The sequence below is a fragment of the Ascidia mentula genome, chromosome 1, assembly GCF_947561715.1.
Source record: "Ascidia mentula chromosome 1, kaAscMent1.1, whole genome shotgun sequence".
NCBI lineage: Eukaryota > Metazoa > Chordata > Ascidiacea > Phlebobranchia > Ascidiidae > Ascidia > Ascidia mentula.
In genome coordinates, this window is record NC_138566.1 from 25,310,939 (window position 1) to 25,383,027 (window position 72,089).

Below are 72,089 nucleotides of genomic sequence, written 5' to 3' on the forward strand. Positions count from 1 at the left end.
TTTTCCCCCTTGAAACTTTAGGGTAATTCCCGACTGGTAGACTTAGGTGAAACTTGAGACTTGCCCTCGACACAAAGCCGCAAAAGTGGAGCAGCAGAGAAGCAGTGATGTTTTGCAGGGTTTATACAAGTACATAATCAGTACCGTTTCATTTTCTTCTAATTGTTGAAGATTTATTAGAGCACATAAATATTTATGAAACTTTAACTTTTCGAGATTTTTTAAATAAGTAGTGTTTCCATAATTCCATAGGTTTCTTGCCGCACACGATCCCAAAGCATTGTAACGCATGAAATCAAAAAAAATCTGCGGATGTTCCTTGTGTTTTCTTTACCTTTTTGTCTTCAGCTGATATCTGCCACCAGCTTTAAGCAAACATCTTTGTAAAACCGCAACTAGTGTTTTGGCATGATGTGATATCGACGTTTCTTTAAACGACAGCAAAATAATTTTTAGCAAACTAAAGTGAGCGCAAAAAGGTGATTTTTTTTGTTTCAACCGCCAAATATCATCGGATTGCCGTGAACGATTTGCAAGCAAAATAGCAATGAATTTTCCCTGAAAATTTGTGGGGGAAAACCCAGGGGCTTGAACTAGGTAAAATTTATGGCGTCTATGGTGCAAAGCAAAGTGGAAAACAGGAACTGTTTTGCAGGATGTTAGCTGCACCGCTTCACTGCAATGCAGTAGATTAGAGGTATTTCCTACTAACTGCAGTTGCTTTTATTCATCGTTTGCCAACATGGCTGATATAGCATCTGCCAACTCAGTCATAGCAAAATGTTTGTAAAGTTTTTACAGGTTCTTGTAACTAAGGACAATACTATTGCAACTGAAAGTGACGTCAAGATATGTTTAAAGTTTCTGTTACTTTTGTCGGCGTTGTTTGCCATTGCACAATTTAACTTCCAGTATTAGGGCAACTAAATAACTTTTGTTTCGCCCTTTGCATAAAGTTTTGTCACCAACAGTGATGTTTTGTTTAAAATATCGACAAGAGGTTTTTTGCAACTGACGTTACAAGATGTTAATGTAACAACATGTTCTGTCCCTACGACATAACGTATTTTTACAGCTGCTCTATTACGTATTAATTCCGACAGAATGAGTCTTAGCCATTTAGTAAAAACAGTGATAATATTTATTTTCATTGCATGGGTTTGTCATAAATATAGTAGCCTATACGATTAGGCTAATTAAAAACTGTTTTATATTTGAAGTAGTAAATATTGAAAAGTATTGTTGTTCTGCAATTTAGCTGTTCAAAAGGATCTTCATTATGTGCTTCAAAAACTGCTGTGCTCAACTTGCAACTATGTTAACCTACTTTCTCGTGCTGATACATTTTATCGTAACCCATGGTTTACATGTTTCGGGACACAAGTATGCAATTTGTAAAATGCAGAATTGCTGGTGCTAGTCTCTGTGATATTCGTAAAGCAACATTTAATATTTGAGAACGTTTCGAACACTAACTGGGTTCATCATCAGTACTACAATATTTGAGACATTGATGTTTATCATACGTACTTTATGTAATTTCGTAAACTTGCGCATAGAACACATTGTGCAATTTTAACCAGTTTTTTTGGTAGTTCGAAGGCAACTGAATGGTGTTGTGTGAGACTCAATGGTTTATTGCTGGTTGGCGTGGTGGTTTCTTTGAAAGCTGTTAAGAGTCGTAATGAAGAGGCAATGTTTTTTCGGCAGGAATGAAATTTCTTGAAGGTATCTTGTCTGTTTCGTCGTTCCTTTTTGACGGCAATAAATTGATGCGCTTTATTTCTACTCAACAGGTTTATGTGCTTGGTATCTGCACCCGTCGCCCAGTGATATTTGGAAACACTTCATTACTCCAATAATATTCATTGTTGCTCTAGCATTGGTTCCATACTGCCACGGACCAAGAAGAGGCCCACCGCCCGTGTGGTCGCAATTTGCATCAGAGTGTTAAATTACTCCACTTTGTCTTCTTTTCAACGTTAAAACAAATTTCCTCCCTTCAACGAAAATTATTTTGTACGGTAAAAACACATATTGTCATTTGTTTTGGTTCGAAGACAAATTTGGTCAAAACTTAATTCAATAGAGCACACGTTTACCCTAACCCAGTGTTTTCAACCCTACCGTGATGCTAAAAGTTTACAAATATTATCTTCGTAAAACATATATAAAGAGTGTTGTTGCCCTCGTAAGTTTGTCGTAAATTCATGGTAATGTGCACATCATAGCATATCAAAAGTAATAAACCGAAGTGAAGCTTTGGCTTTAACCTTTTTTCGTGGCTGGTCGCGCTTCATTGAATAACTTTTGACTCAAGGTCCTGGCGTTAAACGCAGTCATGTGATCAGGACAAGCCATGACAACAAACCAAGCAGATTTAACTTACCCACGTTCAACTTCAAGCAACGATGGTGATGTCTACAATTGGTCATACCATACCTTATGTCAGAACTTTAATTACAATTGATATGTTGCCACTCCTGGTACCTAATGTACTGTTCAGATATTAACCAGACTGTTAAGTCTTAAAACTTCAAACTTACATTCACTGTAACATTTTACCAGGATTCGATGTCACCGCCAACCAACACAGCCCGCGTACCGCTGATGTTTGGGTGCTAGAGTTATTGCGCAGCGAGAGATTTAGGTGTCGAAACTTGTAATGTCAAACAAACATTATAGATTTTACTGCATACACTTGGAAAACACGTTTGCTCGGTTTGTTTTGCGCAACATCGCAAACACAAGCTCCCATAAAAGTCGGAGTAGGCCGACACAACTAAACGCAGTCGAGCGTGAGCCCCATTTCTGTGAGTGAAATATAGTGCGCATTGCAAAACGACTGACAACCACAAAAATCATAACAATAATGGCGAAACCCTCTTAAGTTTCTTTTACAAACCTCTGGGCATTTACGTAATAAATCAGCAAAGTTTTATTTATGAGGATTTTCACCCTTGAAACTTTAGGGTAATTCCCGACTGGTAGACTTAGGTGAAACTTGAGACTTGCCCTCGACACAAAGCCGCAAAAGTGGAGTAGCAGAGAAGCAGTGATGTTTTGCAGGGTTTATACAAGTACATAATCAGTACCGTTTCATTTTCTTTTCGGTAAAGTCAAGATTTCTTCCTTTACGATTCTATTCGAAGATAATCGATCGACAGTAAGTTTTGCAACATGATGTGCAGAAACATCGGGATATAATAACATTTCCAGTGTAGCGGATGGCTAAATTTGTGTGGAATCGACCTAGTAAAAGCAGTGACAGCATTTGCCTTTAATGCGTGATTCGTTGTTTTTGCTGTATATCATCAAGTAAATTCAACCTGTTTTACTTTTGTAGTTGTTGATATTGAAAAAAAAGAATTACTTGTGCTGCAATTCATTTGTTCGGAAGGAATTTCACTATGGGCAGAAACTGCTGTGCTAAATTGGCAACCATGGCAACTGCCTTTTTTGCCGTGGTACATTGTATCGTATCCTGTGGTTTTCATGCTTCGAAACACAAGTATGCGATTGGTAACAAATCATGTATTGATGTGTTGAACTGATGATGCCAGTCTCTGTGATAATCCTCAAGTGACATTTAATGTTCGAGTTTGGGACTACTACTTTTATATGTAATTTATACGATTCCGTAAGCATACATGTAAACATAGCACTGATGATAAACACAGCGTTGTTCGACACGTAGCTCTATGTCTAGTATACTATAGCTTTGTTCTAAATTGCATATGACCACATAGTGAAATTTTAACCAGGGTTTGTTTGTAGAGGGAAGGCAACTGAATGGTGCGTTGTTATGGAATCTTCTGTTTATCGATATGTGGCTTGGTTGTTTCTTTGAAAGCTTGTGCAAGTATCGTTGAATCCATTGACGGATATCGTAGGATTGATGACAAAGTAATTGTTCGTTCGGTACTGGTTAAGGTTCTGGAAGGTATATTGCCTCTTTCATTGTTTCTTTTACCTTTATTAATGTTTTGTGTTTTATTTTATATCAACAGGTTTCTGCTCGTGTTATCTGCACCCTTCGTCCACTGATACTTGGAAGCACTTCATTACTCCAATACTATCCATTGTTGCCCAAGCATTGGCTGGATGCTGCTATGAACCATAGAGAAGCTTGTTTGTGGAGTCACAACAAAAATCAGTATATCAAACTATTTTGGCTAAATACGCAGACTGTTTTTCATGGAGACCAATTTTGATAACTTTTAATAAATATTTTATTCCATGCATTCCTATAAGCCAAAATCCCCCCATCGGAAATGCAGTTTCTGAATAACATATTTATATCAGCAACTAAGCCCAATTAATAAACGTTTCAGACTGAAGTATCGAACATCCCTGTTGGAAAATCCCCTACCGATTACAAACGCTAGCCCTTAAAATTATGTTGTATATTCCAAAATTATTGCAATACTGTTGTGAATTTCAAATAATGACATGTTTTATTTGAAGAGAGGTATTTTACAAGCGAAACCGGATTTACATGCTTCCCGGCATCTTCTCGGCAACCGCCTACGGTTCAAAGCTGTTCGGTTCTCGTCAGTTCACTACATATTTTTACGGCGTAATTAGGCTATCGCGACGGGAAAAATAAAATTATCAAATTACATGAACGTATAAGCGTATATTACGCAAACTAGTGTGAAGAATGTTATGTCCCTTGTAAATGTGTCGTTTAGTTATGTTAATGTACGCATTATATTCGCTTATACACCGATACCAATATTACACATCTAAAGAATTGCACTGATGTGAAGCTAGTTGCAGCAGTTAGTTAATGGTTGTTTCAAGTAAAGTAAGGCGAAACGTTTTAGTTGTAGCCTACCTAACTTTGATTATCCTTTAGAGCACATATTTGTTTGTAAAAAATACCTTCCCGATTTAACAAGTAAGTTGTGTTGGAAAGATTCTACAGGTTTTTGCCGCACGCCAACCAAAAGCGGTGTGACGCAATATCACTAATTAACAAATCTGTGTTTTGTGCTCTGTTTTGCGTTCAATCCTACGTTTTCGTCACCACCACCATCATAACTACGACCAAGTTTTAGCAAACATTTTTGTGAACTGTAATTATGTTTTGATATAATATGAGTTCGACACTTGTTTAAACCTAAACGCCAGCAAAAGAAGTTATTACAAACCAACGTGAGCACGAAGAGGTTAAATTTTTTTGTTCGGACCCCCAAACAGCATCGGAATGCCGTGAAATGCAAACAACATCGCAAAAAAAAATTTGTGGGGGAAACCCCTGGGGCTTGACATAGGGTAAAGTTTATTAACGTCTACGTTGCAAAACAAAGTCGAAAACACGAACTGTTTTGCAGAATGTTGGTCGGCAACTATGTTTTACTGCATCACAGTGGATAAGAGATATTTGCTACCAACTGCAATTGCATTTGAACCTCGTGTGCAATCGTGGCTCTTGTTGTATCGGGCAATTTAGTCATATTGTGCCGTTTTATTTATTTAAGGTTATACAACTTTTACGTTTTTTGCTATCGGAGTAATTTGTGTAATGTATTAATCGTTTTCTAGCTTTCGAATATCGTGGTAATTTCCAGCAGTAGGGAAACTAAGTAGGCCTAACGTATCAAATATTATAAGTAGGTCCGAATATTGGTTCATTGTTTGTTGATTATTTTCTCTTATTGAGAGTCTTACTTAATGTAAAAAATAACTAGTTTTGAGAAAAACGATCTAGGGTCTGGGTAAAGAAGAAGAAAAATCAAAGTGAATTTTACGGATGGATAAACAATAGGGTAATCCCCTACAGACTGCGGTTAGACGAAACTTTAGATTCGATCTAGGCAGAAAAGGAGACTTGTGCTGCAAGCAGTGATGTTTTGTGGAAATTTAGGCCACACCGTTTCAATATCATGAGATTTTTGTGTGAAAAAATTCGACGAAACCTTTTTCACAACCAACGTGACAAGATCTTAATGCAAGGTTAATCACATATACTGTGTTGTTATTTGTCGAGGTTAATTATTTGTCGGGGTTAATCACATAAACTGTGTTGTTATTTGTCGAGGTTAATTATTTGTCGAGGTTAATCACTTATACTGTGTTGTTATTTGTCGAGGTTAATTATTTGTCGAGGTTAATCACTTATTCTGTGTTGTTGTTTGTCGAGGTTAATTATTTGTCGAGGTTAATCACATATACTGTGTTGTTATTTGTCGAGGTTAATTATTTGTCGAGGTTAATCACTTATACTGTGTTGTTATTTGTCGAGGTTAATCACATATACTGTGTTGTTATTTGTCGAGGTTAATTATTTGTCGAGGTTAATCACATATACTGTGTTGTTATTTGCGGCGTAATATGTTGTGTTAAAAGAGCGGATTTATGGCCTTGACACCTATTGTTAGCGGAACGCCTTTGTGGGAAATACCCTTTAAAATATTGTAGGGTAAACCCCAGGGGTTTACCATGGGGTAAAACTTCAGACTCAGTCTGGGGCAAAGCAAAGATGTGGTCAGAAACTGTTCAATTTTCGTTTTTGGTGCTTGCTACTTATGTTCATCGTAAACGTGGTATGAAAGGTTTGTTTTGTTACAAAACAATACAAGGTTCATGCAACAAATCGAAAACAACGATTATCTTACACTTTACGGCACAATGCGATATATTGTTCGACTGAACTCACTAGTAACCGTTGGTCACATAAATGTCGAGGTTTGGCCGAAAAAGCAGAAAGGTTTGCTCCACAAATTCTGTTGAATGTCAGTCGACGTAGAGTTCCTTGTAACCGTACTGAAGTGAATAGCTTTGCTACGCTAAGCTGAGTATAAAGAAGCTTCTCGTTACCATCCCTTGATGGAATGACAGTGATTTCGCAGCGACGAAAGTGAGGAGCAAGTTTGGTAAAAAGCTATGATATGCATTCGTTTCAAATTACGAAAGTTCGATAGTATTAGCCTATATTTAAATCGTATTAAAATGTGCCTTTTTAAATGGGATTACGTAATTTCGGTTTGACTTTTTCAGCAGGAGAGATATAATTGTTTACAGTTCACTACAATATTGCTAATAGCAACAACCGCAAAAAGTATTTCTGTATTTCAACCTGGACAAAATGGATGAAAAACTGCTGTTTCGTTGTTCGGTGGGGTTCGCCTTTTTACAGTTAGCTTGGCCCATTATGATTCATCACCCTTTCGTGCATAATACAACGTAAGTATGTTTTTACAATTACATTTACTGGGCCGTCGAGCCCGAAGGCTTGCGATCTCTATACGTGTTGCACCACACGTTTTGAGTGGACCGGAAGACAGCTTAGGCGTTATGCTGTTTACCACCTATATATTTGTTAACAAAAAACCGCACATAATATGTGAACATATGTGCTGGTGTTAAAATTTAAAAAAAATTATTTAGTAAATCACACCTAATTCAATTTTAATTTTATTTTATTTGTTTTGCACAAAAATAACTTGAACGTGTATGCAAAAATAAATGGTTTGGGCACCGATAATACCATAAAGGTTATCGAATCAGGCTTCCATGTTTAAGGTGACACATAAAGTGCCATACAGTAATATCCAATCTACAGAAATAACTGAAACAATTTTTTGCAAGTTTGGGCAGAACATCACAAGAAAATCAGGTTTGTTGTTGGTTGGTCGCGATTGAAGCAATGTTTGGAATTTACTCTTTCTACAAAGTCTATAAGGAAATCTCACAAGTAATAAAAGAAGGAAAAGATTTGAATAAAAAGTGGATGCTTATTTTGATATTTACAAACATGGCAGTGGGTAAGCAGATTTGATTCCGTTGTTGATTTAATATTCCTAAAAAACACAATACTTTTAGGTTTTACGACGTGGGGTTTTGATTCTAAAATGGAATATGGAGTTACTTTTCCTGTATTAGGTGGAATTTGGTATCGTCTGAAGCATTTCATTCTTTCTATTACATTCCTTATTTTTCAACATTGGGTTGAACTGAACACAAAATCAATTTCTATTTTGCCGACTACCACATGGAGATCTGAAAAATGACTATTTGTAATCACATAAACTTAGAGGAAGTATTTAGTTATTATTAATTTGTAGCTATAGAGTAGGAAGTGACTGTGTTTATTTCAAACGAAACAATGAAATTTAAGCAATATGTTTTTGAAAGTTGCTTCATGCTTGTTTCGCACAGCCTCGGTATTTGCTGCCCACTTTTGCATCAATTTCTGAAGAATTGCTAAATATGGTTTGTGAAGCTTATATTGATTGTGTTAAAAACAATATTTTCAAATTTGTCAAGGTTTTTCTCGAATAATTTTGTAATACCAATTTGGATATTTGCAATTGGCATATTTCAGCGCAGAACAGCATGCAGATTACAAATACATGTAAAAGTTTGCGCACTTGACACCTGGCATATCCTTGTGCATAAATATTTCGCGTAAATCGTCAGTTCTCGTATATTTCTTTTCCACGTGTTATTGATTTCCTGTACGTGTAGAAGTAGACAGGTGTGTTCTGTGTACCCTAACACGCCCCAACAAAAATAGCTTTTGTGTGGTTCATACAAGTCTAGACAAACTCTGTTCACGTTCTTAACGGTAAGGAATGCGTTGTTAAAAAGGGGTTTGCCGAATAATGCATTTGCAAAAAGCTTTATTCCACATAATGCAGTGGATTTCTCGGATGAAAATACGACAATTAAACAAATTTACCTAGAAATTTATGAGGTAACTCTCGATCGGTTTACTTCTGGCGAAACCTGCGGCAATGTTTTTCAAGTGTTGGGGAAATATATCGATAGCAACGCTTTCGTTTAGTTTGACTTTTCGCATAATGCAGAACAAAATAAATCGAATCTAACCACCTTGGTCATAGAAACGTCGAAGTTCATCACTTAAACTTAGAAGACTACATGTTTTTTTTGCGGCGTAGGTTTGTTTTGACCAAAAAACACCTTTGGATGGTCTTGACACCTATTGTAAGCGAAAATGCTATGAGCGAAGCACCTCAAAAAATTTATCGGGGAAACACCAGGGGTTGACTTGGGGCAACTTTAGATTCACCAAGGGTGAAAAGTCGCAGACAATAACTGTTTCATTTGATGCTCGTCAGCAACACTGCAAGGAAGGTGGCATTGATGGTTTTTGAAGCAGATGGCAAAGACGGGTGATAAGCCATAAAACTACTACATTGTCCAGTAATATTGGTGCAACTTTTAATCTCGTTGGGTGCAAAAACGCAAGGTTTTAATTTTTCTTGTGTAGCAATCGAAAAGTGTTGGGTGGAAAGTGCGCAGAAACTATCAACTTTATAACATGGGCATCACCTGCTGGGCTGCATTGGGTAATGTAGCATTTGTTTTATCTGCGGTTTTTGCCGTGCTGCACGGTTGTGCTGCCTGTGGTCTTCATATATTGTCACATGAGTAAGTATTTGGTAAAATATGTTTTGTCTACCATTGTCTTTTTTGAAGTTGTATTTTATGGCAATACCTAAAAGTAAGTATTTTGATGAAACTTTCTAAATATGCATATACTTGTGGTTTACTTAAACCAAACGTGTTTGATTTATAGAGATAAGAATGATTCAAAGAGATGGTGTTGTTTGTTGCTCGTTGTTTTTTTCCTAAGCGGTCTGTATCTGTCTTTACTCGTTTGTTTTTTCAACCGTAAGTCCATCGCTGCTGGTCGTAAGGTTGACGATGGTTTGATGAGCTTATCAGCACAAGTGAAGTTTTTTGAAGGTTAAGTGGTTATCCTCATCATTAACTAAAGATTTCCCTAAACTGTATTTTAATTTAGGTTTATGTTCGTGGTACTTCTGTCCATCGTCGAAGATACCGTTTTTATATCACCTCGTCACTCCATTGACGTCGGCTATGATTCAACAAATGATCCGATGCTGCCACGGACCAAAACCTAGCATTCCTCTGCTTCCAGGTCCATAGTTGCAACATGGACCAGACATTTCAATCTTTTTCTTAATTTTTTAAAATTACTGTTGTGTTATGTTACGCGACTTACCTGTAGCATAATCCGAAAAAAAATTTTCGCTTTAAAAAAACATTTGTGTGGTACTTTACTCTAGCGCACTCATTGGCCGTTGATAGTTCTTAATCGTCTATGGGCCTATGTACATACATGTTATACTGGAAACGAATAAATAATTTTTGACCTCAGATTATGGCACAATTTTAAGTTTTGCGTTCGGGAAATAAATTTTGCTTTAACATAGAAACTGACGATTCCCAATGGGCGGAATAAATATTTCTGAAAATCTTTGTAGTGGTCTTGGTTTAAGAAAGTGTATAAAGCATCAACTTAGATTCTTGTGTGTGCGCGTCAGTACAGACGAACGCACGACCAAGACCAAGCTACCAAGTCTGTTTTAACTTCTATTGTCATGTTAGTTCACAAAATAATTTTATTGCTGGTCCTAATCGTCAGTGGATTTTAAACCCGTTCTAAAGCTCAGTGGCGTAATTTTACACTTGAGTTCGATTGAAGCGATTCGATTTCACGGATGAATAAACAACAGTTGGGTTAACCCGATCGGTTAACTTGTTGTAACTTTATATAACCCTTGGCAGAAACAGTCAAGAATCTATCCTTCTATGTAGGATTAGTACTAGTAATCATTTTTTTGAGGTAACCCCCCACCGGTTTACTTCTGGCGAAACTTAGTTTCGCCCTTGGCACAAAGCAGCTACAATTGCGCTGCAGAAAGCGGGGCGGAATAGAAAAATAAAATAACAAATCTGTTTCGGGAATTACATTAACCCTTTGGCAAAGTATAAATTGTCAAGGAATGTAAGTGCCACACATCAAAAAGCTAACTTGCACATCAAGACGAAGGACAAAGTTGACACTTAACTGGAAACTAGCCCTGTTTTATGACGTCAGACTCGACGCGAAATCAGAGACATGAATAATGTTGCACGCGAAAACGTTTAGAATCCACCGACTTGTACAATTAAAGTATTTGCAAAGTTATCACATACCACCTCGAAATCGGCTTAGCGCCCAATTGGATTTTTTGTAAAGGTGCACATCAAGTGATGGCTTCTGCTACTGGATTGTCACCGTTGCGACTTTAGTCGGATTAAGTTTTGACGGATTGACTTGCTGGCAAATCTTCCAAAGTATTTTGAATGGAAAAGTCATTGACGAAATGTTTATAATTATTACAGCCATAATTAACATTATCGAAGGTGATGATATTTTGAATGGTTTCGCTGCTTTTCTGTTGTAAACTAAAGTTTGGCCGAAACACAACAATTTACCATAATACTTTCAGATTGTGTTACGTTTGTTGTTGATTCCGAAAGGAAGGCAACGGATATCATCTTTTGGTATTGCATGAAACATTTCGCTTATTTCATCATCTTAATTATCTGTCTCGCTATAGCCGTGTGTTGCAACAAAACAAATGATGCAAAAAAGTCAAAAACACTGATCAGTTGGAATGATTTGTAACGAATCCATAAAAACTTTTAATGTTGTTTATTCTTTTGAACCATAGTGAAGAAACTGATAATGTGTGTTTTAAATGCTGTTTTAAACGAACAAAAAATCTATATTTTTAAGTATTTTTAAACTTGCCCAAACAATTGCACAGTAAGTGTAAAAACACCTGTGTGAATGTAATATTGTACATATAATATATGTATTGCATTTTTGTCTATAAACCTGTTTCCAATGTTTTAGAAACATGGTAATAAACGTACAGATCGACGGTTTAAAAAGATTCTCAAGACATTTATCAACGTTAGCAGAAAAGCAAACATTCATAAAGATATCTTTTCCACTGGTGTATGCAGCACACTCGGTAAAAACAATTCAGAAATCGCAATTAACTCCACGTCGGTAAATTCAGAATAACATTAGAGGTAGCATATGCAACTGCAGGTCGCGCTTTATTGAATTTCGTGTGACTTGGGGACCTGACGTCACGCCCCATTGAACCGCGTTTTGTGTTGAGACCACGTGATGTGTGTATGAACCATTTGAAGTCATATTTGATTCAGTTCCTGTTGGTGCAATGCTAAATACTAAATATTGCGTGGAAGAAGTTTTACTTACGCACGTTCAGTTGTTCTATGAACATGCAGCTCATATACCGTATACGGTAGGTGTCAATATGTTCAATATATACCTTCAAAAGATCTCAAAGGAAATCTCCATTATGGGGGCTTGTCATTACTTGTCATAGTATCAGAAATATAAAATTTACATCCATCAATTTAGAAAGGTATCACATGACATTGTAGGTCGCGGTTCATTGAATTACTTGTGAATCGAGGTCCTGGCGTCATGCCCCGTTGAACGCAGACTTGTGATTAGGTCACGTGATGTGTTAATCGAGCCATTGCAACAATACAAGAAGATGGAGCGCGCGTTCAACTGCAAGCAAAGATGGTGATAACTGCAATTGGACTTTACCATATTATACCGGAAGACAACATTACAAGTTTCGTACCCTATCTTTCCACGAAAAACAAAATCCAAATGTCACTTGTATATAGGGTGTGTTGGTTGGCGGCGCCATCGAATCCTGGTAACATGTTGCCGTGTAAGTTCGTTGTATAGACTTAACAGTCTGGTGAGAATCTGAACACTACATAACAGCAAGAGTGCAGCCCACAAAAAAACTATGCTTATTCATGTGTGACGGTGAGCTTGACAGAACTATCAGTTTGCATGGCAGAGAAATATGCTTCAGGAATATGCGGCATTATTTAAATTTGGGGCTTGGGCATTCAACATTAAAGCTAGACGAAACGCATAAATAATAGCAATTGACGAACTGTATAGAACACGTGAATTCATTCCATGAGTTATGTAACCCGATATGTACTGATTGGTGAACAAAACTACGTTATATTAAGATTTAATATGCAATGTTCGTAAAGTTGTTCGCCCAACTTTAAATACTCTTACGCTGATAGCAGCAATCCACGACATCGTTAACACACATCCACCCACCCACGCACACACGCACACTAAAGACGGTGAGGGCTGAATTGCAGTCAAGCGTGACCCCTTCCCAAATAGGATCGTTGCAGCAGCACGACTGACGACCACAAAATTTATAAACAAAAATATAACAAAAATAATGCCGAATCTACCTTGTGTTTCTTTCCAATGCCTAAACATTTAGGTAATAAATCAACATATTGGAAGTGACAAAATTCCCAACCACAGTTATTTGAATAGGCTTGACATTGCGATGTGTTTAATATGTTAGAAAAGGTTTTGAGAAGTTTAGTCTTAATTTTATGTGATCTTCATATTCCTATGAACAACGTAGAAACCACATTCAGACATGGAAAATTTGCCCTTTAAAATATTGTAGGGTAAACCCCAGGGGTTTACCATGGGGTAAAACTTCAGACTCAGTCTGGGGCAAAGCAAAGATGTGGTCAAAAACTGTTTTGCAGCAATGGCATTATGCTGTAAATAATGTTTAATATAGTGTCAATGTGCATTTTAGAAACCCCCCGTTATGGCTTTAACCTTTTGGTCGCGCTTCATTGAATTACTTTTGACTCAAGGTCCTGGCGTTGAACGCAGTCATGTGATCAGGACAAGCCATGGCAACAAACCAAGCCGATTTAACTTACAAAGTGACGTCATAATATGTTTAAAATTTCTGTTACTTTGTTCGACTTTGTTTGCGATTGCACAATTTAATTTCCAGCACATTAGGGCAACTAAATAACTATTGTTTCGCTCTTTGCACAAAGTTTTGTTACCAACAGTGATGTTTTGTTTAAAATATCGACAAAGAGGTTTTTTACAACTGACCTGACAAGATGTTAATGTAACAACATATTCTGTCCCTACGACATGACGTATTTTTATAGCTGCTGTATTACGTATTAAATCCGACAGAATGAGTCTTAGCCATTTAGTAAAAACAGTGATAATATTTATTTTCATTGCATGGGTTTGTCATCAATATAGTAGCCTATACGATTAGGCTGATTAAAACCTGTTTTATATTTGTAGTAGTAAATATTGAAAAGTATTGTTGTTCTGCAATTTAGAAGTTCAAAAGGATCTTCATTATGTGCTTCAAAAACTGCTGTGCTAAACTTGCAACTATGTTATCCAAGTTTCTCGTGCTGATACATTGTTTTGTAACCTGTGGTTTACATTTTTCGGGACATAAGTATGGAATTTGTGAATGTTTTATGTAACGACTTGCAGAATTGCTGGTGCAAGTCTCTGTGATATTCGTAAAGCAATATTTAGTGTTTAAGACATTGATGTTTATCATGCGTACTTTATGTAATTTCGTAAACTTGCGCATAGAACACGTTGTGCAATTTTAACCAGTTTTTTTGTAGTTCGAAGACAACTGAATGGTGTTGTGTGAGACTCATTGTTTTATTGCTGGTTGGCATGATGGTTTCTTTGAAAGCTGCTGAGAGTCGTAATGAAGAGGCCATGTTTTTTTCGGCAGTGATGAAATTTCTTAAAGGTATTTTGTCTGTTTCCTCGTTCCTTTTTGTCGGCAATAAACTTCTGCGCTTTATTTCTACTCAACAGGTTTATGTGCGTGGTATCTGCACCCGTCGCCCAGTGATATTTGGAAACACTTCATTACTCCAATAATATTCATTGTTGCTCAAGCATTGGTTCCATACTGCCACGGACCAAGGAGAGGCCCACAGCCCGTGTGGTCGCAATTTGCATCAGAGTGTTAAATTACTCCACTTTGTCTTCTTTTCAACGTTAAAATAAATTTCCTCTCTTCAACGATTAAAATTATTATGTACGGTAAAAACACATATTGTCATTTGTTTTGGTTCGAAGACAAATTTGGTCAAAACTTAATTCAATACAGCACACGTTTACCCTAACCCAGTGTTTTTAACCCTACCGTGATGCTAAAAGTTTACAAATATTATCTTCGTAAAACATATATAAAGAGTGTTGTTGCCCTCGTAAGTTTGTCGTAAATTCATGGTAATGTGCACATCATAGCATATCAAAAGTAATAAACCGAAGTGAAGCTTTGGCTTTAACCTTTTTTCGTGGCTGGTCGCGCTTCATTGAATAACTTTTGACTCAAGGTCCTGGCGTTAAACGCAGTCATGTGATCAGGACAAGCCATGGCAACAAACCGAGCAGATTTAACTTACCCACGTTTAACTTCAAGCAACGATGGTGATATCTACAATTAGGCACACCATATCTTATGTCAGAACTTTAATTACAATTGATATGTTGCCACTCCTGGTACCTAATGTACTGTTCAGATATTAACCAGACTGATAAGTCTTAAAACCTCAAACTTACATTCACTATAACATTTTACCAGGATTCGATGGCGCCGCCAACCAACACAGCCTATGTACAGCTGATATTTGGGTGCTAGAGTTATTGCGCAGCGAGAGATTTGGGTGTCGAAACTTGTGATGTCAAAAAAAAACATTATAGATTTTACTGCATACACTTGGAAAACACGTTTGCTCGGTTTGTTTTGCGCAACATCGCAAACACAAGCTCCCACAAAAGTCGGAGGCCGACACAACTAAACGCAGTCGAGCGTGAGCCCCATTTCTGTGAGTGAAATATAGTGCGCATTGCAAAACGACTGACAACCACAAAAATCATAACAATAATGGCGAAACCCCCTTAAGTTTCTTTTACAAACCTCTGGGCATTTACGTAATAAATCAGCAAAGTTTTATTTATGAGGATTTTCCCCCTTGAAACTTTAGGGTAATTCCCGACTGGTAGACTTAGGTGAAACTTGAGACTTGCCCTCGACACAAAGCCGCAAAAGTGGAGCAGCAGAGAAGCAGTGATGTTTTGCAGGGTTTATACAAAGTACATAATCAGTACCGTTTCATTTTCTTTTCGGTAAAGTCAAGATTTCTTCCTTTACGATTTTATTCGAATATAATCGATCGACAGTAAGTTTTGCAACATGATGTGCAGAAACATCGGGATATAATAACATTTCCAGTGTAGCGGATGGCTAAATTTGTGTGGAATCGACCTAGTAAAAGCAGTGACAGCATTTGCCTTTAATGTATGATTCGTTGTTTTTGCTGTATATCATCAAGTAAATTCAACCTGTTTTACTTTTGTAGTTGTTGATATTGAAAAAAAAGAATTACTTGTGCTGCAATTCATTTGTTCGGAAGGAATTTCACTATGGGCAGAAACTGCTGTGCTAAATTGGCAACCATGGCAACTGCCTTTTTTGCCGTGGTACATTGTATCGTATCCTGTGGTTTTCATGCTTCAAAACACAAGTATGCGATTGGTAACAAATCATGTATTGATGTGTTGAACTGATGATGCCAATCTCTGTGATAATCCTCAAGTGACATTTAATGTTCGAGTTTGGGACTACTACTTTTATATGTAATTTATACGATTCCGTAAGCATGCATGTAAACATAGCACTGATGATAAACACAGCGTTGTTCGACACGTAGCTCTATGTCTAGCATACTATAGCTTTGTCCTAAATTGCATATGACCACATAGTGAAATTTTAACCAGGGTTTGTTTGTAGAGGGAAGGCAACTGAATGGTGCGTTGTTATGGAATCTTCTGTTTATCGATATGTGGCTTGGTTGTTTCTTTGAAAGCTTGTGCAAGTATCGTTGAATCCATTGACGGATATCGTAGGATTGATGACAAAGTAATTGTTCGTTCGGTACTGGTTAAGGTTCTGGAAGGTATATTGCCTCTTTCATTGTTTCTTTTACCTTTATTAATGTTTTGTGTTTTATTTTATATCAACAGGTTTCTGCTCGTGTTATCTGCACCCTTCGTCCACTGATACTTGGAAGCACTTCATTACTCCAATACTATCCATTGTTGCCCAAGCATTGGCTGGATGCTGCTATGAACCATAGAGAAGCTTGTTTGTGGAGTCACAACAAAAATCAGTGTATCAAACTATTTTGGCTAAATGCGCAGACTGTTTTTCATGGAGACCAATTTTGATAACTTTTAATAAATATTTTATTCCATGCATTCCTATAAGCCAAAATCCCCCCATCGGAAATGCAGTTTCTAAATAACATATTTATATCAGCAACTAAGCCCAATTAATAAACGTTTCAGACTAAAGTATCGAACATCCCTGTTGGAAAATCCCCTACCGATTACAAACGCTAGCCCTTAAAATTATGTTGTATATTCCAAAATTATTGCAATACTGTTGTGAATTTCAAATAATGACATGTTTTATTTGAAGAGAGGTATTTTACAAGCGAAACCGGATTTACATGCTTCCCGGCATCTTCTCGGCAACCGCCTACGGTTCAAAGCTGTTCGGTTCTCGTCAGTTCACTGCATATTTTTACGGCGTAATTAGGCTATCGCGACGGGAAAAATAAAATTATCAAATTACATGAACGTATAAGCGTATATTACGCAAACTAGTGTGAAGAATGTTATGTCCCTTGTAAATGTGTCGTTTAGTTATGTTAATGTACTCATTATATTCGCTTATACACCGATACCAATATTACACATCTAAAGAATTGCACTGATGTGAAGCTAGTTGCAGCAGTTAGTTAATGGTTGTTTCAAGTAAAGTAAGGCGAAACGTTTTAGTTGTAGCCTACCTAACTTTGATTATCCTTTAGAGCACATATTTGTTTGTAAAAAATACCTTCCCGATTTAACAAGTAAGTTGTGTTGGAAAGATTCTACAGGTTTTTGCCGCACGCCAACCAAAAGCGGTGTGACGCAATATCACTAATTAACAAATCTGTGTTTTGTGCTCTGTTTTGCGTTCAATCCTACGTTTTCGTCACCACCACCATCATAACTACGACCAAGTTTTAGTAAACATTTTTGTGAACTGTAATTAATGTTTTGGGATAATATGAGTTCGACACTTAAACCTAAACGACAGCAAAATAAGTTATTACAAACCAACGTGAGCACGAAGAGGTTAATTTTTTTTGTTCGGACCCCAAAACAGCATCGGAATGCCGTGAAATGCAAACAACATCGCAAAAAATCAACTTGCAAAAAAAAATTTGTGGGGGAAACCCCTGGGGCTTGACATAGGGTAAAGTTTATTAACGTCTACGTTGCAAAACAAAGTCGAAAACACGAACTGTTTTGCAGAATGTTGGTCGGCAACTATGTTTTACTGCATCACAGTGGATAAGAGATATTTGCTACCAACTGCAATTGCATTTGAACCTCGTGTGCAATCGTTGCTCATATTGTATCGGGCAATTTAGTCATATTGTGCTGTTTTATTTATTTAAGGTTATACAACTGTTACGTTTATTACTATCGGAGTAATTTGTGTAATGTATTAATCGTTTTCTAGCTTTCGAATATCGTTGGTAATTTCCAGCAGTAGGGAAACTAAGTAGGCCTAACGTATTAAATATTATAAGTAGGTCCGAATATTGGTTCATTGTTTGTTGATTATTTTCTCTTATTGAGAGTCTGACTCTCTGTAAAAAACAACTGGTTTTGAAAAAAACGATCTAGGGTCTGGGTAAAGAAGAAGAAAAATCGAAGCAAATTTTACGGTTGGATAAACAATAGGGTAATTCCCTACAGGCTGTGGTTAGACGAAACTTTAGATTCGATCTAGGCAGAAAAGGAGACTTGTGCTGCAAGCAGTGATGTTTTGTGGAAGTTTAGGCCACACCGTTTTAATATCATGAGATTTTTGTGTGAAAAAATTCGACGAAACCTTTTTCACAACCAACGTGACAAGATCTTAATGCAAGAACATGTCATGTGCAAGCGACTTGTCGTTTCAGAATAGCAAAAGTTTTAAGATCAAAATTTCACCCTGCTCGAAGTTCCACTTTGGACCACTGATAATATTTTCTTATTTGTTTAGTAAATGATCAACGTTCTGTTATGTTCTATACCAATACGGACAGATTCAGTCTTTGCTCTCCAGGAAAAACAGTGACAATATTAACCTTTATTGCAAGTGTCTGTCATAAATATGGTATACGGTTAGGCCAATTAAACCTTGTTTTACTTTTACAGTAGTAGATGAATATTTACTTGTACTGAAATTCAATTGCTCAGAAGGAATTTCAATATGGGTGAAAACTGCTGTGCTAAATTTGCAACTATGGCATCTGCCTTTTTTGCCCTACTACATTGTGTTGTAGCCTGTGTTTTTCATTTTTCGGAACACAAGTATATGATTTGTAACATGTTTCTTGTATTGATGCGTTAAACTATAGTGCTGGTCTCTGATCATGATAATCCTTCAGTGACATTTAATGTTTAAGTTTGGGACAACGAGTTTCTGCTCCATGTCTAGCATACTGGCTGTGACTTTCTTGTTTAAATTGCATATGACCACATAGTGAAATTTTAACCAGTATTGGTTTGTAGAGGGGGTGTTGGTGGAAAGTGTTGTATTGGAATCTTATGTTTATCGATATTTGGCTTGTACTTTTCTTGGAAAGCTTGTGGAAATATCGTTCAATCCTTTGACCACGGATATCGTATCAGGCTTAATGAATGTGCAATTTGCTCTTCGGTAGTGATTAAGGTTTGTGAAGGTATATTGTCTGATTCCTTGTTTCTTTTTCTGGTAATAATGTTTTGTGTTTTATTTTATATCAACAGCTTTATGCTCGTGTTATCTGCACCCTTCGCCCACTGATATTTGGAAGCACTTCATTACTCCAATACTAACCATTGTTGCCCAAGTATTGGCTGGATGCTGCTATGAACCATAGAGAAGCTTGTTTGTGGAGTCACAACAAAAATCAGTATATCAAACTATTTTGGCTAAATGCGCAGACTATTTTGCATGGAGGCAAATTTTGATAACTTTTAACAAATATTTTATTTCATGCATTCCCTTCATCCAAAATCCCCAATCGGAAATGCAGTTTGTAAATAATATCTGTGTATTAGTAACTAAGATCTTGCAATTGATAAACGTTTTAGACTGAAATATATAAAATGTGCAACTCCTGTTTAAACAAAATTTCCCTGGTGGAAAATCCCCTACCGATTACAAACGCTAGCCCTTAAAATTATATCGTATATTTCAAAATTATTGTAACATTATTGTGAATTTAAAATAATGGCATGTTTTTTGAAGAGAGATATTTTATTAGTGAAACCGGATTTACATGATCGTATAAGTGTGTATTACGCAAACTATAGTGTGAAGAATGTTATGTCCCTTGTAAATTTGTCATTCAGCTATGTTAATATGCTTATCGCTTATACATCGATACCAATATTGCTTATCCAAAGTATCGCACCAATGTGAAGCCGGTTGCAGCAGTCATTTAGAGTTTTTATGTAATGTAATGCGAAACTTCACCCTGTTTACATAAAGTTTTCTATGTTGGTGAACTTTTTCGAATTGATTTTCATAAATGTGTGTTATTATATCAACGTTGGAGGCTGCAACTTACAATTGTAAACGTACAATATGGAAAATAAGTATAGATCGATTTCAGCTGTTCAACCACCAGGTGCTAAAGTTCTTAGCTTTTTTAGTATTAAATCTGGGCTCGTCGCAGCACAGTGAGACCTTCTTGTAAGTTGACATTGACGGTAAATGCCTTATCATAATGAAAAGATCCTGGGTCAGTTATCATGGTAAATATACACTTTAAACTTCGAAATTATGCCTTTACAGAATCCCTGTTAATATCAGATCTCCGAGAAACTTCAATACGTTTTATATTTCAATGTTTGTCGTTCATTAAGTTTTTTGTAACTTCACGCTGCGTTTAAACCCAGCCTCGTGACCAGAACACGTGATATGTTGCACGAATCACTAAAACAGCCAGGCTTGGTTTGGCCCATCAGGGTGCAGTGGTAATAATAGCACCAGAATATATTGTTCAAAGACAAAAAACTCAAAATATGTTTTTCCTGACCTACTTTTTAATTGATACCATTTTCCTAAAGGAGTTGAGCCCCAGAAGAAACATGCATCGTGCCACAAACTTCTGGATACTACAGCCTAAAATTCACCAAAAAACGTGGAAACCACCATGCCTACCAGAAATTAAACTAATTTGCAAATATGCTATGTTACATTGGAGATTTAAGAGGTAATTTTCAAGCGTTTCTTAAGTGGCCGGAAAAAGATTGCAAGATGTTTGTTCGTTAGTTATATTACACTAGTGTAAAATCTGTCATTGTTTGTTAGGTTTTTTTCTTTCAGGGAAGTGTTTGGACACAAATCGTTTTTGAAAAGGTTTCGCCACAGATAAAAGCGTTGTTGCAAAATCGTGATATTATTAAACTCTACGCTTCGTCTGAAAAGAAAGGACCGCAAGAATATTGGAAAGTATAAATACCCACACCAAAATGTCTACCAACAACCGTCATTTCATGTTACTCTTTGATTGATATAAAGCGTGCCATGAGTATGAAGAAAAACGGGACATTTCTTTCGGCGTGAAGTTTTTTGGTGGGTGTTTCACAAGTAAAGTTGCATCAGGATTTCGAAGTTACTACAGTTGTAGTTTAACAAATATGTTTCTGAATGATGTCATGCTTATGGTTGAATAAGCAGCGGAGTTGTGTCATCGGTATAGCTTTGTGTCGAATGTTTCTGGGTGTTGGTCAATAAAAGTTTAATGATAGTTACAGCTTGGTGTGGCAACATTGCAATTACGAGTCACAAACGACAAACCATTAAGTGTACCAGATATAAAACACACAATTCTTATTTGGCACGTGTGACGTACCTTGATACTTTGTTGCATTGCCAACTTGTACACGTTTACTAATATTTATTATTTTTAGCTTTTGTTTTGGTAAAGCAGAAAGCTGTATAAACTGATACGAGATGCTGGCAGTAGTGTTGGTAGCTGCTTTCTTTCCTACAGTTTTTTCCCAGTCCTGGAGTCACTTTCAGGGTAGACAATATTTTGCGAGCAACAGAAAAGTTGCATCTTACTCTCGTGCTGAGAGTCAATGTAGGGAATTTGACGCAAGTTTGGCAAAAATAAAAAATAAACAAACTTTTAACTTTCTCGACAACATTATTCGACTTGGAAGCACAGGTAAAGTAAACCAATTACAAGAATTACTTTTTGTTACAAATTAATATTACTTTTGTAAAGTTTTACAAACTGTAATACAATCAGATCAAAAATACACCAAAAGCGGCAAAAGTTTACAAAGCAAAAATGAATTTTACGGTTGGTCTACCGGACTTAGGTTCAATGTTAGTGGTGGACAAGAAGATCGTGGTACAACGTTGTTAATATTTTCAACAATGTATTTCCACAATCTTTATCACGCTGGTAATTATAATAGCAATAACCGCAACACCCGTTACTTTGTGTTCAGATTCTCAAGTGTTGTTTTACCTGGGAGCAAAACGTGTTCTAAATATAAACATTTTTGAGTGGAACGATGGAACTAATTTGACTTACACTAATTGGAGGAGAGGTGAACCCAATGGCAGGTTTAACGAGAATTGTGTTGCGATGGGATGGTTTTCGTCAATGTCTGTTCGATCTGCTTGGTATGACGTCCCGTGTCGCGAGAGATACAGATATATTTGCGAACGTGAGGGTGAGTGGTTTAGGCAGTGACTTGACCCTGTTATGATTGTCTATGAAGGTCCGGGGGTGTAGTGGAGTATTATCAAGGCGACCATTTTTCGAAGGTCGTGGCGCTACAGCAACTTTAAAATTACCACTACATTGCTGGTATTATAGTAAAACGCAATTAGACGTTTAATAGCTGACGTCACACAACCTTCAAACTATTACCATGTGTTGCAGATCCTTATATGACCACCACAACCGCATCCATCAGACGGAAACTTAGAACCACAACTAAGTACAAGACAGGATTTGGTGTGACCACAACAGCCTCCACAAATGGTAATATCGGAAAGACAACTATTATCGCATCACCAATTAATCGAACGAAAAACCCTTATTTGGAAACCGTCACAAACGTTACATCAACTTTGCGTAAGTTTCTTTTAAATATTTGTTTTCTGTGTCTGCTCCAGTGTCAAATATACCTTCTGTGTTTTTAGCAACGCCAGCTTATGTCAAGAACAATCTGCCTGTTATACTTGCCAGCATTTTTTCCGGTGTCGTTTTGTTGGTCATAGTAGGTGTGGTCGTTGTTTGTGTGGTGTCACATAAACGTGCTTCACGCAGGTACAGAAAATATGTGTAAAACTTTTATGTGATTTATCATTTATAGTTTTCCGCAAGTAGGATACGGCAATTTAAATACAGTTCTTTTGTCAAAATTTCCTGGCAAATTACTTGCCAAACCTCTTGAGTTCACCAAATATATTTTCTTCAACAGAACTCATCATCCTGTGGCTGTCAGAAATACTGGAGCAGGTTGGTTCTGTTAATTCATGTAAACATGGTTTTATAAACGAACAAGTTTGCTTTGTTTGTTTTTAATTTTTAAGGTTTGTTATTTTAAAAATATATTTTTAAAAAGTCGTTGGGGAGCAAGAGGAAGAAGCTTACATCGTTCCACAAACTCCTGGTTACACTAACTTGCAACTCACCAGCAGCAACCATCCTTTGAACCAACCAAATCGCCAGAACAACCAGTACGAAGAAATTCACCAACCAGACTACGTAAACAACCACATGTCAGCTGGTGCTGGAAACGACAGCGCATACATGGAGTTAAATTAATTTACATATTATTATGTGATACATTGGCCAAAAGGCAACCATTGCAACCACACTTTGCCTATAGATTTACAACCTTGCTTTAAGGCCAGTGGTTTCCAAACTGTGGGTCTTCCAGTGGTGGAATTCAAATTTTTTGTCAGCCGGTTCTATCACAAAAGTCATATTTTTCAGCGGGTTGTAAGATGCAAAAATCCATTGACAGTAACCGGTGCGAATCGGCTGAATCCCACTACTGGTTTTGACCCAGTTTTATGTTTTTAATAGGCGACAGATATTCGAATGTATAACACTGTTTTATGAAAATAAGCTTTGTTGAAATTGTTATCTGGCATTTCTCAAGTGCCTAGATTTGCGAAAGATTGCGTGAATACCTTCTTCCTATGTTATATTTTCATGTTGGAAAAACTGTTTTATAAAAAAGGTTGTGCCTACCAATGATGTTTCTAAATCATGGAAATATAGAGTAGTGTGTTTTGACTTGAAGGAATCAACCACAGCAATATCGCATAATGTTAAATATCCAAAAGGGCTAAAATAATGCGCGCAGTGGGTATGGAGGTTGTTTTTCATTGTACTACTTTTCTTGCAACTTTCGTTGCTGAGAATTTAGAAAATTTATTTTGGTTTCAGTGTAATTAGTTTAATCGAATAGTCACGTGAAAACCAATAATAACATAACCAACGCGCAAGCAAAAGAAGTGCTGTTTTGGGTAATTTGGTTAGAAGAGTCCTGGTTTTTTCAGGCAACACTGGACCTAATGTTTGCAAAGTCTGACAAAATCACCTCCATAACCGTATGTGAAGGGTAGGAACTTTGTTAAGGCCTTTTTCAGTTGTTACAGCGACTACAATTGAGGCAAAAAATTGCCAAAAGGTGTAACGATGTGATTTGCTACTCTGTTTTATTTGTTAAGCTATTTGCTTATTGCTATAAATTTAGGTGCAAAGTATCTGGAGTTAAGTAGTCTAAATAGAAAAGCAAGAGCTAGTATGCTGTTGATCATGCCAGCAATATGATTAACAGCATACTACCTCTGGCTTTTCTATTTAGGCTATCGAAATTTTTGTACAATCTTTCATTGCTGTAGTAAATTTAAAACTCGGATTGTTGGGACGAAATGTAAGGTAAACTTTTCTATAATTCACAATCCTTTCAATAAACGAATTCTTTTTTATCTGGATTTCGGGTGGTCCATTTTTCAGATACATTTTTCGTTTTGAAGAAAGTGGTAGAAAAACGTTGTTGCTAAACCGTGACATCACTAAACTCCACGCTTTGACTGAAAAGAAACGACCACAGGAATATTGCGTAGTGTTTTAAATAGCCGCAAACGGTGACCAACGGACAGTCATTTCATGCAACTCTAGGATTGATATACTGCGTGCAATGAAGTACAGAGAACATTGAAGCTTTAGTTTCGGCATGAAGTTTCACATGTAAAATTGCTTTCGGGTTTATTTATCCTTCAGGAGAAGTACGAAGAAATTCATCAACCAGACATTTTTTGAACTTGGTGGAAAAAATTGGAACTTACCCATAGATTGAAGATGACGGCCTACCGATCATTGTTTAAAAAGCTTGTGCTTCGTGTGCTTTTTAGTGTAAAAAAGTCATAACTAGGCCTTTTTTGCATATATATATTTCGCCTATGCGGCATCCTCTGTGTTCTAAAAACTTTTTAGTGTTATGTTTTATGACGTAAAGCCAGGAACAAAAATGGTGTTTCTTTATCTGTGATTTTGACTTAAAAACCAAAACAATATCACATTGAGTTCTCCCATAAGTAAATCATCGCGACCACAGCAGTCACTTCATGCTTCTATCGGATTGAAAACTTGCGTGCAGTGAGTATATGACAATAGTTAACCTTTTTCTTGTAACTTTCGTTCTTGAGAATTCTAAATTTATTTTGGTTTCACTTCAATTAGTTTAAGTACATAATCACATGGGATAGAATAAAACATATGCAACGTACAAGCGAAAAGATATCGGTATTTTTGTTACAAGAGTCGTGCTATAAGGCAACAGTGGTTTTAAATAGCTTACTGCTTCAACAAAGCAAATTTATTGTTTTGAAGAGGAATCCCGGGTGTTTGCTTCGTAGGGAATGAGTAGAATCAACCTTCGACATTTATTACTCATTCCATGTCTTTAGACGCGTTTAGTTTCCGCGTTCGAAGTAAAGCTGACAGCGGGGTGAAATTAAGAGCGTGTTGACGTCAAGCAGGTGTGGGGAAAGGTTTGGAAAGCATATTTCCTGCTGGTCATTCATCGATAAGCCGGTTGGGGGTTCCCGGGCTACGGAGTTTGACCGGCTTGTCAAAATCATATGCAAAAAGTCTAGGTACATATGACCCACGTGCTTTTGACCGCTTCCTCCTTGCTGCTTAATTTTTTTTACATTTCATTGTAGTTTATTTGCACCACGCACTTTCGATGATGACAAAAGTATACGAAATTTGATTGAAATTAGTTTAAATACGAGTCAAATGTACAGCGGGCTTAGTGTGCAATGATGGAGCGGTAATTGGAGGTAGAAAACACTGGTAGGAATTAATGCCAAACAGTGATCTGCACAGCAATGTGGGTTGGATATGCAACAGGCGTAATCCTGATGCGTACTGCAGTAAAACAATTATATGTGAAGTAACTAAACTTGGTACACACCCTAAAACGCAAAAGGATTTGAATATAGGTTGTATACAGTGAAAATTATCTTACATTATGTTGGGTACAGCCATGTGTACTTTGCAGTTAGCATTATAACAACTTAACGAAACACAAAAAAGTATAGAATGAGCATCTTTCCTAAAACACAGTTTCTTGTGTTTTTGTACAAAAAAAAACATATACTACGAACAACGTTGCATGTTTTTTTGAGCGTGTTTGCGCATGTCGTTAATCCTTCCTGCCTTGGTACATCAAATGAAACGCGTATCCATATTCCGTAGGTTTAATTGCGTTGTGCGTCAACAACAATCAGCGCAGTATAGGTCGCGCTTCACTTTCTCTAGTTTTAACCCCGCAGTCAGCTTTACTTCGAACGCGGAAACTGAATGCCTCTAGAAATATGGCATGAGTAATAAGTGACGAAGATTACTTCTATTCACTCGCTATGAAGCAAACACGCGGGAATTCACCACACAAAAATTTGTTTTGTTGAAGCAGTGAAGCTGTATAAACTGAAACAAAATGTTGGCAATAGTGTTGGTGGCTGCATTTTTGCCTGTAGTGTTTTCCTGGCATCACTTTCAGGGCAGACAATATCATGTTGGCAGAAAGGTTGGTTCCTACACCGGAGCTGAGATTAAATGCAGGAATTTGAACGCAAGTTTGGCAAATATAAAAAATAAGCAAACTTTTAACTTCATCCACAGCGTTATGCAAGTTGGAAGAAAAGGTAAAACAAATCAATTACAAGGATTTTTTTTGTTACTAATTAAGTGATAAGCTTCAAACGTGATACAGATAGATAAAATATGCACCATAAACTGGACCAAAATTCACAGAAAAAACGTCATAAGTTTGCAAAGCAACGTAAATTTGAAATTTTATCGCTGGTCCACTAGGCTTAGTTTCAATGTGGGTAGTAGGGAAAGAAGTTCGTGCTATGACGTTATTAATATTATATTAAGTATTACCATGCTTTCGCATAGCAAGGCAGGATCGCCCCACTGCGCAGGCCCTTTTTTATTTGGCGATCACAGCGCTAATATTCTGATCATAAGGTTCACAGGCTTCGCAGCCAAAGCATTGCAGCCAAGTTCACAAACCTGGGCTATCTAGACCCAACGCGCTGCCAACTGAGCTTCAGTGGTTTCACGGCGTATGTTGTTGTCAAGGTACACAGGTGGGCAAGCGAACAACTTGCCAGGCGACCTTTGTTGTTGTTGTGCAAGTTGTGCGCTTGCCGTTTACCTTGGTCATAATATAATCCGTGAAACCACTGATCTCTTTTCAGATGTCGCTCCGACTTTTCGGGAAAAGTGGCTGATCCAGCTTGGCTGCAATGCTTTGGCTGCGAAGCCTGTCAACTTTATAATATTATATAAAAAAATATTTTTCATAGGAATATCTACAGTCCTTTGGAAGGTAAACCTACTATTGTTCTGCTAACTATAATGGTAATCGCCGTAATACCCGCCACCTTGTGTTTAGTACCTCCACTTTTGTTTTACATCGGAGCAACACGTGTTGGCAATAGCACAACATTTGAGTGGACAGACGGAACTAAATTGACTTACTTTGGTTGGTGGAGACGAGAACCAACCAACAAGTTTAACGAGAATTGTGTTGCGATGGGATGGTTATACTCAATATATGGTCAATCTGCTTGGTTCGACGTCTCGTGTCTCAAGGGATACAGATATATTTGTGAACGTGCGGGTGAGTGATTTTTGGTAGTGACTTGACCCTTAAATCTGATGGTGAATTGTTTAATGTCCAGCGGTAAGGGTGTTATCAAGGCAACTCCATTTTATGTTCTTACATATATTGTAACGCTCCAGAAAATTCCATTACGCTTCTGGTAATATAGTAAAAAGCAATTCGACGTTTAATAGCTGGATCCAGTAGCTGATGTCACACAAACTTTAACCTATGACTTTATATTACAGAACCTAATATGACCACCACAACCACACCTACAACCTCTGCCCCAACCACATTTATCAACCAGTTACTTAGAACCACAACTGAGTACAAGACAGGATTTAGTTTGACCACAACAACCTCTCCATACAGTATTGTCCAAAAGACAACTCTTTTCACATCATCATTTAACGCAACGAGAAAAGAAACAACTAATTTTGAAACCATCACAAACATTACATTGACATCATGTATGTTCAGTTTGATAATGATATCTGTGTAGGCCTCACTGTCAAATAGACCTTCTGTGTTTTTAGCAACGCCATCTTACGTCAAGAACAATCTGACTGTTGTACTTGCCAGTATCTTTTCCGGACTGGTTTTGTTGGTCACAATAAGTGTGGTCGTTGGTTATGTGGTGTCACGAACACGTGCTTCAACAAGGTACAGAAAAATCCTTTTAATGGAGCATAACTATAGCATACTACAGTTCTCTTTTGTAAAAATTTCTTGGTAAATTATCTCCTCAATGCACCAAATAATTCATTAATTTCTTTAACAGGACTCGTTATCCTATGGCTGTCAGAAATACTGGAACAGGTTGGTTCGGTTAGTTTTTGTAAACGAGAGTTTTTTAAACGAACAAGTTTGCTTTCAAAGTTTGTTTATGTTTAAAAACCAAACATTTTTTAAGTTGTTGAGCTCCAGCAAGATGAGGAAGATTACGTCGTTCCAGAAACTCATGGTTACTCGAACTTGCAATTCCACCAGTACGAAGAAATTCATCAACCAGACTACGTAAACAACAACCTGTCAGCTGGTGGTGGAAACGACAGCGCATACATGGAGTTAAATTAATTTACATAAATAGTCTGGACAGTCGTTGTCACTATAACAACCGCCCATTACAAACCATGCCTTGTTTACAGCATTGCACAAGTATTGCAAGCCCAATTGTAAACCACAAACATAGAGATTTAATGCCTTCTTGGCAACATTGCACAAGTATTGCAAAACCCATCGCATGATATATCGTACAATTTGCAACTACCAACTTGTTGTGCATGCGAAACCCCGAAAGGTGACCTGGATGATTCAATAAGTTTTTCGTTCGCTAACGTATGTTAAGCAATATCCCGTTTATGATCCATTTACGAATAAAACTAACCGCTTAGAGGTGTCCTAGATGACACAAGATCAATCGCCTTCCGTTAGCGTTCCAGAATGTGTCCACCAATGGCTCAAAGAATCATCCATCTTCCGTGTATACGAATCATCTACTTCCCGTGTATCGTGTAACCTCGATGTGTCCTCAATGACCGTATCCTGTACCTTACTTCGTGTATTAAATTATTTCAAGCGGTTTATGACATCACGTGACATTACTGACAAATCAGCTCTCACTAGGAAAAAAAGGCCCAGTATGCACCAATAATTCCATTCTACTGTTCTACTTTACTAATGCTACTTACTCAGAGCTATTAGCTAAATGTGGTGGAATCAACGTTTGCTTTCAGGTCATAACTGCAACAATTACTTCAACTGAAGTGGGCGCTATGTACCGTTTTGCAGAACCAAATGACTTTATCAAATACAACCGTTATCCAAAGAGTTCGCAAAGGTCTGCTTACTTTACCAGAAAAGGCAGAAGGTTTCCAAACAGAAACAGAGACTCATTACGCGCTTGCGCCCTTGAGGCATTGCTAAATATCTTTGAGGCAAAAAAAGAGTTATTTACACAAAAATGTCTAGCATTTCTAACGCTTCTGGAGTTGCGAGAGATTTCATACATTTCTATGTTATGTTTTCGTGGTGTAAACACTGTTTTATTAATATTTTGGACTCGGAACAAAAATGGTGTTTCTAAATCATGAAATAATTGAACTGTGTGCATTGAAAGAAAATAACCAAGGCAATATCGCATAACAGCAGTTAATCGTGACCACCAACAGTCATTTCATGCCTCTAGGATTAAAATTAATGCGTGCATTGAGTATAGCGATTATTTTGAAGTGATGTTTCATGTTGCTATTTTCTTGTATCAGTATATGTTGGTTTCAGTTTAATTTTAATTCAATAGTCACATGCAAGCCAAAAGTAACATACGCAACGCGCAAACAAAAGATGTACTGTTTTCGGCAGTTCGGTTAGAAGAGTATGTGACGGGTAGGTAGTAGAATACAAGTGATAGTTGAGGCTGGGTCTGCAACAAAAAATAGATATTAGTTAATGTTTGGGTATAAATTATTATGGTTACATCTTGACTTAGTAAAATTGTTAAATGGCGTAAAGTAACGTAAATTATTTTATTAAGTAAGTAGCACACTTTTTTACGCGTAGAAAAGGTGAGTTAAAATGTCCTGAAGTCGTTTGCATAACCGTGTAAACATGTTATTGTTTGTAAGCCTTGGGTTGTTAGTCAATATACTATAGCCTACATAGACTGACAAGAAATGCAGGCGATTGTGATTTTGGTTGCTCTATTTTTCCCCGAAGCTTTTGCCCAGGGTTGGGATCTGTTTCAAGGGAGTCAGTACTATGTCAGCCAACACTTGGTCAATTCATACGAGCAGGCAAAAGAAACCTGCAGGGCAATCAACTCGCATTTAGTGACCATTAAAACGGACGGCTCTCTTAACGTCTTGATTAAAATCATAAACGCCCAAAAAGGTAAGATGGAAAAAACATGCGCAGAAATATTTAAACTTAACTTGTTCAAAAGCAAGGACCACCGAACGATTTTTACGAAAGGTCACGTTTGCGTGAGTGGTTACGATCAGGGCCGAATAATCATTAAATACAAGATTATTTTTACCAAAATGGTGTTCTTGTAATAGAGATTTAAACGCGCAAATGTTCGAAATGTAGTTAATTACAAATTATTGCGCTATTAATAATTATTATATGCTGCAGAGCCATCCTTATTAAACCACAACTAATTCGGAAGATTTTTCTTCAGAGCTTTCTAAAACCCGTATAAGCACCATTATTCATTGTTGGTGTTCAAAGATCAATTGGTTGTTGTGTATTTATTTTTTTATTTAAACTTTGAATAAATCTCCAGTAATGCTGTCCGACAACACGGTTCTTCATTCTATTTAGCTTCGAATCGTTTGTTCTACGTGGGAGCCACGCGCGTTAATAAGACCGACGCGTTCCAATGGTTGGATGGAACTCCTGTGAGCAACCGACTCTGGAATCAAGGAATATCGAGCATCGTGAATCGCAAAGCAAACTGTGTTGAGATGTATTACCTGCGGCATTTGTTTCTTGCATCGACCAGTTTGTATGCCGTGCCCTGTAACGGCAGCAGAGAGTTCATATGTGAGCGACATGTGATAAGTGAGTATTCACCAACCAATAAAATACAAAATAATTGTGGACAATATTAAGTTGGCGTGTTAAACTTGTCAGATTCTTTAGGCAGTATATTTTTCCACCCAGAGATTGATCACTAAACTTGTGGAATTGTTGAGAAACGTAACCAAATTTTGTTTCCATTATGACATCATCCTAAGCGAAACTTTTTTTTCGAATGTAAATGCAAGCGCAAAACTGGCATAAAGGCAACAGGCCCACAACACTGGTTACAACAGGTCGTATTTATTGTTTGGATGCAGTATCAATTCAGCAGGGTTTAAAGTGCCATTGTGAAAAGCAAATTTAGTTTTTAATATTTTGCCCTCAACAGGCCGCACATACACAACTACAAGAAAGAGACAGGAACTTACAACAACAACAACAACAACAACAACAGCAACAACAACAACAACAACTCTTTATCAACCATTGTGTTAGTCGTGTGTCAAATGTCCAGAAAAAACTTTTGCGCTACAACTTTAACCTTCCGCATTTTCAGCAACGCAATCCTCGACCAAGAATAACCTGTCAGTTATACTTGCCCCCACTATTTCCGGCTTTGCTTTTATCGTCATATTTGGTCTTGTCATTGGCTGTGTGATGTCACAAAACCGTGCTTCGAAAAGGTAAAAATAAACGCTTTGCCTTGGTTTAATAATAATAATATAAAGTGGTAAAAAATAATTGTTTCCTCGCGAATTGGAAACAGGTTTAGAATATAGCTTAGCCAAATACTTGGTAAACTTCCTCATTTTATTCTTTCAGAACCTCCCGTCCCGTGGAGGCAGGAGGAAGCGAAGAAGGTCGGTTAAAATAAAAACTTGTCCAAAACACAAATTGTGCATACAAATATCTTTAAATTTTTGATAATAAATACCAAATTATAATAAAACACAAAATTGATATTTGCTGTGTTTGTTTTTGTTTATCAAACTTTTTTTTTATAAAATTAGTTTTCGTGATAATCATCTTGCAATAGGTGTAGAGCTCCAACAAGAGGAAGATTACATGGTTCCACAAACTCCAGGATACACCAACTCACAATTCACCAGCACCAACCATCCGTTGAACCAACAACAACCAAGCGTCCATGTCCACCAGTACGAGAATCTCCACCAACCAGAATACGTGAACAACAACATGTCAGCTGGTGGTGAAAACGACCCTGCATACATGGAGATAAACTAATTTACTAAATATATTCTGTGTTACGTTGCTGATAATACAGCAGCTGTAACCAGAATTATGTAATCACAGCCTTGCTTTTGAGCTAGCGACGCTTAAACTATAGGCCAGGAAGCCATTGTTTGTATGCCACAGAGCTATATTTCAACACAAAATATGATTTTATGAAAACAAGCCCTTATTTCGGAAATATAAGTAATTGTTAAGCACTTCTCAAGTTGAAATAATATATGTTGGAATGTTTTCATGTGTTGCATCTCGTAGTGTATAATCGCTTGTCGTCATTCATTAAAAAACTCTCGTAACTATGCAGCAAGTGTTGGTCACATGTAGCTTTTAACATAATATTTGAGCCACTGATTAAAAACATTTGGGGAACACTTTTCTTAGTTCAATCGTGACATCAGTGAACTCTAAGTTTCGACTCAAAGGCAACGATCGCGGCAGTAGTGTATAACCCAACATAGCCACAAAAATGTTGACAAACAACAGTCATTTCATGCTACTCTGAGATTGATATAATGCGTGCAATGAGTATAGAGAACTTCGGTAATTTTATTTCGGCGTGACGCTGATACTACTTTATCTCTCTCATTTTACTTTCGCTGCTGAGTTAGTTTCTTAGTTTCATTTGCATTTTCACTGTGTTGCATAAACAGAATTATATGTTACGGGTGGTTTCAGAATAAGTAAACACAAATGATAGTTGGGGCAAGGTTTGCATCAGATAAGACAAGCTAAGGTATAAACTATAGTTACCGCTTGGATAAGCGATTTGTTGAAAAATGTCGCGTATTTTTACCTGCATTAAGTATAATATCTTTTGCATACAAACATACACGTTTTTCTGATTTCAGCAGATAATATCATATAAGCTAAAACGAAATGCTGGTGATACTACTGTTGCTGGTTGGTGCACTTTTACCTGCGTTTGCCCAATCTTGGGAATCCTTTCAAGGTATGAATTACTTTGTTAGCAAACAGAAGGTCGAATCTTTCGCGCAGGCAAAACGAGCATGTGAGGATATCAACTCACAATTGGTGAATATTAGATCTGAAGCTACCTTCAACTTCTTGAGGAAAACCTTTCGAGCTCAGAAATGTAAGTTTGAATAATTGTCAACGATGTTACCATGGCTACGCGACATTTTGATTCATGTTGCAAGCTTATCACACAAAAGCTAGCATTACATGTACGGAGGAATGCGTATACAAATACCTTAGCCTGGCCTGTATTTTAGGCATCAGGTTGTGGCAGTTAACAATTAGTTGCAGTGTTACAGTCTTTTTGTATTCGATCACATTTGGCCTAGCCAAATTGATTGAAGAGAGTTTTTTTTACAATAACGCAGAAAAGTGTGCATATGAGAATTCTATAATCATATTTTTGAATGTTTGGGGTTCGCCGTATTGCTGTGCTTTTATTCTTTGTTAGACTAGGATTAAACTTATCCCCAGAAATATTTTACTGGGCAACTGGTTTGATATTACTGTTCAACCTTTAGTTCAGAATAGTAATTTCTACGTGGGAGCCAAACGTGTAAATGACTCCGAAACCTTCCAGTGGTCAGATGGAACTTCTGTTAGAAGCTCACTCTTGACGCTCGGACTGTCCGGCTTCAGAAATCCCGAAAAAAAATGTGTGGTGATGGTGTATTCGCCGTCTGTGTATTCATTGACCACTTTATATCCCGCAATTTGCCAGGTCAGCTGGAAATACATCTGTGAACATAATATAACAAGTTAGTAGCATTTAAAGCATAAAATACCAGTGGGCAAAGTAAAGTAGGCGTGTAAATTCACGAGGTACTGAGGACTAAAATTACCTATCTAATTTTTTTTGGCGGTCAGACAACTTATCCAAAAGGATCACCTAAACTTAAAAAAACTATGCCCGTTTTGTCTCAAATTGTGCTATCATGACAAGGAAAACTTAAAATTGTACATTGTTTACAATAAATTAATTGTTCTCTGATCTTAATGCAAAAACAAGACTGACATAAAGGGGGGGGTGGGGGGGACATTTCGGACACGACCTGATTCGACGTGTAAGCCTGTGCCTGTGTAATATACAATACAGCGGCTTGTTTACTGTGTTGATGAAACCAACATAAATTACCAAAAGCTACCTTGTGAATGACAAATTCGTTATTAACAAACAGTCGTAAACCCTACATGTAATCAAAAAAACTCTAACAAAATTTTGCAGACCCAAGCATGGCATACAGCACATACACAACAACGAAGACCCCAAAACTTACAACAACGAGTTCATACCAACCAAAACGTGTTTCAACCACCACTACAACAACAATAAACAATATCATTGCCAAGACAACACTTGTCTCATCCACAACCATCCCTGCAAGTAAATCCACGTATTTTGAAACAATCACAAACACGTCATCAACTCCACGTAAGTTTCGCATTACTTTCTGTTAACTTTGTCTGTCAAACACGTACTGTTTTTTAGCATCGCCTTTTCCGGCAAAGAACAATCTGCCGGTTCTACTTGCTTCCACCATTTCCGTTGTTGTTTTAATCGTCGTAATACTTCTTATCATATGCTGTGTGATGTCACAAAAGCTTGGATTTTCAAGGTGCTTTCTACTAAAAAAAAAATGTTCCATATTTGCCAAATAAATTGCAAGTTTTTTGTCGTGCATTTCGAGACAACATTTAAAAGATGGTTATTTTGTAATAATTTTTTTAGTCTTATTTCTTGTCTTCTATGCACCAATGAATTTATCACTGTTTTGCAGAACCCATCTTCCTGTGGCAGTAACAAAAAATGGAGAAGGTTGGTTAATTAATTTTGCATGTAGCTGCGCATATCTGGTAACATGTTTAATTATAGTGATATAATATCTTTGTAAACACTTGTTTTCACTCGTATTTGCAAGTTGCTTCCTCTTAAAATAGTTCGGTTACTCATGGTTTGGTAAATTTTCCAGAGCACATAAGTTTTTTTTCCCCAGTGTCTCAGCAATTTCCCTCTTCCTATAAACTTATTTTGCTAAAAAGGTGTTGAGCTTCAGCAACAAGAAAAGGAAGATTATATTGTTCCACAAACACCAGGATACGCCAACTTACAATTCACCAACTACCATCAGTTAAGCCAGCAACAACCAAACGGCCATACAAACCAGTACGAGAATATCCACCAACCAGAATACGTAAACAACAACATGTCAGCTGGTGGTGGAAACGACACTGCATACATGGAGTTAAATTATTTTTCTTCATTTTGTGGTTAAAACATTTCGGCTTTTGGTGATTTCTGAAAATGTAATTCTGATATTTGAGGTTGGAGGTCAATGTCAAGTACTCACTCCGTGCCACCACCTCACATATGCATTTGGAACGAATCGAGCAGTTGACGCCATTCCATGTAATATTAAGATATTTTTTCGTGGTCATGCTTGACTATGGGTCATACGAAAAAGACAATTTTATTATTACTTATCTATTTCCGCCATTGTTGTGGTCGGGCGCTATCAATTTGTTTTCTGTAACATATTGATTCGTCCTCCCACTTGTTTTGAATTCGTTTTGCTCCGATACATAACGAGTTTGGGTCAGCTGCAAACAGACATGTAAAAACCAACGCTATGGATGATTAAGCACTGTTTTCTGTGTTAAATCTTGTTTGTTGTGTCTCGAACTAATGAACTGTCAACCATGATCGATTGAAATAAAGGGATATTTGCCGTTATGCTGTCAGCCATATCAAAACATGAACCTGTTCATATACAAAGCACTTGTCCATTATATCGCAAATAAAACCACAATTATAAATCTTTTCACTGAAAACTAATTTATACGCAGCATTGATTCTAGGTTGTCCAATATAACAGCATCAATGTATTGCGCATAAATATTGCACTTTCTTCACGTATTTACGAAAAAAGCAACCTTTAGTGGTCAAAGTTAATAAGATATATTTTCAAAAAGAAACGTCTTATTAAACTGCAAACCGAGGCGGTTATAGTTTGTACCTTTCTACAATGCTTACAATACCCAGGCCTTAATTAAATTTGTGTAAAGGGCTGTGGGCCGCATTGTCAGTGTAACAACACGTGTTATACCAAAACTTTTCCATTCTGTGAAGACAAGAATTCATGTCATGAGTAACGGAATAATCAATACACAACTTCCGCGGCTGCAGAAGCGCGTGATTTTTCAAGCTGTTCGAAATTGCTCGGGCCATTTCTAACAGGGTTAACGCAGGCTCTGCATGCACAGTTATATATGCATTAGTTACCGAAATATGTTTTTCAGGGCTGCACAGAATTATTTCGGAAATAGTTGAGTTGTATTTTAGTGCTCTGTGCGTTTTTCGAAATCACTATTTTAGTTAATAGTTAATAAACACTGTTTTAACCGACCAGGTCTCACTAGTGCAGGTTATAACGATCTAATAGGTGTACTAATGAGAACTCACTCTGGCTAAAATGTCGTGGTCATTAGTTCAAATTGCACCACAACATTCAACCCATACGTTTAGGTAGACAAACACAGCATTCATACAGGGTCTGTAACATATAATTGATTTATTTCTTATCGTTAGGCAAGATGAATCTATTTTTGGTGTGCTTTACACTACTGCCTGTTGTCTTCTCCCAAACTTGGCACGAGCATGGGACAAGTGAATATTTAATTGGGTCGAATAAAGTCAACAGCTATTCTGAAGCAGAAACTGCATGTCAAGGATGGAACGCTCATGTAGCCAACGTCAAAACAAAAGATATTTTTGATTTTTTGGTGGATAAAATTGGAATTCTCACAGGTAAGTCTTGCCTAATGATTGTAGTATTGCAGAAATATGACAATTGTCAACATTCTTAAAACTGCCTCTTGTGTGGGCATGACCTACAAGTACGCCTTGATCAGAACCAAATTTTCATTGTTTTGTCGAAGTGCGGTGAAATTTCATGAAGTGTCTTGAATTCCTGCAATGACTTTTGCGATAAAATAACTTGCTTAAGTCAAAAATATGATCACCAGTCAAAGTTTCTTTTGCAAAATTTATGTTTACACTAATTTTGAAGACATTCCCTTTTCCTACTTCATTGGAGCGGTGCGAGTTTCGACAGAAAATTTCAAATGGACTGATGGAACAGGTGTTTTAAATGGACCTTGGAGAGTGGGGTGGCATGGGAAAGCACGTTGGAACGAACCAAACGACCAGAATGAAAATGAAGACTGTGTGACAATGGGTTATAAAAATGTACTTGACCCAAACTTCAAGTGGTTAGATGTTCCTTGCATATATGAATCAAGATACATCTGTGAAAGACCAGCAACAGGTAATATTGGAATCAATTTTGTTGACGTAGGGTGTTTACTTTGGGCGAAGATTGTCAAAACGATAAATCACTTTGAAGATAAATTACGAATAAAATTACGTAGCCGTCTGGGCAGTGTTTCAATTACATTAAAAAGGCACTAGCCATTGACCGAGGAAAACAATATTGGCTTTTATTACAGAAAACAGTGTAACAATTTTTTTAATACGTTTAAGCATCATTATATTAATTTGGGGAACCTCTCCATATACTAAAGAAATAGAAATCCACGAAGAAGCTGCAATAACAAAATTTACATAAATTATGTGCAGTATTTTGAAATAAATACGAGATGTTTGGTAAGTCACAGCTCCACCACCAACAACATTTGCGTCAACCTCAAGAAATCCAGCAACTTCCAGACTCATCCAAAGAACAAGCACAGAAACCATCAACCATTCGCAGACCACCGCCGGATTAACAGCTGGTAAATATCTTTTGAACAACGTTACAATTTTTCAAAACTGACTCGTAACATTAAGAAGTAAAAGGTAACAAACATAATGTTAATCAAGAATATTGATCTGATTCAGCCACAAAACCGCCAGAAAACAGCAGCAACAATCTACCCATTGTGATAGGTTCGATTGTTGGAGTAATCTTCATAATTATCATCATATGCCTCCTGATTTTCTTTGTGGTGTCACAAAAGCGAAAATCCAAAAGGTAAAACCTTATGTAAGAGTCTGTTGTCTGTTGCAATGATATATTTTACGGCATTTAAGTTGTTTCTTGGCGTTTTTTGTAAAGTATTTTTCCAAGCAGTCGGTAAATTTCATTTTACATAAAACTCATGGAAGGAATAATACTCGATTTATGTGTTTATTTTTAGAGCTGGTCGTTCAACAAACATCACAGAACTTGGGAAGGGCACGTCGGGTGAGTGTGAAGTGATCATGATAAAGTTAAAACAAGATCAATGCAACTAAAAACAAATATTTTTATCTAAAAACAAGAAATTACGCATCTCAAACAATAAATGACCATGTTTTTAGCTGCATCAGCTACGGTGGAAAATTACGAAACAGTGGAAGCGCATCACGCCGAAACCGAAGGCGACTACGCAAACACGAAGCAGTACGCAGGCTACTATCACGTCATAAGGGACCGAGAACACAACCCCTATGACGCAACAGACTTGCCTCGATCGGAAGCTTATGCAAATTTACACGACGGATACACGGAAGCGACGTACAACACTATACAACATGATATGAATCAGCAGGATACTTACAGCAAACTGCAACTGCAACATGGGGATGTTATGGAGTCGCGGACAAACGAAACGAGCACTTACGACAGGCTGCACACTGGACAAAACTCGCCGGCTCGTAATAATGATTTAACGCCCGGCGAAGAAATGTACACAGTCGTTAATAAGCCGAATAGGAAGTTGAATCGTTAAACGCAACACGCTCAGTTTTCATGTAAACAGCAATTGGGGCAAAAAACGCATGTCACTGTATTTTTGTGAAAAAAGATTCTTCTTCGAATGCTTTCATCTCAAATGTCACTTGTTTCATTAAGTTATTACAATGCCATGCTATACAGTACATATGGCTGTACCTCATATGTACACGTTACAGTACACGTTATACCATACAGGTTCAAATGTTCATTCGTATTAGGGTGTGTATCAAATATAATACTTCATATGTAAGCATGTCACTGCTATACTTGCCAGGATTGTGCTTGTTACACGTCCAACCTTCTTTACAATGTAAATTTGTTTTCGCTGTTTGGCATTAATTTTCTACTAATTTTAGTCCATATACCTTTATATATAGTTTTACCTCTTCAGCTTTTCTCGCAAATGAGTTCGAACAGTCGGTCTAGCTCAGTGCTCGGGAACCAATAACCTGGTGACGGATACACACATGCGGCTCAACAATTTGCCCTGGTTCAAATCCTCACATTCCATACCAGAACTGCAGGAATCAGCCTTTGCAAGTCGGTGACTGACGGATCTGTCTTTACAAATCAAATATTCCTAAAGCTCCAAAAGGAGTAAAAGACGATCAACGCCAGTATAAGATCTTTATTAGAGATATATTAATTTCGCCTATTGGCATCTTCAGTTTCTGTCTTATTCAAAAGCAGAAGTCATGAGTTAATTTTTTCTGTGTACAGCCAACATCGGATGTTCATATTTTCCATATACGCAAGTGAATGTTTGTTGCCGAGAATTTATGTAGCACGGAATAACCTTTTTATGAGCATACTTTATCTCCATCGCATTTTATTCTTCATTGAAAATTGTTTATTTGCGTTAATGGCTTTGTTATTTTTTTGTTTAAGATAACCTTCCTCCTAACGACAATTTAATTCCGGTTGTTGTTGATTCTAAGGTTTCCTGTGTAAGGTAAAACGAGCTCCCTATAAAAAGATAACTAAGTAGCGCTGGGTGTGTCGCATGCGTTCAAACGTATGTCGGGCGTGCTTGGAATCACAGGTGACAAATTCGCTGTATTTAAAAGTGATCTGTGCATGCAACACCCAATTAGCTAAAGTTTAGAAAGTACTGTGAGATCGATCAAGGCAAACAACTTAAATGCACCCAAAAACTCTTACATCAAAGCTATGATTAAACCAACGATCAATTTGCTTCGAGGTTGCAGACGGACGTAAAGTCACAGCCTATTTTCGTAGCGATTGATGACCATGACCAGCACGATGTTTAGGCAAACAAGTCGTGAATATTAAATATCAATATATAAATAGATTTACTGTTCGCGCTGTATGTAACCGTGTAATTAGTGACACAAAAACAAACATATAGAATAGAATGACAGGCATAGCACTTGGAAAAGCGGACGATGGTCGGAGAGGAAATGACAAAGTTAGCGGGGTGATTGAGGGTTTGAAAACACACTACCGGTTTAAGCTAGCGTTTGCAAGGTCAGACTTGAGTCAACGTCAACGGAAACGATTATGTAATTCACGCAACACAGCAGTCGGTTCGGGGGCTGAGGCACAGAAAATATAGTGTAAAGTGGTCAGAAAGTACAGTGCATAAGCCGCCGATATGTGCTAGTCTTCTGATTCCATTCTGATTCATCATGATATGAGTCGGAGAGGTCTACCCTTTGTCCTCTGCTTCCGGCTTTTTTGTAAATTCCAGAAAAGGTACTTCGCGTTGCACCGCGGTGAAAGTTGCGGAGCAGGGTGTGGTGAATGAAAAAAAACTAAAGATTGCTCAAGAGTTAGGCTAGATACCGAAAGTTAGATATAGCTTGCTAAAGTTGCTGCAACGATCAAATATGTTTTACCTTTATTTTTGACAAATCGGCAATATTTTTTAGAGGATTTGATTCTACGCAGTAAACATGTATTTTGGAATACTGACCATCAATACTTTACTGCTTGTTTTGTTTCCCGTCGTTTCCGCTCAAATGTGGCACAATATTGTGTCAGGTGGCAACGAATACTTAATCAGCACACAAGCAGTTCAATCGTACACCGAAGCCAAAATCAACTGTCGTGGGCAAAGTGCTCACGTTGCCAATGTCAAGACCTCAGAAATTTTCAATCACTTGATAGTTTGGATCGGAAAACTGACAGGTATCGTTATACGTTTGAATAACTTCAAGTAACAAATTTAACCTTAAAATTTTTCCAAGAGAAATTGTATTTCTGCATTCGCCTTATCGAACAAATAAAGTGTTGCTATTACTTATAGTAGGCCGGGTGCGCTTCGCGAGCCGTAGTAGCCTAAACTTAATCTGAATGAAGGTCAAGAAGCAAGTGTTTACTGGCTGTTCGTAGTCGGACCTTCGTGGTTGTTTTCTGCATTGAATTCTAAGCGAACCACGCTGTCAGTTACCACAAGATGCATTGTTTACAGATCCGCCGTATTCGTTCTACATCGGGGCCACTCGGATCGGCCGATCAGGCAGTTTCCAATGGACAGGTGGCACAAGAGTTACTTTCAAACCTTGGCACACAGGCGATCCAAACGATGTCGGAGGGTTGGAAGACTGTGTGGTAATGGGTGCGACTCAACTTCTCGATCCAACGTACGGATGGAGGGATGTACAATGCTCCTCTGTATCGAGATACATTTGCGAAAGAAAGATGCCTAGTAAGCTGCAATAGAATCAAATCACGTGTATTTTGCACAAAAAAACAACTAGATGAGCAATATTCAAAAGAAATAAAATGGGGCGCGTTATGTACGGGTAAAGCTTTAAATCTAATGCAAGCTTTAAGGTAACAAGGCTAGTAAGACATTATTCTTACATAACGAAATCGGTTTATAGACTTGTTTTTGGAAAAACTGCACACTTTTTTGCCAACATAGTATCGAAGCAAAACCTAAATATGCACCAAAAGGCTATTTGGATTCTGAATGTTGATTAGGTCACTTTTTTTGTTGGCAAATACAGCGAAATAAAAATATTATTTAAAAGATTAAAGAGTAAATAAACAACATTGATTTATTTAGTTTACACGGGCGCCACCTTCTCCGCAAGGAACTTCCCACCCGGGTTAAGTACATCTCCCCAAGTCAAATCGACCACAACATCATCGACATTAAGTGAGCGAATATTTGTTTCTGATATTCTTTCCGCACCGTTGCAAAATACAAAGGAACCCCGAGCAGACCTTGGTACTGTGTATAGAGATCACATTCCATAATGCAGAGCTTTATTTCTGAACACATGTATTTGGTTCACTACTATATATTAAATAAGAAAATTTGTATTTGCTTTGTTGTTTATCAGGCCCTCAACCCTACAACTACGTGTACATCATCATCGGTTTTGCTGCTGTCGTCGTTGTTGCCGTTATAATAGCTGTGGTTCTTGCATGTACAATTTTAAAGAAACGACGCTCAAAAAGGTAGCGAATTACAGAAATCTATATCAGTGGTTTGAAATCGTTTTTTTTTTTATCCAAAGCGCATTTATTAAACGGCTCGCGGTGAACCAAGTGTTGCAAAGCTTTTTTGAAAAAATCTGTAAGATCACCATTGTTTTTTACATTATGAAAACAAAAAATACTGAACAAGAAAAAGTACATATTATGCATACGTTTAAACACAACTTGTGACTACTGTTTGATCGATTTGACCCAGAAAGTCCATGCTGTTGTTTTGTTTTTGTTTTAAGAAACGACCCACCTTCCAACACCGGGATGGCAAACCCAGTCTTTTGTGAGTATTTTTTTCCTCTAATATTGCTTAAATGCTCGATTTCGTATCTCTATATTAATGAGTGACGTTGTAAGTCTGTGATTTATGGGGAAAATCAATCAAGTTGGAATATTTGATTTTTTTGACATGCATGTTGTGACCTCGTATTTTGACCACGTAAACACTGTGCTAAACTACAACAATCACCTATGTTATCACAATATTTCACCAGAATCATTGAATTGTGTCTACTTTTACCAGCCATCCAGATTCCACGAAGCGGAAGTTACATCACACCGGAAACGCTTCCGGCAACCAACATTCAACCGCGCGCGAACCAACCAGATTACGATACCCACCATTACGACACCATCCAACCACATGATTACGTCAACATTGACAATAATCTGGATGACAACGTTTACATTAGGAATGTCAATGGCTATGTGGAGTTGAGCAGTTGAAAAAAGTAGCAGACTGTGACTTATTTATAGGACGTGACATCGCCATATTATGGCATACAACATGTGTATTTAATTCATTTCCCGTAATCTGTGTTTTGAAATTTCAATTCAACGTTAACATCAGGCGAACACAACTTAAATGAGTATGTGTGCCCCAAAATTGGAAATATGCGATAGCGTGGCACTCCCTGTTATTCAACTTGCTAGTATTTTAAATATATACTCTTTGGCACGTTTGGTTTAACGTTACGCGTGTCCCCTTTCGTAAGTTAACGCATGTTGTGTGGATCTGCAAGGCTAACAGCGCAGTAGGTGGCGTTTCGTTTTCTTCAGTGCCAATTGTTGGTCTTAAGTCTGACTTTCTGTGTTGAAAAAGAATGATATAAGTCTTTCCATTAATATGTATAATTTTATTCTTACCAAGTGTCGTACAAGGCAGACACGATTCCCTTGTTACATAGCAGTTGACATGGCAAGCAGGTAGAATAAAATAGTAGTTGGGGTGATATCCAAAAATACAATAGAATGCCAGGCACGCAGGCCTAGCAGAGCGGGCGATGGAACGGAAATGACATAGCCAGCGGAGCGTTTGAATTGCTTTGAAGATACTAAACTGCGTTTAAGCTGGCGTTAGCACGGTAGTCGATAGTTACGTAACATTATGGCTAATTTGGAAACATTTATGATTTTAATTATCAAATCCTTGCAGGTGCACAAGGCCGAAAAAAAGTCCGGCACTGTGTTAATGAATAACGCTACTGCATGTATCTGAACATGGAGCATCAGGCATTGTGTTAATAACCGACGACAAGAATTACTGTTGGTTTCAGCTGATTACATTACATTTTGAATATGAAAGTAAGCAAGATGAAAAATGAAAACCTGATACATTTTGTTATTTTGCGCGCAGGGAAAAGACTTTTTGGGGTGGGTTGGAGTCGCCATTTTGGTTTGTTCACGTTATTTTTTAAAATTAGGTTATTGGTCGTGCACTGGAATAAATTCGTTATATTCCAAACTAATTTTATGTTGTTTATTTTCTTCCACCAAGTCTTGCAACACAAACTGAAATCCTGTTTCATCCACGATGTGCGCCAGCGCCACCCGAAATTTATGTTGGTCGCCCCCAAATGACCAGCAGTGAAATATCATTTCCAGAGCCTCCCCTCCACTTATTCACTCAAGCCTAAAGACGCCAGTGATCTAAACTTCCCGCGCAGACAACTTTACTTCGAACGCGGAAACAAAACGGGAAGAAAGACATGCTATGAGTGGTGGATGACGAAGATCATTTCTGCTAATTTGTTATAACACTATTGCGAAAGGGTTTCACGTTCATTGGCACGACAAGGCATGAGATCAGTTACAGGTGGCTTAAGGTTTTATCGGTTGTACAATATATATAGTTTACAACGTTTAGTCGAAGGGCAGCACATAGAAAGGTTTTGATTAATATGCATTCCAAGCAATTAGTTATTTATATTTGTATATATTTGTGACCAATGAGATTGCTTGGTTGATTTATGCACGAACGACAGGTTATTGCACACAGTATTGCAGCAAATATTTAGGATTGTAATTCTACGAGCGCACATTTGGTTTGACTTCAAAAGCTATGAACCTTCTGCATTCGGCTGCGTTATTATCACTGTTGTCTGTCGTCTTGTCCCAAACTTGGCACAAGCATGGGACAAGTAAATATTTGATTGGGACAAGAGCGAATAAAGTCAACAATTATTCTGAAGCGAAAACTGCATGTCAAGGATGGAATGCTCATGTAGTCAACGTCAAAACAAAGTATATTTTTCATTTTTTAGTGGCCAAGATTGGAAATCTCACAGGTAAGTCTTGCCTGGTTCACAGTTTCATATAGTGTTGTTGGTTTGCCTAAAAGGTAAATTCAAACTTATATTGCCTAATACTGCAAGCATCATTGCAAAATATCTTCAATAGAATTGGGATTCCTAAACAAAAGTCTTGTCTGCTTCGCAGTTAAGTTTTGCGTGCTACAGCGTTGATGATAATTTTATTGTGTTACTGCGTTAATGATGGCTAAGACTCCAAGAAAACGTTGATTAAAAACATTTGCAAACTGATTTTTGCACGTATTTGTCATGATGATATTACTCATGATATTATCTAATATATTAAAACACCATCAAGGTTTTTAATAACGTAACGTGCTTGGTTTGTCACAAAATGGTGTAAAATGTGTCACGTTTTATTACGCACGTCTTAATCTCATCTTGTGTTGTACCCTTACATAGTTTGATCATATTTAACTATTCCATGTATTTTCTTTGTTATCCTCGCATGTGTATTCTCGGAATAGTTTTGCAATATAAACCGAAAGTGTCAATAAATGACATAAAGTGTGCGTTGTGATCAACTACATTCTGTTAAGATAGCCGGTTGTCAGTAACGAATGCAACTCCCCGATGTTGCACTAACACCAACTACGTGAACTATCTTTGTACGCTTAACTTCGAAGGCGGAAATTAAAGGAATCGAAAGACGTTTTGTGACTAATAAATGACATATGGGTTTATTTCTGCTGTTCCGCCATACGGGGAAGTATCTGATTCGAGTTCTGATTCAAAAACGTTTATGTTGCCACTACAAGTCAATCTAAGACCAGCTAGAAGCAATTTAGATATCAGTGATACGAAACATCAAGCATTGAGAAGAAATGATTTGATCATTTTAAAGACGCCATTTGTCATTTGCAAGAACTTGAATTGTAATTGAAACGTAATGACGGCAAGCAACTTATGCGTTGCAAATTAGACTTATTATCAAAATTGGCTGTTGTTGAGTCTATTGTGTGGAATGGGACTATTGGTAAATACATGAAATAAGAAACTTTTGTTATGATTTTGTATTGTAGTTTAACACAACCTTTTGTTGAAATATATAAGTTGGCTTTAAAGCATGAACCAACATTTGGTGGCGTTATCAGCACTATTGCCTGTTGTATTGTCTCAAACTTGGCACAAGCATGAAACAAGTGAATATTTGATTGGGTCAAGAGCGGATAAAGTCAACAGCTATTCTGAAGCAGAAACTACATGTCAAGGATTGAATGCTCATGTAGTCAACGTCAAAACAAAAGATATTTTTGATTTTTTGGTGACTAGGATTGGAAATCTAACAAGTAAGTCTTGTCTGATTCATATTTTTATTATTGAATTGTTGGGTTGTTAAAAACGCTAAACAGAATTAGAACTTCTGAAAATAATTCTTGTCTGGTTTGCAGTTAAGTTATACTGCGCTTGAAAATAGGGTAAATTCAAATCGGTGCTTCTAAAACGGAAATAAAAAATGAATTTGACATCGACATGATTTGATTGGAATCAACTAACGTTATTAATGGTCGGATAGAAACATTTAGGAAAGTTTTTTGCTGAAAAAGGATTAAATCTGGAATTAAATTTTAGACAAACCATATTCCTATTTCATTGGAGCGAGACGAATTAATGGGACAAATAACTTTGAGTGGACAGATGGAACAAGTGTTGTGAACGGACAGTGGAGAGTGGAATGGAATGAACCCAACAACTTCAAAGGAAGAGAAGATTGTGTTACAATGGGTTATCGCTATGTGTTCCACCCTAAGTTGCAATGGCTTGATGTTAAATGCGAATATCAGTCACGATACATTTGTAAAAGATCATCAGGTGGGATGCTTGAGAAGGTAGTGATAAAAAATGTGTACAACCATGTACCTTTTCAGAAAAAAAACTATTCCAGTCTGTTTAAAATTACTCAAAAAGTGTGGTAGTCAGCGTATGACGTTGCCGATAAGACTTAGTTCAAATTTCTGTGAATACTTTAAATTTCCCTTTTTTCGAATCCTGTATATTTAACAATTGCCCGAATGTTATGTTTAAAGTGGCCTTTGATTTCATTTGAGTGCTTGGCTACTTGCGTGGTGTACAATTGTGGGATTTACAATTTGGTATTTCATGAAGTGAAAGGTTACATAAAGATAGATGGCCTATTTATAGTTTCAACGACGTTAAAAGCAACCACAACGTCCTCTGGAGCCACAACACGTCCCGTCAAAGAAACCACCACAAGAACCACCACAACCATCTCCTTACCACTAAACACTGAAAACATCCGCAATGTGACCACACTTGCAACGAATACCAGCAGAGCGACATTTGGTAACGAATCTATGCCGACTACGAGACTTTCAAGCACACAGTTGAGCTCTTTTCACCAAAGTGAGCAATAAAACCTGTTAAATCAATTCTACCTCTCCAAAACAGAGGTTCCCAAGGTTTGGTCGACATGAACTCCATTTATAAAAAATGTCCCTGGGCTTACACTAATTCACCTGGACCTCTTATCACGACCGAATTAAGTAAAAGAAAAAATTTAGAAAAAAATGGGGGTCACAAACCCTTGTTTAAGCAAAAACTGCACACATTTTGCCAACATGGTACCGCAGCAAAACCTGAATATTGATTAGGTCGCTTTTTTTGGGAAACTATAGCCAAATAAAAATACCATTTAAAAGATTAAAGAGTAAACAAACAACATTGATTTATTTAGTTTACCCGGTCGCCACCTTCTCCGCAGGTCAAAGGAACTTCCCACCAGGGTTAAGTACATCTCCCCAAGTCAAATCGACCACAACATCATCGACATTAAGTGAGCGAATATTTGTTTCTGATATTCATTCGGCACCGTTGTAAGATACAAAGCAACCCCGAGCAGACCTTGATACTGTGGATAGAGATCACATTCCATAATGGAGAGCTTTATTTCTGAACACATGTATTTGGTTCACTACCATATATTAAATAAGAAAATTTGTATTTGCTTTGTTGTTTATCAGGCCCTCAACCCTACAACTACGTGTACATCATCATCGGTTTTGCTGCTGTCGTCGTTGTTGCCGTTATAATAGCTGTGGTTCTTGCATGTACAATTTTAAAGAAACGACGCTCAAAAAGGTAGCGAATTACAGAAATCTATATCAGTGGTTTGAAATCGTTTTTTTTTATCCAAAGCGCATTTTTTAAACGGCTCGCGGTGAACCACGTGTTGCAAAGCTTTTTTGAAAAAATCTGTAAGATCACCATTGTTTTTTTCATTATGAAAACAAAAAATACTGAACAAGAAAAAGTACATATTATGCATACGTTTAAACACAACTTGTGACTACTGTTTGATCGATTTGACCCAGAAAGTCCATGCTGTTGTTTTGTTTTTGTTTTAAGAAACGACCCACCTTCCAACATCGGGATGGCAAACCCAGTCTTTTGTGAGTATTTTTCCCCTCTAATATTGCTTAAATGCTCGATTTCGTATCTCTATATTAATGAGTGACGTTGTAAGTCTGTGATTTATGGAGAAAATCAATCAAGTTGGAATATTTGATTTTTTTGACATGCATGTTGTGACCTCGTATTTTGACCACGTAAACACTGTGCTAAACTACAACTATCACCTATGTTATCACAATATTGCACCAGAATCATTGAATTGTGTCTACTTTTACCAGCCATCCAGATTCCACGAAGCGGAAGTTACATCACACCGGAAACGCTTCCGGCAACCAACATTCAACCGCGCGCGAACCAACCAGATTACGATACCCACCATTACGACACCATCCAACCACATGATTACGTCAACATTGACAATAATCTGGATGACAACGTTTACATTAGGAATGTCAATGGCTATGTGGAGTTGAGCAGTTGAAAAAAGTAGCAGACTGTGACTTATTTATAGGACGTGACATCGCCATATTATGGCATACAACATGTGTATTTAATTCATTTCCCGTAATCTGTGTTTTGAAATTTCAATTCAACGTTAACATCAGGCGAACACAACTTAAATGAGCATGTGTGCCCCAAAAATTGGAAATATGCGGTAGCGTGGCACTCCCTGTTATTCAACTTGCTAGTATTTTAAATATATACTCTTTGGCACATTTGGTTTAACGTTACGCGTGTCCCCTATCGTAAGTTAACGCATGTTGTGTGGATCTGCAAGGCTAACAGCGCAGTAGGTGGCGTTTCGTTGTCTTCAGTGCCAATTGTTGGTCTTAAGTGTGACTTTCTGTGTTGAATAAGAATGATACCAGTCTTTCCATTAATATGTATAATTTTCTTCTTACCAAGTGTCGTACAAGGCAGACACGATTCCCTTGTTACATAGTAGTTAACATGGCAAGCAGGTAGAATAAAATAGTAGTTGGGGTGATATCCAAAAATACAATAGAATGCCAGGCACGCAGCTGGCCTAGCAGAGTGGGCGATAGAACGGAAATGACATAGCTAGCGGAGCGTTTGAATAGTTTTAAAGACACTAAACTCCGTTTAAACTTTAGCGTTATCACGGTAGTCGATAGTTACCTAACATTATGGCTAATTTGGAAACATGTATGATTTCAATTATCAAATCCTTGCAGGTGCCCAAGGCCGAAAAAAAGTCTTGCACTGTGTTAATGAATAACGCTACTGTATGCATCTGAACATGGAGCAGGCATTGTGTTAATAACCGACGACAAGAATTCCTGTTGTGAAATATTATTTCCAGAGCCTGCCTCCCCATCTATTACTCAAGCCTCAGTAAACTTCCCGCGCAGACAACTTTACTTCGAACGCGGAAACAAAACGGGAAGAAAGACATGCTATGAGTGGTGGATGACGAAGATCATTTCTGCTCATTTGTAAAAACACAATTGCGAAAGGGTTTCACGTTCATTGGCACGACAAGGCATGAGATCAGTTACAGGTGGCTTAAGGTTTTATCGGTTGTACAATACATTGTTTACAACGTTTAGTTCAGCGCTGCACAACCTGCAGCCGCGGAAGCTATTTTTTGTGGCCGGCACATTTATACCAAAATACATGCATTGGCGGCAGACGTTGCTCGTGAAACTGTTTTTTTGAAAGGTTCTCAAGAGTTAAGCTTTTAATTTAAGCCCATTTCCGTGTTTATACACATTCGTTCGCTGTAGCGAGTAGTAACTGGTGCAGCCACCGCAACCGAGACAAAGCGCAACAATACGGATGGTGACGTCATAAAACATTAATAGCATATCGGTGAATTTTATGTACGCATGTACAGTTGTCGAAAAGCTAAACAGTGGAATCACTCAGTCATGTCGCTATAACGCAAAAGGTTGTTAAAACAAGAGAAAAGGGCGTTTAATCCCAAATGGGAAGTGGATTATTTTATGATGGAGACGTGAACCTAACGTGCAAGAACAAGGCAGCCATTGAATAATTCGACATTTCATTACATTGTAATATACGTAATTTGGCAAATGTAAATGATAAATAGTGCACATTTTTCAGGTATGGAATCATTTCCATTCCTTTCAAATAATGCTCACGTCAACTTGTCGTAATTATCAGGAGTATATCGTTGGAAAAGCAGTATATTCAGTGGCGGCCGTTAGCACACAGTGGTGTGTGTGATGCGGTCGGCAATAGTAAAAAGGTTGTGCACCCCTGGTTTAGTTAAAGGGCAACACATAGAAAGGTTTTGAATAATATACATTAACACATAGAAAGGTTTTGATTAAAAAAATAACAGTAATAATTATATATTTGAAATACTGAAAGCAATTAGTTATTTATATTTTTATATATTTGTGACCAACGATATTGCTTGGTCGATTTATGCACGAACGACAGGGGATTGTACACAGTATTGTCCACATTTGGTTTGACTTAAAAAGCTATGAACCTTCTGCATTCGACTGCGTTATTATCACTGTTGTCTGTCGTCTTGTCCCAAACTTGGCACAAGCATGGGACAAGTAAATATTTGATTGGGACAAGGGCGAATAAAGTCAACAATTATTCTGAAGCAGAAACTGCATGTCAAGGTTGAAACGCTCATGTAGTCAACGTCAAAACAAAACATATTTTTGATTTTTTGGTGGCTAAGGTAGGAACACTCACAAGTAAGTCTTGTCTGGTTCACAGTTTCATTATAGTGTTGTTGGGTTGCCTAAAAGGTAAATTCAAACTCATGTTGCCTAATACTGCAAGCATCATTGCAAAATATCTTCAATAGAATTGGGATTCCTAAACAAAAGTCTTGTCTGCTTCGCAGTTAAGTTTTGCGTGTTACTGCGTTAATGATGATTTTATTGTGTTACTGCGTTGATGATGGTTAAGACTCCAATAAAACGTTGACAAAAAAAAATTTGCAAACTGACTTTCAGCACGTATTTGTCATGATGATATTACTCATGATATTATCTAATATATTAAAACACCATCAAGGTTTTTAATAACGTAACGTGCTTGGTTTGTCACAAAATGGTGTAAAATGTGTCACGTTGTTTTCAGAAATTGTTTTATTACGCACGTCTTAATCTCATTTTTGTGTTGTACCCTTACATAGTTTGATCATATTTAACATTTCCATGTATTTTCTTTGTTATCCTCGCATGTTTATTCATGGAATAGTTTTGCAATATAAACCGAAAGTGTCAATAAATGACATAAAGTGTGCGTTGTGATCAACTACATTCTGTTAAGATAGCCGGTTGTCAGTAACGAATGCAACTACCCGATGTTGCACCAACACCAACTACGTGAACCATCTTTGTAGACTTAACTTCGAAGGCGGAAATTAAAGAAATCGAAAAACGTGTTGTGACTAACAAATGACATGGGTTAGTTTCTGCTGTTCCGCCATATGGGGAAGTATCTGATTCGAGTTCTGATTCAAAAACGTTTATGTTGCCAATACAAGTCAATCTAAGACCAGTCAGAAGCAGTTTATATATCAGTGATACGAAACATGAAGCATTGAGAAGCAATGATTTGATCATTTCAAAATTTTGAACTTGAATTGTAATTAAAACGACATGACGGCAAGCAACTTATGCGTTGTAAATTAGACTTATTATCAAAATTGGCTGTTGTTGAGTCTATTGTCTGGAGTGGGACTAATGGTAAATACAAATACGAAACTTTTGTTATGATTTGGTATTGTAGTTTAACACAAACTGATTTGTGTGAATATATACGTTGGCTTTAAAGCATGAACCTACATTTGGTGGCGTTATTAGCACTTTTGCCTGTTGTATTGTCTCAAACTTGGCACAAGCATGGAACAAGTGAATATTTGATTGGGTCAAGAGCGGATAAAGTCAACAGCTATTCTGAAGCAGAAACTACATGTCAAGGATTGAATGCTCATGTAGTCAACGTCAAAACAAAAGATATTTTTGATTTTTTGGTGACTAGGATTGGAAATCTAACAAGTAAGTCTTGTCTGATTCATATTTTTATTATTGAATTGTTGGGTTGTTAAAAACGCTAAACGCAAACTTATGTTGCCTAATGCTATTATTGTAAAATATCTTGAACAGAATTAGAACTTCTGAAAATAATTCTTGTCTGGTTTGCAGTTAAGTTATACTGCGCTTGAAAATAGGGTAAATTCAAATCGGTGCTTCTAAAACGGAAATAAAAAATGAATTTGACATCGACATGATTTGATTGGAATCAACTAACGTTATTAATGGTCGGATAGAAACATTTAGGAAAGTTTTTTGCAAAAAAGGATTGAATCTGGAATTAAATTTTAGACAAACCATATTCCTATTTTATTGGAGCGAGACGAATTAATGGGACAAATAACTTTGAGTGGACAGATGGAACACGAGTTGTGAACGGACAGTGGAGAGCGGAATGGAATGAACCCAACAACTTCAAAGGAAGAGAAGATTGTGTTACAATGGGTTATCGCTATGTGTTCGACGCAGAGTTGCAATGGCTTGATGTTAAATGCGAATATCAGTCACGATACATTTGTAAAAGATCATCAGGTGGGATGCTTAAGAAGGTAGTAATAAAAAATGTGTACAACCATGTACCTTTTCAGAAAAAAAACTATTCCAGTCTGTTTAAAGTTACTCCAAAAGTGTGGTAGTCAGCGTATGACGATGCCGATAAGACTTAGTTCAAATTTCTGTGATTACTTTAAATTTCTATTTTTTCGAATCCTTTGTACTTGCCCGACGAGCTTGGAAATGCTAAGCCAGCCATTTCAGCAATGTTATGTTTAAAGTGGCCTTTGATTTCTTTTGAAGTGCTTGGCTACTTGCGTGGTGTACAATTGTGGGATTTACAATTTGGTATTTCATGAAGTGAAAGGTTACATAAAGATAGATGGCCTATTTATAGTTTCAACGACGTTAAAAGCAACCACAACGTCCTCTGGAGCCACAACACGTCCCGTCAAAGAAACCACCACAAGAACCACCACAACCATCTCCTTACCACTAAACACTGAAAACATCCGCAATGTGACAACACTTGCAACGAATACCAGCAGAGCGACATTTGGTAACGAATCTATGCCGACTACGAGACTTTCAAGCACACAGTTGAGCTCTTTTCACCAAAGTGAGCAATAAAACCTGTTAAATCAATTCTACCTCTCCAAAACAGAGGTTCCCAAGCTTTGGTCGACATGAACTCCATTTATAAAAAATGTCCCTGGGCTTACACTAATTCACCTGGACGTCTTATCACGACCGAATTAAGTAAAAGAAAAAATTTCGAAAAAAATGGGGGTCACAAACCCTTGTTTAAGCAAAAACTGCACACATTTTGCCAACATGGTACCGCAGCAAAACCTGAATATTGATTAGGTCGCTATTTTTGGGAAACTATAGCCAAATAAAAATACTATTTAAAAGATTAAAGAGTAAACAAACAACATTGATTTATTAAGTTTACCCGATCGCCACCTTCTCCGCAGGTCAAAGGAACTTCCCACCAGGGTTAAGTACATCTCCCCAAGTCAAATCGACCACAACATCATCGCCATTAAGTGAGCGAATATTTGTTTCTGATATTCTTTCCGCACCGTTGTAAGATACAAAGGAACCCCGAGCAGACCTTGATACTGTGTATAGAGATCACATTCCATAATGGAGAGTTTTATTTCTGAACACATGTATTTGGTTCACTACTATATATTAAATAAGAAAATTTGTATTTGCTTTGTTGTTTTATCAGGCACTCAACCCTACAACTACGTGTACATCATCATCGGTTTTGCTGCTGTCATCGTTGTTGCCGTTATAATTGCTGTGGTTCTTGCATGTACAATTTTAAAGAAACGACGCTCAAAAAGGTAGCGAATTACAGAAATCTATATCAGTGGTTTGAAATCGTTTTTTTTTATCCAAAGCGCATTTATTAAACGGCTCGCGGTGAACCACGTGTTGCAAAGCTTTTTTGAAAAAATCTGTAAGATCACCATTGTTTTTTACATTATGAAATCAAAAAATACTGAACAAGAAGAAGTACATATTATGTATGCGTTTAAACACAACTTGTGACTACTGTTTGATCGATTTGACGCAGAAAGTCCATGCTGTTGTTGTGTTTTTGTTTTAAGAAACGACCCACCTTCCAACATCGGGATGGCAAACCCAGTCTTTTGTGAGTATTTTTTTCCTCTAGTATTGCTTAAATGCTCGATTTCGTATCTCTATATTAATGAGTGACGTTGTAAGTCTGTGATTTATGGGGAAAATCATTCAAGTTGGAATATTTGATTTTTTTGGCATGCATGTTGTGACCTCGTATTTTGACCACGTAAACACTGTGCTAAACTACAACAATCACCTATGTTATCACAATATTGCACCAGAATCATTGAATTGTGACTACTTTTACCAGCCATCCAGATTCCACGAAGCGGAAGTTACATCACTCCGGAAACGCTTCCGGCAACCAACATTCAACCGCGCGCGAACCAACCAGATTACGATACCCACCATTACGACACCATCCAACCACATGATTACGTCAACATTGACAATAATCTGGATGACAACGTTTACATTAGGAATGTCAATGGCTATGTGGAGTTGAGCAGTTAAAAAAAGTAGCAGACTGTGACTTATTTATAGGACGTGCCATCGCCATATTATGGCATACAACATGTGTATTTAATTCATTTCCCGTAATCTGTGTTTTGAAATTTCAATTCAACGTTAACATCAGGCGAACAAACTTAAATGAGCATGTGTGCGCCCAAAATTGGAAATATGCGGTAGCGTGGCACTCCCTGTTATTCAACTTGCTAGTATTTTAAATATATACTCTTTGGCACATTTGGTTTAACGTTACGCGTGTCCCCTATCGTAAGTTCACGTATGTTGTGTGGATCTGCAAGGCAACTAACAACGCAGTAGGTGGCGTTTCGTTTTCTTCAATGCCAAGTCTGACTTTCTATGATGAATATAAATGATATCAGTCTTTCCATTAATACCATTAATATGTAAAAATTGATTCTTACCAAGTGTCGTACAAGGCAGACACGATTCTCTTGTTACATAGCAGTTGACATTCCAAGCAGGTAGAATAGATTAGTAGTTGGGGTTAAATCCAAAAATACAATAGAATGCCAGGCACGCAGCTGGCCTAGCAGAGTGGGCGATAGAACGGAAATGACATAGCTAGCGGAGCGTTTGAATAGCTTTAAAGACACTAAACTCCGTTTAAACTTTATCGTTATCACGGTAGTCGATAGTTACCTAACATTATGGCTAATTTGGAAACATGTATGATTTCAATTATCAAATCCTTGCAGGTGCCCAAGGCCGAAAAAAGTCTTGCACTGTGTTAATGAATAACGCTACTGTATGCATCTGAACATGGAGCATCAGGCATTGTGTTAATAACAGACGACAAGAATTCCTGTTGGTTTCATCTGATAACATTACATTTTGAATATGAAAGTAAGCAAGATGAAAAATGAAAACCTGATACATTTTGTTATTTTGCGCGCAGAGAAAAGACTTTTTGGGGTGGGTTGGAGTCGCCTTTTGGTTTGTTCACATTATTTTGTAAAAAATTAGGGAAAAGACTTTTGGGGTGGGTTATTGGTCGTGCACTGGAATAAATTCGTTATATTCCAAATTAATTTTATGTTGTTTATTTTCTTCCACCAAGTCTTGCAACACAAACTGAAATCCTGTTTGATCCACGATGTGCGCCAGCGCCACCCAAAATTTATGTTGGTCGCCCCCAAATGACCAGCAGTGAAATATCATTTCCAGAGCCTTCCCCCCATCTATTACTCAAGACGTCAGTAAACTTCCCGCGCAGACAACTTTACTTCGAACGCGGAAACAAAACGGGAAGAAAAACATGCTATGAGTGGTGGATGACGAAGAACATTTCTGCTCATTTGTAAATACGCAATTGCGAAAGGGTTTCACGTTCATTGGCACGACAAGACGTGAGATCAGTTACAGGTGGCTTAAGGTTTTATCGGTTGTACAATACGTTGTTTACAACGTTTAGTTGAAGGGCAACACATAGAAAGGTTTTGAATAATATACTTTAACACATAGAAAGGTTTTGATTAATATACATTAACACATAGAAAGGTTTTGATTAAAAAAATAACAGTAATAATGAAATATTTGAAATACTGAAATCAATTAGTTATTTATATTTATATTTGTGACCAATGATATTGCTTGGTCGATTTATGCACGAACGACAGGGGATTGTACACAGTATTGCAGCAAATATTCAGGATTGTAATTCTACGAGCCCATATTTGGTTTGACTTCAAAAGCTATGAACCTTCTGCATTCGGCTGCGTTATTATCACTGTTGTCTGTCGTCTTGTCCCAAACTTGGCACAAGCATGGGACAAATAAATATTTGATTGGATCAAGAGCAAATAAAGTCAACTGATATTCTGAAGCAGAAACTGCATGTCAAGGATGTAATGCTCATGTAGCCAACGTCAAAACAAACGATATTTTTGATTTTTTGGTGGCTAAGATTGGAAATCTCACTAGTAAGTCTTGTCTGGTTCAAAATTTCGTTATAGTGTTGTTGATTTGCAGAATTAGAACTCTTGAAAATAAGTCTTGTCTAGCTCGCTGTTATGTTTTATCAAACCGGTGCATCTATAATAATAGGTAAATGCAAACTTATTTTGCATAATACTGTAAGCATCATTGCTAAAAATCTTCAACAGAATTTGAACTCCTGAAGTCGTGTCTTCGTCGCAGTTGAAGTTTTGTGTGCTACTGCGTTGATGATGATTTTATTGTGTTACTGGGTTAATGATGGCTAAGACTCCAAGAAAACGTTGACAAAAAACATTTTTAAACTGACTTTCTGCACGTATTTGTCATGATGATATTACTCATGATATTATCTAATATATTAAAACACCATCAAGGTTTTTAATAACGTAACGTGCTTGGTTTGTCACAAAATGGTGTAAAATGTGTCACGTTGTTTTCAGAAATTGTTTTATTACGCACGTCTTAATCTCAACTTGTGTTGTACCCTTACATAGTTTGATCATATTTAACTATTCCATGTATTTTCTTTGTTATCCTCGCATGTGTATTCTCGGAATAGTTTTGCAATATAAACCGAAAGTGTCAATAAATGACATCAAGTGTGCGTTGTGATCAACTACATTCTGTTAAGATAGCCGGTTGTCAGTGACGAATACAACTACCCGATGTTGCACTTACACCAACTACGTCAACCATCTTTGTACGCTTAACTTCGAAGGCGGAAATTAAAGGAATCGAAAGACGTGTTGTGACTAACAAGTTTATTTCTGCTTTTCCGCCATATGGGGAAGTATCTGATTTGAGTTCTGATTCAAAAACGTTTAGTTTGCCACTACAAGTCAATCAAAGACCAGTTAGAAGCTGTTTAGATATCAGTGATACGAAACATCAAGCATTGAGAAGCAATAATTTGATCATTTTAAAGACGCCATTTGTCATATGCAATAACTTGAATTGTAATTGGAACGTAACTTATGCGTTGCAAATTAGACTTTAAATATTTTCTAAATTGGAAGTTGTTGAGTATATAGTCTGGAGTGGGACTAATGGTAAATACAAATAAGAAACTTTTGTGATGATTTTGTATTGTAGTTCAACAAAACCTTTTTGTTGAAATATATAAGTTGGCTTTAAAGCATGAACCTACATTTGGTGGCGTTACTAGCACTTTTGCCAGTTGTATTGTCTCAAACCTGGTACAAGTATGGGTACAAGTACAAGTGAATATTTGATTGGGTCAAGAGCGGATAAGGTCAACAGCTATTCTGAAGCAGAAACTGCATGTCAAGGATGGAAGGCTTATGTAGCCAACGTCAAAACAAAAGATATTTTTGATTTTTTGGTGATTAGGATTGGAATTCTAACAAGTAAGTCTTGTCTGATTCACTGTTTTATTATTGAGTTGTTGGATTGTTGAAAAAGCTAAACGCAAACTTATGTTGCCTAATGCTTTTATTGTAAAATATCTTGAACAGAATTAGAACTTCTGAAAATAATTCTTGTCTGGTTTGCTGTTAAGTTATACTGCGCTTGAAAATAGGGTAAATTCAAATCGGTGCTTCTAAAACGGAAATAAAAAATGAATTTGACATCGACATGATTTGATTGGAATCAACTAACGTTATTAATGGTCGGACAGAAACATTTAGGAAAGTTTTTTGCTAAAAAAGGATTAAATCTGGAATTAAATTTTAGACAAACCATATTCCTATTTCATTGGAGCGAGACGAATTAATGGGACAAATAACTTTGAGTGGACAGATGGAACACGAGTTGCAAACGGTCAGTGGAGAGTGGAATGGAATGAACCCAACAACTTCAAAGGAAGAGAAGATTGTGTTACAATGGGTTATCGCTATGTGTTCGACGCAGAGTTGCCATGGCTTGATGTTAAATGCGAATATCAGTCACGATACATTTGTAAAAGATCATCAGGTGGGATGCTTAAGAAGGTAGTAATAAAAAATGTGCCTTTTCAGAAAAAAAACTATTCCAGTTTGTTTAAAATTACTCCAAAAGTGTGGTAGTCAGCGTATGACGATGCCGATAAGACTAAGTTCAAATTTCTGTGATTACTTTAAATTTCTATTTTTTCGAATCCTTTATACTTACCAATTGCCCGACGAGCTTGGAAATGCTAAGCCAGCCATTTCAGCAATGTTATGTTTAAAGTGGCCTTTGATTTCTTTTGAAGTGCTTGGCTACTTGCGTGGTGTACAATTGTGGGATTTACAATTTGGTATTTCATGAAGTAAAAGGTTACATAAAGATAGATGGCCTATTTATAGTTTCAACGACGTTAAAAGCAACCACAACGTCCTCTGGAGCCACAACACGTCCCGTCAAAGAAACCACCACAAGAACCACAAGATCTATTACTACAACAACCACTAAATCAGCAACTACAACCATCTCCTTACCACTAAACACTGAAAACATCCGCAATGTGACAACACTTGCAACGAGAACAAGCAGAGCGAAATTTGGTAACGAATCTATGCCGACTACGAGACCTTCAAGCACACAGTTGAGCTCTTTTCACCAAAGTGAGTAAGAAAACCGTTAAATCAACTCCACCTCTCCGACGCAGAGGTTCCCAAGCTTTAGGTAGACATGAACCCCATTTACAAAAAATGTCCCTGGGCTTACACTAATTCACCTGGACTACTTGTCACGACCGAATTAAGTAAAAGAAAAATTTAGAAAAAAATGGGGGTCACAAACCCTCAGAAACCATCCTACAGACCGTCGGGGCGTTCGCGAACCCCAGATTGGGAATCATAACTCTTACATAAGTTTGTGTATTATCGGTTTGAAACAAATATGTCTTGATATATTCATTTGTTAGAAACAACCATACCAACAACTAACAGCGACAATCTACCCATTGTGATTGGTTCCATTGTTGGTGTCATCGTCATAATCGCTATTATCTGCACTGTTGCTTTTTGTGTGATCTCACAAAAGCAAAAGGCTCAAAGGTAAGTCCCCTTCGTTCCTAGACCATTGTTTGTCCAGAGTTTAATTCAGCGCAAATGGTTTAGCAATGCAAAGTGAACACTGCCGGCTTGTACCACTGTTTATATGTGTAATGTTCATAAATATGGTTTTATTCTAATTAAATAAAATTTAGGTATGTGTCCTCAAGAGAGTTACAAGCAGTTGCCAACAATGCAAACGGTAAGCACATAAACCTAAACAAAAGCAAACAAATACTTAACTGGGTAAAATGTCATTGCAGCCGCAGAAAACTACGAACCACAAGAAACATACGCTGAAACTCCATCCGAAGCCCACGTCAGCCCGCAACAAACAGTAACCTATGAAGACGTTACTCATTCTCAATACAATATCTATGACGTTGCTACAAATCCGGAACCAGCAGAAAGTGGAAACCTTACACGGGTAAACAACTGCAATGTCTACAGCACGGTGCAACGAGACGGAGACGGCCAGGATACTTACAATCAACTACAGTTGCATCAACCTGCTGATTTGGTGTCAACGAGTAGCGGATCTTTGCCTGAAGAATACGCCAACGACCGAAATACGTACGATCGGTTGAACATATGAGTGGGATTACAACTCCCTCTCTCTGCCGATCAACTTTACACAGTGGTCAGGGAACCCAGCAAAAAACAGCGTCCTTGAAAGGACATCAGCCCATACATACCAAATTCGTTAATATGCAGTAAACTATACATAACCCTAAAGAAGTATCGCCAGATGGCAGAGGAAACTTTTATTAAAATATAATCTACGTGGCTTTCTATCCCAGTACGACAGATATTCTAAAAATTACAGTTCCCGACAGCAAAATGTGCTCTTAGTTTTATTTTTGTGGTCACTATTTGTATGCAATGTGATTGGAGAAGTGTTTGATGAACAACTAAACGTCAATATGAATAAATTGTGTGGCAACCACCGTTGCCATCCAGTGCGACAGCGAAACGCTTACATGGTCGAGAAAGTATGAAAGGAATGTCACACTGACAGACTGATGTCATTTTCACCAAAGCGAAAGATGATCACAGGAAACGTGTAATATATACAGGATGAGTCACCGACTTTATAACACGTTAATTCAAATAACGGTTTTGGAGAACAAATACACCAGTGAAGTACGTTGACATACGATGTCCGTGTTCTATATTCCATTATCTTTCCAGTTTCTCCTGTGTACTAAACAAACAAAGAGTTTGTCTGTGTGAGAATGGCATGTCGTTTAAGTCGAACACTTTCACAATTTGAACCGAATAACTAAAACGTTTCTTTACTGACCTGCACTGTACCATTTTCGTCAGTTAAATTGTCCTCCGGTCACCCCTTGCTGTAATAGAAATTGCCACCAGTATGGAAGATTCAGTCATAGTGTTGGAAGCAAAAGCTACATGTTGAAGACTACATGTTTCTACCAGAGACAGCGGTTGCTAACTTTCACGAAACGAGGACGCAATCAAAAAACCTTTTTCAGAGATATTCCCGATGTAATTTCAGTCGTAGTATCTAAATTGGGTTCAAAGGGTATAAATTTTGGTGTTTTTTGATTCAGGAATTTGGTGTTGTACTTAACACTATACTGCCTGTTGTCTTCTCTCAAACCTGGTTCAAGAATGGGACGAGTGAATATTTGATTGGATCAAGAGCGAATAACGTTAACAGTTATTCTGAAGCAGAAACTGTATGTCGAGGATGGAACGCTTATGTAGCCAGCGTCAAAATAAAATATATGTTTGATTATTTGGTGGCTAAGATAGGAACTCTAAGAAGTAAGTCTCATTTAGCAACAACCCAACTTAATGTAGTCATCTCTTCTGCACCGCTATTTCTATTTGACGTCTAATGTGTTGTTTTGCGTTTTGTGCCGTTTACTGCGCACTTTCAGCCTTTAGTGATGTGTGGCCGATAACAACATGACGTCATCCACGCGAGCCTTATATGTGACGTCAGTCAGGTCAGCTCCATATGATAATGGAGCTACACCAACCGCGTCATTTAAACTGATGATGTAAGTTTTTGCCAAACGTTTTCTCGTATGAAACATGACAATGTTGACAATAGTATGGGTCAGTCTCTTCATTCTTAAAATTATGAGCAATTTCGCAAATAGTGCCCCTAAGTTTGTAATGATCATATTGCGAACTATAATATCTACACATTTAAATGATGTAAAGTGTGCGTTGTGATCAACTGTATTCTGTTGAGATAGCTGGTTGTCAGTAACGAATGCAAAGACCCGATGTTGGACCAACACCAACTTCCTGAACCATTTTTGTCGACTTAACTTCGAAGGCGGAAATAAATGGCATAGAATGACGTATTGTGATTGATAAATGACTAGGTTTTATTTCTGCTGATTCGCCATGTGGGAAATTATTTGATTCATCCAAAGTACGTAGGAGTTCTGATTCAAAAACGTTTACGTTGCCACTGCAAGCCAATCTTAGACCAGTTAGTAGCAGTTTAGATATCAATGATATAAAACATCAAGCATTAAGAGGCAATGATTTGAACATATAAATATTATCAAGATTGGCTATTGCCAAGGCTATTGCCAAGGCTATTGCCAAGGCTATTGCCAAGGCTATTGCCAAGGCTATTGCCAAGGCTATTGCCAAGGCTATTGCCAGGAGTAATAAAGGACTATTGGTAAGCACATGAAATTAAATACTTTTGTCATGGTTTTGTCTTGTAGTTTAACAAAACTTTAATGTAGGAATATATAAGTTTGCTTCAAAGAATGAATCTACATTTGGTAGCGTTGTTTGCACTTTTGCCTGTTGTCTTGCCTCAAAAATGGTACAAGTTTTATACAATGGAATATTTGATTGGAACAAGATCGAATAACGTTAGCAGCTACTCTGAAGCGGAAACTGCATGTCGAAGATGGAATGCCCATGTAGCCTACGTCAAAACAAACGATGTTTTTGCTTTTTTGGTGACTAACATTGGGAATTCAAACAGTAAGACTTATTTGGTTCACAGTTTGATTATTGTGTTGTTGGATTGTTAAAAAGTATAAATGCAAACTTATGTTGCCTGATGCTGCCACCATTATTGTAAAATATCCCCAAAATATTAAAAAAATAACTTGAAATCAGTCTGGTTCACAGTTGAGTATTACTATTGTGTTACTGCGTTTGAAAATGAGGTAAATTCAAACCGGTTCTTCTGAAACTGAAATTAAAAATGAATCTGGCACCGACATTATTTGATTGAGATCAACTTACGTTAATAATAGTTGGATAGAAACATTTGTGAAAGTTTTTTTGTACAAGTAAGATTGAATCTGGGACTAAATTAGTAACGCGTGTTCAATTTTAGACCCACCATATTCCTATTTTATTGGAGCGAGACGAATTACTGGGACAAATCGCTTTGAGTGGACAGATGGAACAAGAGTTATGGACGGACAGTGGAGGAGAGGGGAAGGATGGAATGAACCAAACAACTTCAATGGAAAAGAAGATTGTGTGACAATGGGTTATAGCTATCAGTTCGACCCATGGTTGCAATGGGTTGATGTTCCGTGCGTATATGAGTCGCGATACATTTGTGAAAGATCATCAGGTGGGTTGCTTAAGAAGATAATAATGAAAACTATGTAGGCTTACAACCAATTACATTTTCAATGAAAACGCCTATAAACGCAATGGCAAACATATCAACCAACTTGCAGTAATGAACACTTGTCATTCAAATTAATCCTAAATTTAATGTATTCATAAAAACATATAAAAAAACGCAGTCAAGGTCTCCTAAATATTTCGTTTTAACAAAGAAACCGAAGAATACTTTTCTGGTAATAGTTGTCATGTGAACACTGTCTCGGCGACAAAACATCGAATGTTCCTTTTCTGAACATTTATTGTCGGTTATAATCGTTCGATAATAATTAATCTTGCGACAACAAAAATATAGAAGTTTTAATTTTACGTGAAGAGTGCTTCCGAACGAGGTAAACAAGTCACGTTTGCATTTATTTTTTTGTTTCCTATTTCAGTCTCTTCAAAGTTACCCAAAAGTTCAGTGCATGACTGTATCATTTAGACTAAGTTAAAACTTTTATTTTCCTGAATCCTGTATGTTTGTCTATTGCCCGACAATCTTGGAAACGCTGAGCCTCGCCATTTTAGCAATGTTGTGTTTGTGGCATTTGATTTATTTTTGAGTGCTTGCCTACTTGGGTGGTGTACAATTGTGAGATTTGCTGTTTGGCATTTCATGGAGTATTTGGTTACATAATGATAGATGACTTATTCACAGTTTCAACGACGTTAAAAGCAACTACAAAGTCCTCTGAAGCCACAACACGTACCGTCAAAGAAACCACCACAAGATCTGTTACTACAACAACCACTAGATCAGCCACCACAACCATCTCCTTACCACTTAACACTAAAACCATCCGCAATGTCACCACAAATGGAATGAAAACCAACAGAGCGACAGTCGGTAACGAATCTATGCCGACTACGAAGGTTTCAACCACACTTTTAAGCTCTGCTCACAAACGTAAGTTCTAAACTTGCCAAGCTACTTTAATCAATACTGCATACTTATCTAACACAGAGATTCAAAACCTTTTTGTAGTCATGAACTCCATTCCTACTTCATTTTTAATTTGTGTATTGTTTTAACTCCTATGTGTGGCCTGTACAGGCAATATTGTCGGTTTGAAACAAATATGACGTGAAATGTCCGTGTGTTAGAATCAAGTACACCAAAAACTGACATCGGCAATATATCTATTGTGGTTGGTTCGATTGTTGGCTTCATCGTTATAATCGCTATTATCTGCATTGTTGTTTTCTGTGTGATCTCACAAAAGCGAAAGAATCAAAGGTAAGTCCCCTTCGTTCATAGACCATTGTGTGTCCAGAGTTCAGTGGCATTGGGTTAGCAATGCGAAGTGACCACTGTAGGCTTGTACGACTGTTTACACGTGTGAAGTTTCGTAATATTGTTTTAGTGTAAGTATATATAAAACTCCAGTGTATTTAGGTCTGCCGCCCCAAGAGATTTACAGGCAGTTGTCAACAATGCATATGGTAAGCGCATAAAAAAAGCAATCATTTTGGTAAACGTGACGTAAAATGTGAAATACTTAACTTGGCAAAATGTCATTGCAGCCACAGACAACTACGAACCAGAAGAAACATACGCCGAAACTCCAACCGTAACCCACGTCAGTCCGCATCACGCAGTGACCTATGAAGACGTTACTCATTCTCAATACAATCTCTATGACGTTGCCACAAATCCGGAACAAGCAGACTGTGATCACTTAAACAACTGCGATGTCTACAGCACGGTGCAACGCGACGGGGACGACAAGGATACTTACAATCAACTACACTTGCATCAACCTGCTGGTTTGGAGGCATCGGGAAACGGATATTTGCCTCAGGTCGACGCTAACGACCGAAATACTTACAACCAGTTGAACAACATCGAACATATGAGTGGGAATACCATTGCCTCCACCTCTGCCGATCAACTTTACACAGCGGTCAGGAAACCCAATACAAAACAATGTGCTTGAAAGGACATCAGCCCATACATACTAAATTCTTTAATATGTAGTTTTGCAATATTACGCTGTACATAATATGATTTCATGTGTTAAATTGACGACTTCACAGTAAAATGTGTTTAAAGTGTGCTTGTTTGACTACCTAGAGCTACAGGGGGATCACAGGGCATCGTAAAATATACATTCTGGAGTCGAACGATTATATGTGAGAGATCCACTTTGAAGACTTTGTATCACTCGTGGTGCGAATTATTTTTACGCACGTCTTAACCTCATTATTTATTTCCAGTTTTGCGTTGTACCCTTACGTAGTTTTGTGATATTTAACATTTCCATGCAGTGTCTTTGTTATCCTCGCTAATCATCGTAATAGTTTTGCAATGTAAACTAAAAGTGTCAATAAATGACATAAAGTGTGGGTTTACCAAATTCTGTAAAGATCGCTACTTGTGTTTTACAAATCAAGCCACCCGATGTACCAACTTCCAGAACTATCTTTATCGACTTTGCACCCAAGTATCTTTATCGACTTACCTTCGAAGGCGGAAATTAAATGCACGTAAAGATTTGTTGTGACTAATAAATTACATGGATTTATTTCTGCTGATTCGTCTTGTGTGAAAATATCTGATTCATTCCAACTACGTAGGAGTTCTGATTCAAAAACGCTTATGTTTCCACTGCAAGCCAATCTAATACCAGTTGGAAGCGGTTTAGCTATCAGTGATATGAAACAAGCAATCAATTGATCCATTTGAAGATGCCAATTGGCATTTGCAACAACTTGGATTGTAATTGAAACGAAATGACGGCAAGCAACCTAATCGTTGTAACTTAGGCTTTAATATTATTAAGATTGCCTATTGTGAAGACTATTGCTAGGAGTGTTGAAGGACTATTGGTAAACACATGAAATAAGAAACTTTTGTTGCGATTTTGTATTGTAGTTTAACAGAACCTATTTGTGTAAATATATAAGTTGGCTTTAAAGCATGAATCTACAATTGGTGGCGTTATTAGCACTCCTGCCTGTTGTATTGTCACAAACCTGGTACAAGTATGGGACAAGTGAATATTTGATTGGATCAAGAGCGAATAACGTTTGCAGCTATTCTGAAGCAGAAACTGCATGTCAAGAATGGAATGCTAATGTAGCCAACGTCAAAACAACAGATATTTTTGATTTTTTGGTGGCTAAGATTGGAAATCTAAGTCTAGAAAGTAAGTCTTGTCTGGTTCACAGTTTGATCATTAAATTGTTGGGTTGTTGAAAAAAGTAAATTTATGTTGCCCTAATGCTCCATCATTTGTGTAAAATATCTTTATGGGAAATCTCACTGGCGAGTCTGGTCTGGATCAAAACTTCATTATAGTGTTGTTGATTTGTTAAAAAAGGTAAATGAAAACTTATGTTGCATAACCCCGATGTCACAATTATTGTGAAATATCTGTAACAGAATTGGAAGTCTTGAACATAAGTCTTGTCTAGCTCACTGTTATGTTTTCTGCGTTGGAAAATGTGGTAAATTCAAGCCGGTGCATCTTGCAGCGTACAAGTTTAATTCCCAGTCGGCTTCTGCTGTATTGAAACTAAGTCTGCTTGCGTGTTCTTGCTGTTAATACTAAATTCGACTGCTTGGCAGACTTATTTGTTAATTGAAAGACACGATTGCAATACCAGGTAGCTTAAGTTTGATTTGTTTCAAGCGCGTTTAACAAGAGTTTGACTGAATTATTAAAAAAAAACACGTGACTGAATTACAGCGAATTAACTATTAAAAGAACGTGCGAACGTTACAGCGCGATGGCGATATTAACTACAGGGCCGAGAGAGTACGAGCGACTAAGAGAGTAGACTGGACTAGACTAGACTGTTGAAGGATTGCGAAATGGGCGTTATATAACGAAGCGTCAGAAAAAATGTTTTGCCCAGCAGGATGCCAGAAAGTTTGTGGGAGCTTAAGGAAAGCTTAACTCCGTCTGCAGACTTCGGTCCGTCTGTTTTCCAACTGTGTAAAGAATTAAGTAGGGAAACATGCGTGTTGCTACAATCTTTAATGCTGATACTGTTGATTAAAATGAAAACTGGCAACATTAGTAATGGTTGGATAGAAACATTTGTGTTAGTTTTCTGCTAAAATGTGATTGAATCTGGAACTAACTTTGTTACACGTGATTAATTTCAGACGAACCATATTCCTATTTCATTGGAGCGAGGCGAATTACTGGGACAGATAACTTTGAGTGGACAGATGGAACAAGTGTTGTAAACGGACAGTGGAGGAAAGGGGGGGGAGCAAATGGAACAAAATGGAATGAACCCAACAACAAAAATCAAAATGAAGATTGTGTTACAATGGGTTATCTTTTGAAGTTCGACCCAAAGTTGCAATGGCTTGATGTTCCATGCATATATGAGTCACGACACATTTGTGAGAGATCATCAGGTGGAGATGCTTAAGAAAGTTTTAACTAAAAATGTGAACACTGTATTCAAGACAAAACATCGAATGTTCTTTTTCTGGCAATTGATTGACGGTTATAATCGCTCGATAATAATTATTACTATGGTAACATAAATATACAAGTGTTGAATGTACGTGAAGAGTTTACAAAACATAGTAAGCAAGTCACGTTTGCATATATTTTTTGTTTCCTGTTTTCCCTAAAAGTGTGGAATTCAGTGTATGACTATACCATTTAGACTAAATTAAAACTTTTAATTTCCCGAATTCTGTATGTTTATCTATTGCACGACAAGCTTGAAAACGCTTCGCCATTTCAGCAATGTTATGTTTGAAGCCTTTGATTTCTTTTTGAGTGCTTGGCTGCCTGCGTGGTGTACAATTGTGGGATTTACTGTCTGGCATTTCATGGAGTAACTGGTTACATAATGATAAATGACCTATTCACAGTTTCAACGACGTTAAAAGCAACCACAACATCCTCTGGAGCCACAACACGTCCCGTCAAAGAAACCACCATAAGAACCACCAGATGTATTCCTACAACAAACACTAGATCAGCCACCACAAGTTTGTGATTTATTTTAACTATGTGTGGCATGTACAGGCAATATTGTCGTTTTGAAACTAATATGACGCGACATGTTATTGTGTCAGAAACAAGTATACCACCAACTGACAGCGACAATCCTCCCATTATTATTGGTTCGATTGTTGGCGTTATCGTCATAATCGTTATTATCTGCATTGTTGTTTTCTGTGTGATCTCACAAAAAGGGAAGAATCAAAGGTAAGTACCTTTCGCTTCTAGACCATTGTATGTCCAGAGTTTAAACCAGTATACATGGGTTAGCAATGCAAAATGAACACTGTGGGCTTGTACGACTGTTTACACGTGTAATGTTTCATAACATTGTTTTAATGTAAGTATACATAATACTCCACTGTATTTAGGTCTGTGCCCCCAAGAGAATTACAGGCAGTTGTCATCAATGCAGATGGTAAGCACATGTAGCCTAAACAGAAGCAATCATTTGGGTAAACCGAAATATGTGATGTCAAATACTTTACTGGGCAAAATGTCATTGCAGTCGCAGACAACTACGAACCAGCAGAAACCTACGCTGAAACTCCAACCGAGAACCACGTCAGCCCGCAACAAACAGTAACCTATGAAGACGTTACTCATTCTCAATACAATATCTATGACGTTGCCACAAAACCGGAACTAGCAGGCGGTTTAGGAACCAATGATCGCGTAAACAATGGCGATGTCTACAGCAAGGTGCAACGAGACAGGGACTATCAGGATACTTACAATCAACTACACTTGCATCAACCTGCTGGTTTGGAGGCATCGGGAAACGTATCTTTGCTTGAGGTAGACACCAACGACCGAAATACTTACGACCAGTTGAACAACGTTGAACATATGAGTGAGAATACCATTGCCTCCACCTCTGCTGATCAACTTTACACAGCGGTCAGAAAACCCAACGCAAGACAATGTACTTGAAAGGACATCAGCCCCTTACATCCTAAATTCTTTAATATGTAGTTTTGCAATCATACTCTGTACATAATATGATTTAATGTGTTAAATTGACGACTTCACTGTAAAATGTGTTCAAAGTGTGCTTGTTTGGCTACCAATGTACCTAGAGCTACAGGGGGATCACAGGACATCGTAAAATATACATTCTGAAGCCGAACGATTATATGTGAGAGACCCACTTTGAAGACTTTGTATCACTCGTGGTGCGAATTGTTTTTACGCACGTCTTAATCTCAGTGCTTATTTCCTGTTTTGCGTTGTACCCTTACATAGTTTTGTAATATTTAACATTTCCATGCAGTGTCTTTGTTATCTTCGCATATTAGTCCTCGGAATAGGTTTGCAATGTAAACTAAAAGTGTCAATAAATGATGTAAAGTGAGGGTTTACCAAATTCTGTAAAGATCGCTCTTTGTGTTTTACAAATCAAACCACCCGATGTTCCAACTTTCAAAACTATCTTTATCGACTTACCTTCGAAGGCGGAAATTAAATGCACGTAAAGATTTGTTGTGACTAATAAATTACATGGATTTATTTCTGCTGATTCGTCTTGTGTGAAAATATCTGATTCATTCCAACTACGTAGGAGTTCTGATTCAAAAACGCTTATGTTTCCACTACAAGCCAATCTAAGACCAGTTAGAAGCGGTTTAGCTATCAGTGATATGAAACAAGCAATCAATTGATCTATTTGAAGATGCCAATTGGCATTTGCAACAACTTGGATTGTAATTGAAACGAAATGACGACAAGCAACTTAATCGTCGCAATTTAGGCTTTAATATTATCAAGGTTGGATATTTCCAAGACCATTTCCAGGAGTATTGAAGGACTATTGGTAAACACATCAAATGAGAAACTTTTGTTATGATTTTGTATTGTAGTTTAACAGAACCTCATTGTGGAAATCTGGAAGTTAGCTTGAAAGCATGAATCTACATTTGGTGGCGTTACTAGCATTTTTGCCTGTTGTATTGTCCCAAACCTGGCACAAGTATGGGACAAGTGAATATTTGTTTGGATCAAGAGCGAATAAAGTCAACAATTATTCTGAAGCAGAAACTGCATGTCAACGATGGAACGCTCATGTAGTCAACGTCAAAACAAACGATACTTTTCATTTTTTAGTGGCTAAGATTGGAAATCTCACACGTAAGTCTTTCCTGATTCAAAATGTCATTATAGTGTTGTTGATTTGTTAAAAAAAAGGTATATGCAAACTTATGCTGCCTAATCCCGATGTCACCATTATTGTAAAACATTTGCAACAGAATTGGAAGCCTTGAACATAAGTCTCGTCAAGCTCGCTGTTATGTTTTATCAAACCGGTGCATCTATAATGCTGATACTGTTGATAAAAATGAATCTGGCACCGACATATTTTGACCAGTATTAACTAACACTAGTCATGGTTGTATAGAAACATTTATATTAGTTTTCTGCTAAAATGTGATTGAATCTGGAACTAACTTCGTAACACGTGATTAACTTTAGATGAACCATATTCCTATGTCATTGGAGCGAGGCGAATTAATGGGACAGATAACTTTGAGTGGACAGATGGAACAAGAGTTGTGAACGGACAGTGGAGGAAAGGGGGTGGATTTAATGGAACAAAATGGAATGAACCCAACAACAAAAATCACCTTGAAGATTGTGTGACAATGGGATATCGTTTTAATTTCAAATATAAATTGCGATGGTTTGATCTTACATGTATATATGAGTTGCGATACATATGTGAAAGATCATCAGGTGAGATGCTTGAGATTTATGTGATCAAGTTGATCAGCAGCATTCCTACGTAATAAATCATGATATACCTGTGTTTCAATGAAAGGTGGTTAACTTCTATAGTTAACTTTAATTTAAGATCAACCTGGTAGTAAACATAATTATCATAATATCCCGGCTTGTCTAAACAGTTTGAACATTACTTTGTTGTAAGTCGTGTTATTTGTATTTTTCGTTTTACGGACGCAAAAATCATCTACT

General features: G+C 37.3%; 5 protein-coding genes and 1 long non-coding RNA gene across 12 annotated transcripts; all 6 read left to right on the plus strand.

Annotated features, from left to right (window-relative positions):
• The first annotated feature begins 4,708 nt into the window (after positions 1-4,708).
• Positions 4,709-10,255, plus strand: LOC145894740 (uncharacterized). 7 transcript variants are annotated; one of them, XM_082983412.1, is made up of 7 exons: positions 4,709-6,881; positions 7,030-7,191; positions 7,597-7,772; positions 7,831-9,183; positions 9,242-9,402; positions 9,551-9,720; positions 9,779-10,255. In XM_082983412.1, the coding sequence occupies exons 5-7, from the start codon at positions 9,293-9,295 to the stop codon at positions 9,922-9,924; spliced, it is 426 nt and encodes a 141-aa protein (XP_082839538.1). In that variant the 5' UTR covers positions 4,709-6,881; positions 7,030-7,191; positions 7,597-7,772; positions 7,831-9,183; positions 9,242-9,292; the 3' UTR covers positions 9,925-10,255. The 7 variants fall into 5 exon arrangements, 2 of the variants coding, with proteins under 2 accessions (XP_082839538.1, XP_082839531.1); XR_014401571.1 differs by having other exon boundaries at positions 7,831-9,174; XR_014401570.1 differs by having other exon boundaries at positions 4,709-6,097; positions 6,166-6,881; positions 7,831-9,402.
• A 5,835-nt stretch (positions 10,256-16,090) lies between these two features.
• Positions 16,091-17,904, plus strand: LOC145902185 (uncharacterized). The gene is made up of 3 exons (XR_014402582.1): positions 16,091-16,248; positions 16,515-16,680; positions 16,748-17,904. It is a non-coding gene; the product is annotated as an uncharacterized LOC145902185 (long non-coding RNA).
• Positions 17,905-17,993: 89 nt separating this feature from the next.
• Positions 17,994-20,435, plus strand: LOC145902177 (uncharacterized). The gene is made up of 3 exons (XM_082990057.1): positions 17,994-19,138; positions 19,340-19,509; positions 19,577-20,435. Exons 1-3 carry the CDS (start codon positions 19,038-19,040, stop codon positions 19,687-19,689), a joined length of 384 nt encoding a protein of 127 aa, XP_082846183.1. The 5' UTR covers positions 17,994-19,037; the 3' UTR covers positions 19,690-20,435.
• Positions 20,436-26,805: 6,370 nt separating this feature from the next.
• On the plus strand, positions 26,806-29,059 carry LOC145890481 (uncharacterized). Its single transcript, XM_082981570.1, has 6 exons — positions 26,806-27,011; positions 27,770-27,997; positions 28,228-28,452; positions 28,519-28,645; positions 28,764-28,801; positions 28,896-29,059. Exons 1-6 carry the CDS (start codon positions 26,993-26,995, stop codon positions 29,057-29,059), a joined length of 801 nt encoding a protein of 266 aa, XP_082837696.1. The 5' UTR covers positions 26,806-26,992.
• Positions 29,060-41,441: 12,382 nt separating this feature from the next.
• On the plus strand, positions 41,442-44,111 carry LOC145912099 (uncharacterized). The gene is made up of 6 exons (XM_082999523.1): positions 41,442-41,655; positions 41,939-42,175; positions 42,539-42,631; positions 42,819-42,936; positions 43,206-43,249; positions 43,490-44,111. Exons 1-6 carry the CDS (start codon positions 41,487-41,489, stop codon positions 43,690-43,692), a joined length of 864 nt encoding a protein of 287 aa, XP_082855649.1. The 5' UTR covers positions 41,442-41,486; the 3' UTR covers positions 43,693-44,111.
• A 2,512-nt stretch (positions 44,112-46,623) lies between these two features.
• Positions 46,624-49,673, plus strand: LOC145890487 (uncharacterized). The gene is made up of 7 exons (XM_082981582.1): positions 46,624-46,846; positions 47,130-47,369; positions 47,700-47,921; positions 48,253-48,351; positions 48,539-48,656; positions 48,924-48,967; positions 49,208-49,673. The coding sequence occupies exons 1-7, from the start codon at positions 46,624-46,626 to the stop codon at positions 49,408-49,410; spliced, it is 1,149 nt and encodes a 382-aa protein (XP_082837708.1). The 3' UTR covers positions 49,411-49,673.
• The last annotated feature ends 22,416 nt before the right edge of the window (positions 49,674-72,089 follow it).

Bases quoted from the DNA above. Each gene is read 5' to 3' on its own strand.
- LOC145894740 (XM_082983412.1), top strand. From the start codon at position 9,293: ATGGGCATCACCTGCTGGGCTGCATTGGGTAATGTAGCATTTGTTTTA. The intron at 9,403-9,550 runs GTAAGTATTTGG...TTTGATTTATAG, and splicing joins CTTCATATATTGTCACATGA to AGATAAGAATGATTCAAAGA. The intron at 9,721-9,778 runs GTTAAGTGGTTA...ATTTTAATTTAG, and splicing joins ACAAGTGAAGTTTTTTGAAG to GTTTATGTTCGTGGTACTTC.
- LOC145902177 (XM_082990057.1), top strand. From the start codon at position 19,038: ATGGGTGAAAACTGCTGTGCTAAATTTGCAACTATGGCATCTGCCTTT. The intron at 19,139-19,339 runs GTATATGATTTG...ATTGGTTTGTAG, and splicing joins TTTCATTTTTCGGAACACAA to AGGGGGTGTTGGTGGAAAGT. The intron at 19,510-19,576 runs GTATATTGTCTG...TTATATCAACAG, and splicing joins AGTGATTAAGGTTTGTGAAG to CTTTATGCTCGTGTTATCTG.
- LOC145890481 (XM_082981570.1), top strand. The intron at 27,998-28,227 runs GTGAGTGATTTT...TTTATATTACAG, and splicing joins ATATATTTGTGAACGTGCGG to AACCTAATATGACCACCACA. The intron at 28,646-28,763 runs GTACAGAAAAAT...TTTCTTTAACAG, and splicing joins CGAACACGTGCTTCAACAAG to GACTCGTTATCCTATGGCTG.
- LOC145912099 (XM_082999523.1), top strand. From the start codon at position 41,487: ATGTGGCACAATATTGTGTCAGGTGGCAACGAATACTTAATCAGCACA. The intron at 41,656-41,938 runs GTATCGTTATAC...CATTGTTTACAG, and splicing joins TTGGATCGGAAAACTGACAG to ATCCGCCGTATTCGTTCTAC. The intron at 42,937-43,205 runs GTAGCGAATTAC...TTTTGTTTTAAG, and splicing joins AAGAAACGACGCTCAAAAAG to AAACGACCCACCTTCCAACA.
- LOC145890487 (XM_082981582.1), top strand. From the start codon at position 46,624: ATGAACCAACATTTGGTGGCGTTATCAGCACTATTGCCTGTTGTATTG. The intron at 46,847-47,129 runs GTAAGTCTTGTC...ATTAAATTTTAG, and splicing joins TAGGATTGGAAATCTAACAA to ACAAACCATATTCCTATTTC. The intron at 48,657-48,923 runs GTAGCGAATTAC...TTTTGTTTTAAG, and splicing joins AAGAAACGACGCTCAAAAAG to AAACGACCCACCTTCCAACA.